At 40.9% G+C, this 72,089-nt stretch overlaps 2 protein-coding genes across 2 annotated transcripts; both read left to right on the top strand.

The window, feature by feature from the left end:
* Positions 1 to 40,641: 40,641 nt before the first annotated feature.
* On the top strand, positions 40,642 to 56,513 carry NMU (neuromedin U; the record flags this gene model as incomplete). Its single annotated transcript, XM_082482554.1, has 9 exons — positions 40,642 to 40,789; positions 44,075 to 44,133; positions 47,820 to 47,867; positions 47,961 to 48,020; positions 48,566 to 48,595; positions 48,702 to 48,752; positions 50,802 to 50,876; positions 55,514 to 55,567; positions 56,478 to 56,513. The coding sequence occupies 9 exons, from the start codon at positions 40,642 to 40,644 to the stop codon at positions 56,511 to 56,513; spliced, it is 561 nt and encodes a 186-aa protein (XP_082338680.1).
* A 4,588-nt stretch (positions 56,514 to 61,101) lies between these two features.
* On the top strand, positions 61,102 to 67,916 carry PDCL2 (phosducin like 2; the record flags this gene model as incomplete). Its single annotated transcript, XM_082483104.1, is given in 7 exon segments — positions 61,102 to 61,167; positions 62,416 to 62,530; positions 63,024 to 63,114; positions 65,432 to 65,575; positions 67,190 to 67,398; positions 67,753 to 67,757; positions 67,761 to 67,916. Coding segments are annotated over 7 exon segments (786 nt in total).
* Between the last annotated feature and the right edge of the window lie 4,173 nt (positions 67,917 to 72,089).

Below are 72,089 nucleotides of genomic sequence, written 5' to 3'. Positions count from 1 at the left end.
CTGATTTTGCTCTGATTCATATGAAACTTGCTGAGCTGATGACTGGAATTATATGATGTGGCTTCCTGATCTTGATTGTGGAAGAACGTCCCCTGTCTTTTGTCTTACAGAATGTATTCCTATGACCTGGCCAAAGTCAGTGGGCTCAAATACAGTGAGAAGAAAGCCTTGGCGTTTTGGATGGCACCAATGTATGTCACTGACTCCCTGCTGCACGATCGAACACAGCTTTGAGCGTCCTGTTGTCTCGCTGGGAGTTAGGAAGCTCTTTCAGGGTAACCTCATGGTGGCTTATCCAGGATGCGTAAACCTCCAAACAGCTGCGGTTATGCACCTAAGTCGAATAAAAGAGGTGTTATTTCATTTCTGTATCACAGAAGAAACTGGGGGTAAGCATGTGTGTGTGGGTATGTGTGAGAAAGAAAATGAATTTCGCAGCAAAGGTATGCCTCGAGCTATTCTTTCACAGCAGGAACTTCAAATTCCCCCGGTCCCCTTACTATCAAACTGGCCGTGAAAATCAAAACACAAAATTACTTCAGTTCAGAAGGCTTGCAGACATAATGGCCCCCTCCAGGGCTGGCTCAGCATCCTGTTTCCGCGACCTGTGAAGGGTGCCTTGGATCACCCTCTCTCTGCGTGCTGTTTGGAAAGCCTTCTCCATTCTTTATGCCAAAGCACAGAAGCTTCCCTGTTGTCCTTTCCCACTCTCCCCTAGATTTTATCTCACTTTGGGGAGAAAACAGGTTGACGAAAAGGGAGGGGAGCTTTCCTCACCCAACATTTCTGAGTTTCTGATGGTGGCACCTTGAAAAACCTTACAGGCTCCCTCCTCTTTCTCTACTTGCCACTTTTACCCCCGGAGTCTCCTTTTTTGTGGGGGAGGGATTGCCACGGCATCAACCTTTGCTGATTCCCTTTTGTTCTAAAGGCGCTTACATATTGCCACAAGGATGAAGTCGTTTGTGAGGAATGACACCAGGAAAGTTATCAGATTGAGTTGTCATCGCTTTGCAATGTAATACGGTTTTGTTTAGTTAAGCAGCAGATGTATCATGAAATTAGACTTCATAAAACATTTAGCAGGTCATTTCTAATGTTATTCCGTATTTGTCTAATCTTTACAGGGAGATTTTCTTCCTTTCCCTGGGTCCAATTTAATTTAGAACAAAAATAGTCTGGATTTTGCAAGACAGAAGCCCTAAAAAATTAAATTTTTTATGGCTTCTGGATATTAAAAAAAATTGAATCAGGCACCTTATGAGTACATTGGTCCTTCCTCTGCAGATCTCCTTAAATTTGCCATATGACTGTATAATTTCCAGATACTGCTTCTTGGTCAGAAAAGAGTAGATCACATGGAAAACCGACATAGATACAATTATTAACATACAGTATTTTACTGTGTCACCATTATAGAGCTTAAATAATAGTAAAATAGATAGGTTTAGCAGATGCAGGCAATGGAATGTATTATATTACACACACAAACTTTCTACTGCCATCTTCCCCTTTCTCAGCCTCATCTTCTCACTCCCCCCCTTTGTCCTGACGTGGCTGGTTTCAGTAGCAGAGAGCCATCAGCACCTGCAGGGTCCTGCACCTGGATTTGGGCAACCGCCGGTATCAATGCAGGCTGGGGGATGAAGGGATGGAGAGCAGCCCTGCCAAGAAGGACCTGGAGGTACAGGTGGATGAAAAGCTGGACATGAGCCGGCAATGTGCGCTCACAGCCCAGAAAGCCAACCCCATCCTGGGCTGCATCAAAAGCAGTGCGGCCAGCAGGGCGAGGGAGGGGATTCTGCCCCTCTGCTCCGCTCTGGGGAGATCCCACCTGCAGTACTGCATCCACCTCTGGAGTCCTCAGCACAGGAAGGACATGGACCTGTTGGAGGTCCATGAGTTCTGAGTTCTGTGCAGAGAGGAGTTCATCAGTGGTGGTTTCTTCCTTCTCGCTTTAGTATCTGCTTGGCATCATTTCTGTACATGCTGTACACCTTGCTCTTTTTTCATTGGTTCAAACGGCTAATTTGCATCTGAATTAGCTATATATGGTCTGTTTTATGAGTTGGGTGCTTGGTCTCCCTCCTCCAGGCTGCATTTTTTTTGCTACAGCCACAGCCAGTTTGCTCTGTGCAGAATCATAGAATCATAGCATAGTTTGGGTTGGAAGGGACCTTTCAAGGTCATTTCATCCAACCTCCCCTGCAATAAGCAGGGACATCTTCAACCAGAGCAGGTTGCTCAGAGTTCTGTCCAACCCGACCTGGGATGTTTCATTGATGGGGCATCCTCTGGGGCATCCAGGTTACCTGGTGGTAACCTCTCTGAGGAACCTGTGCCAGTGTTTCACCACCCTCAGCATACAATATTTTTTTCCTTATAGCTAGTCTAAATCTACCCTCTTTTAAAACCATTACCCCTTGTCCTATCACAACAGCCCCTGCTAAAAAGTTTGTCCCCATCTTTCCTGTAGGCCCCCTTTAGGCACTGAAAGGGCGTGATAAGGTCTCCCCAGAGCCTTGTCTTCTCCAGGCTGAACAACCCCAACTCTCTCAGCCTGTCCTCACAGGAGAGGTGCTTCAGCCCTCTGATCATCTTCATGGCCCTCCTCTGGACCCACTCCAACAGGTCCATGTCCTTCTTGTGCTGAGGGCTCCAGAGCTGGATGCAGTACTCCAGGTGGGGTCTCACCAGAGTAGAGTAGAGGGGCAGAATCCCCTTCCTTGACTCCTTGTTGTCACAACCTGTCAGCTACAGAAATAAGTACGCGTTGTACCAGACACTTGTACAAAGTGGAGCAAAAGCTAACCCGAAGCAGGTGACAGTTACCTGGTCATTAGATAACTGCAGTTACAGCTAGACAAGTTAAAACAGAGCCCCAGGTGGGCCGAGATGAGTCCGGACAAAGCTGGGGGGGGGGGAGGTCGGGAGGTCTGTGCAAACCCCTCTCACATCTCTGAGCGCACGCTAACCCAAGGCCTGGTGCGAGGCATGGCACTGCCTCTGCGTTTCAGGCCCAGTTTTCATTCTTACTTGCTTCATGTATTATGTGAACACCCGAAGATCCCAGTTAAAAAGAGTAATTCCGTTCCATTTCAGTAAAAGTATAATTTCATCCAAATGCTTCAGAGCAGAGTAGGTCGTTTATTAACAAGCATAAAAACCTCATTTTGTTTTTCAACGGGAGATTCACAGTGCCTTTTTCAGAAAAAAAAAGAAGCTTTCTCACTCACTGCTCCCTGTGGAGATATTAGAGAGTCTTGCTAGTAAAATGTAACACAACCGAATATTAAAAAAGTATACTTTTTCTGGAAACAGGAGGGGGAATTTGTTAATAACTAGGTGCAAATGTAGCCAGTTCTAATAGCTTAGGAAATCATTGCTTTACAGCATTATTGCTGTATTTATCTGCCTCGATATGCCACCGCTATATTGCTAGCCTTTTCCTGGATTTACACTGCAGGTTCTAGCTTTCCAAGTGCAGTGAAGCCGCTCCTGATTTACATTGCACCGAGTGATGAAAACATGTAAAACACAGCCTCTAACACTGCTACACAAGTGAACAGTGCTATGTTTCTACACATGAAAGGAAAAATCCTTCCAGTACCTAAAGGGGACCTACAGGAGAGCTGGGGAAGGACTTTTTACAAGGGCACGTAGCGATAGGACGAGGGACAATGGCTTCAAACTGGAAGAAGTTAGATTTAGATTAGATATTAGGAATAAATTCTTCACTCTCAGGGTGGTGAGGCACTGGCCCAGGTTGCCCAGAGAAGCTGTGGCTGCCCCATCCCTGGAGGTGTTCAGGGCCAGGCTGGATGGGGCTTTGAGCAACCCGGGCTGGTGGGAGGTGTCCCTGCCTGTGGCAGGGGGGTTGGAACTACATGATCTTTGAGGTCTCTTCCAACCTAAACCATTCTATGATTCTATGAGGCTTCAACTTTCTCCACAAAATGGAAAATACTTTGAAAAACATAGTTTTCAAGTCAACTTTTTGCAGTTTGCAAAGCACAAATTGCCTCCACTTCTATGCCATGGCGTCACTCTAAGAAATTTCAGAGGTTTGCTTCCAAGAATTTATATTTTCTCCGCCTGCTTTAAGACAGGAGCAAGAGTTACTCCAGAAAGCTCAAATGGCCACTGTAATATCAGCAAGTATATTAAAGATACCTGCTTTCCAGAAGGTACATTTAAGCCATTATAAGGCACAGTACTGAGAGCTGCTGTGAGGACGCTGATGAAAAGTCTGACAGGGATGACACTGCAGAGTGTGAGCGCAGCAAGCAGCAGAATAGTTGCATATTTCAAATGACACCGCAGTCCTCCTTGAAGAGCTTTGCCTCTGCTTGGAAACGGGTAAGAAAATGTTGTATCTTTGTTCTGGAGTTTGGTCTCTGAAGAGGGGCTGTGAGTTGGAGCTTATTGTGTTCTGAATACAAGAGGGGGGCGGGGCGGGAGGGATTTTCAGGGCAAACTTTTGTCTTGGTATCAAAGTGGTTCTAAGCACCCATTTACTTAATGTTTGGGTGCCTTCTGCCAATCGCAGCCCCAGGGCAGGGTCCTCACCCCCTCCAACACACCATCATGCGAATTTAATACCTAAACATGACTATAGGGAATGGGGAGAGGAGAAGTGTGGTGAGTTTGCTGCTCACCTTTCAGGCCTGAGGATGAATTACTCACTATTTTAAGGCACCACAGACTCAGCAAAGCCTATGCTTACCGGTTCTGTTGGGCTTCCTAAGCTGTGGGTTTTGTTTTACAATAGACCTAAAGCTCCGGCAAGTATGAGGAATATTTATGGTCTGCAGTGCATGTATCCATGGTGATGGGATATTCCTCTTCCCTTTGTCTCTCCTTCCTCCCCTGCACAATTAACTGATGCATTGTTGTTATTGTGAGGAATATGTAGATTTGGGTCTATATAATCTACCTGAGCCCGCCGGTCATACTCTATGAACTGTTACTTGGACGCTCTCCTAGACAGTAGGAGATACAGGTCTAAAGTTTCTTAGGCTGAAATGATGTCCCCCATTTCCACGTTGGTGCTTTCACGTGAAGCAGCCTCTGCAGAGCTCTGTGCAGTCAGGATGCAGGTTTGTGCTCGTCTGTCCAAAAGCAAAACCCCAAGTACTTAGGAGAAGTGGGAGCGCGAGGCTACATCTTGTGACTTAGACCTGAAGCACTCACTGAAAATGGGAAGTAGATTTAACATCTCAGTAATCAACCATCAGAGATTTGTTAACTACGAAGAGTCTTTCAAGGCTGGAAAGATGATTGATGTTACCTCAAGAGCCATCTGGGAAGCACTGCAGATTTCTAGAGCCAAGACTTACGGCTAAGATTTCATATTTTGATTAAAGGATGATTAAAGAGCCCAGAGGATGTGAAAGGTAGAGCACCTTACTCCAACATAAATGTTCTGGGTAATCAGAGCAATTTCAGAATATATTGCTGGTGTTTGCATGTTAAAACTGTAACTAATACTGTACCTTTATTTTCTTCTTCATTTAATTTGTTGAAAAAAAAAAATAATCTATATTCCTTAAAGTGAAACTGTACGGACACCTGCAGTCGTCAGGTGAATTCCTACACCTCACAGAGCAGACCGTCCCGTGCAATTTTTTAGAACTCAAACACAAATCAGAAATTTTTGTGCCTTTAAAATTACTAGTAGAGCGCTAACTTGACCTTCCGGCATGTTGCTGCATAAATACTGATAAAATGCATAATTATACTAAATACGTTTTACTAAGCTCTAACCTGGTACTAATGTGAGCGGTTTGATTGATTTGGGCAGAGAGCCGGTCTCGTCAGGTATTGCTGAAATAATGGCTCTTTGTTATGATGATTGCTTTTTATATGTTTCTTAATTCACATAGAGCTGATGTTATGCATATGGCCAGACAGTGACAATGCCTAATAAATAATATTAATCAAGTGGTACTTAGGCATGTTTTAGGTTGGCATGGAAGAACTGTAAGTATGCTAAAGTTGCTAATGAATCTTTAGCCAAAACTGAACAAAGGCAAACACAAATTTTTGGAAAAGGAAAACTTGACTTCAGAAGTCACACAATTCTTTGGAATTCATCACACTAATTATTTGCTTGAATGTACTCATCCTATCCTGGTGTTCAAGCTGCGATATTACACCATTTGAAATAAAGACATCATGCCTAATTGAAAAACTCATGCCAGAATTTATTTTATTAGAAGGGAATTAGAAAAGTCAGAGAAAATGAATCATTTCCTAAATTAATTAATATATCACTTACTAACTGTCATTAAAACCTGGTTAATTTGATCCAGTGACAAAGGTAATTAAGAAGATATACGTGCTTCTGAAAACTAATGAATACTTTAAGCACTTTATTCCTTTAGCATCTTCCTCGATTGGTTTAATAGGGAGCGGCAGCCTCGTGTCCTTCTCTGCTGGCCAGAGGAGCCTTTGGTGACCCGTCACAGAGCGGTAATGAGGCACCGCAGGCAGATGGAACAGCAGCCAGCCCTTCCGCGAAGCGACAGCTCTGTCGGGAAGTCGGAGGGAGAAGGGGGAACTTCCGAGGGAGGGCAGATCTTCCTCATCATCGGCACATGGCTGAAGGCAGAGACTGGTAATAAATCTACGAACTTAAATGCAATTATGAAACTCTGGAAATAGCAAAAGTCTCCTCTCCGTAAAGTGTTCTTGTTAGAGGATTTATTCTGTTGCCAGCAACACTTTGACTAGACATGTTTTCATGCAGGAAAGAGGTTCCTCTCCCGTGCCCAGCCCCATGCTCTCTGATTGCCTTATAAAATATTTCTTTTCCCTCTCAAGTGTACAGTCTCTTTTGGGATGTTTTGACAGCAATGTAGGCGGAGATTTTACTGTGATAAACTCTCTATGTGATCGTTTTCACATATTTAAACTTTTTTAAAAACACAAAAATACGTGTGACTAGCAAGATCTCATATCTAGTTTTCTAGTATAGTCATGTAGAAATAATGCAACTATTAAAACAAACAGAATTCCCTTTCATTACATTTCTACAATCATTTAAAAGCATGTTCCACTATTATTCCCTGTTTCTCCTTCTTTGCTTACTCTTCTTCCCCAAAATAAATAAAAAAAAATAAACTTGGGCAACCCATCTCTCGGGAGTCTTACAGGAATTACTGCTTCCTCAACCATTTTTAAAAATGATTGGATATTACTTTGAGCCTGATGGTCAAACTGTAGACTTTCTTCACAATCTTTTATGTACCGAGAATAGCTGAGAGGTTATTTCCATACCGTATGCTTTCCACCTTGCTGACATCTTCAGGCATTTAGTGCAAATGTCTTCATCGACACTGGCTGTAATGCTTTGTAGGTGGTGATCTCACCAGAATATTTTGCGTGTGTGTGAATGTATAGCGAAGCGGAGGTTTAAGAGAACAGACTAATACAAAACAGAACAGTGCAGGCTCTTCATCATCAAGATAGATAATAATAACAAATTAGGATAGCTGTTACATATTGAAAAAACAGAACATTTGGCCATTACCTTATAAAGAAAGCCTTGGAGGAAGGGGGTGAATGGTACAAGAGGGAGGATATCTTCATGATACAAATAAAATGCAATAGTGAATGAGATCTGAAGCCACTTCGCTGTTTGTGCCACATGACTGGGGCATGGCAATGTCTGGCAAATTAATTTGACCCTTTTTGATGTGTCTCACCACATAAACCTAGAACTTACAGTCAAAGATGTAGCCGGTCTCCTCGTGCTGTAAATGAAGTCAAGAGAAGGGCTTCCACAGCCAAGAGCAGCACCCGGTCAGGTTGGCCCCGGCAGTGATCATACTGGTTCTGCGCTCTGCCCAGAGCCTCCCAGTGCTCTGCGCGCACGTGGGGGCCGAGGCAGCTCGTGAGCAACCTTGCAGAATTAGGGCTTGAACCTCAGGAGCATTTGAGGACTGCTGCTGATGCAGCTGGAACTGCAAAGCAGATCACGGGCTATTTCTGCATTTAGTCATTGGTTGCTGAGGGCGGTAGTTTCTACCCTACTAACTTCCTATATTCCACTGCGCAGCATTTTATAAGCCTCTAGAATGTTACCAGGATTGTTGTAAGCCAGAATTTTGTGGGATTTTTAGGTTGAAAGCAATGTTGTTTTATTGAGGAGTAAAATAATAAAATGCTTGTGTCCTATGAAGCTTATCTACATGCATTTGGGCAAATTAGTTTGGAAACTTCTTTGCTCATTAATGGAATGGAAAAAAAAAATTGTTTTTAAGTGCTCAGCTTTTCATTAATCTGGGGAATGTTTTGTTTTCATGTCATCATGTCTGCTTTCACGAAAACAAATACAAGCTTGATGGACGGGATTTTTAGAGATGTTGTCTATGTACAGTCCCCGGTGGCTTTAAATGGAAATCTGGCTGCTTGGTATAGCGGAGACTCCGGCCACTTCATCCTGCCTCAGAGACTAATACTTCTGTGGGAAAGTAAAGAAAAGAGGCTGAGGTCTTACTATTTACTAGTGAAAACACGTAGGCTCTTCATAGCACTTGTACACACACCAGCGCACACACACATGTATGCTCAATTTACAAAGACTGAAGTAAAGGCTGATAATATACTCCTTCTTTTAATAAGTATAAAACAGTGGAGAACCATCACTGTAACTAGAGACAAAAATTGTAAACAAAATTAATATTCATTAAATGATTAACATTGTATGTATAGGAGTCTAGAAAATAACTTGGTGCCAGGCTTCAGTTATTATGACTGCCACCTAAGTCAGTATACCTTAGCTTCCTCGTTCTCCCCGAGTCTTTTGGGGGTTTGTTTATTTGCGGTTTTTCACTTTCAAACTGGAAGTATTTTACTTGCAACAAATCAGCTGTTTCCAACCAAAATAAATATCCAAGAAAAAAAGAAAAAAAAAAAAAAAACAACGCTGCCTTTCTGATCGTAAACATTTCAATTATGGACCTTGTTTGGTGCTTGTACCGGCTCTTGGACAATTGATCCCTCACCGACAAAAATTACTGCAGGCTTGAAAAAAATAAGAGCTCATTGAGACACTTTCCTCAGTCCTGCTGGGTGGGCAGCGGAGTGACCCCTTCAGCTGTTCACCATGGCTTCTGCCACCAGTTGCATCAGCAGATGGTGCCTCGTCTTGTATTGTTGAAGATGTGAGTTAGCATCCACGGTCTCTGGCCCCTGCCCGGCGAACACTGCAGACAGCCTGCTTGGGGCCACACCAAATTGGGTAACGTTAGCCTTTTTGTCTCACTTAAGGAGGAGCTTCTCCTACATTTCTCCCCTACAAAGCCATGCTCCTGAAATTTGAAATGTGGGGATATGCCACATGGTAGCCGGCGAGCGCTGGCACCTTTTCCAGACGTGCTGCGCTCGCTCCTCCCAAGTGCAGAGCTTCTTAAAGTCTCATGGAGACATTTGAGAAATGCCATGCCACTACGTGCGTTAAATCAGACAGAGGTTTTGCAAAACCAGTAATTCTCCTCTGCAATTAACTGCAGTTGAAGCTGCAGTAGCTTCTCTTTAAACCCTGCGTAAGATTGGCTAGTGAAATTTATGTGGCCTGAAATCTGAAATCTGACAGCTCAGGAGACTATATTTAATTTTGCTATCACTTCAAACCAAAACAATTGCCCTAATCATGTCAGCAAAATGTCTGTGCAGAATATGGATGATAATCTCATTTGATTCTACTTTAACCTGTGTCTAAATGCGCACTTATTCCTTGCAGATTTCATTAAGATCAAAATGAACCCATCATTTTCCACACAGAAGAAGATTTTATTCTGAATGGTGGGGTACTTCACCTTTCCTATACCTTGTCTATAGATATATAATACAAAATTGTTAGTTCTTGCACCTTGTCGATTCTCTGATTGAATTTAGTCCTGATTCTGGATCTGATATTTGTGGTGAACGCAGATCTCGTGGTGGCAAATGCACGTGCAAATTTGAGCAGTGTTTGACGTCACCAATGCATGGGAAAATCTAGGAAAATCTTTCTGTATTGCTTAAAAACCATTCCTGTTTTGTTTTGCTTTGTTTTTTAAATTTTAAGTCTTCCACGCATTAGTGAGGCAACTGAGTGCACTTTTATTTCTAAAAAAAAGGAATCCCTCGAAAAGCACTATCAAATCCAGATGAGTGACACTTGCTGTGGTAAACAGCCACCCAACAGAGGGCATGATCAGTGAAGAGTATGCTAGTCTGAAGGTTGGGAGCACGTTAAAGACCGAACTCATCACTGAACAGCTAGAGAGATGCACGTGGCCTTTTTCACCTCAATTTTCTTTTTGGAAGCCCTGAGTGGTGATTACTTACTTGGTGAATAGCTGTTTTCACTTTCAGTGAGTGAAAGGGTGATGATACTCAGGTGCACGCTCATGGGAAATCATTTACTTGTAGAGGTACAGGGCCACGGAGATGCACAACGTGCACATGAATGCAGATGATTCTGCGGATTATGGTCCCACTCCACCAAATACCCCGGGGAAGTTATGGATGGCTGATCTTCAAACATCAGAGCCCACCTATTCAGGTAAGACCAAATAAATCTGGATTAGTGCTTGCCACTTTTGCTAGATTTAATACTGAAATCCCACAGATGATTTCATTGGATTTTTTTCATCTCAATTTTTTTTTCTAATATTTTTTATTGCTAAAATCAAAGTTGTTTAAACTTCATTTATCGTAGCAGAGCAATAGCAAAATGAAGATGGTATGGTGCTCAGAAATACCTCTTGGGGAAATGTTCCCAACTGTTCATTTATCTTTAAAAGTCATTTATCTACTTTATGTTTTTTCTATACATTTACTGACTCTGTTGGTTAATACTTTTGTGAGTCTGATTCTTATTGACCACATAAACCACTGACATCAAACTTGCATTGCTACGTGTTCAATATATCATTATGACAACTTGGGCTAAATTACCAAACCCAAGTATTGCAAACAATCCAAATGATCTAATCTAACAAAAATAGAATGTATTTTAATTTTTGTTCTAATTAACAAATGTGATCGGTATAACTTCCTGGAAATAGCTGCACTATTTTCAACATTCCCAGAGTTCAAAACAAGGCATTAGCAAATTAGCACGAGGCAATTTTAAAATACAAATTCAGTAGAAGTTTAAGTACAGATTTTGTCCAGAGGGTTAGCTGTTAAATTAACATCAAGTTATTTATAAATGAAACTGTTACTGCATTACTTCATGTTAATGTTATAAAGGCTTTATGGGCAGTAAAGCAAAGGAGAAAGGTGACTGACCATATGTGTGCTTCTTACTGGTGGCAGCTGGTAGCTGTGCATACACGTCAGAAGACAAGAGCAGACCGTCTCAGACATGTATCACATCCCGTGTTTCTCTGAGCTTGCAGAACAGCAGAAGGATAAAGTAGGACTTGAATAGCAGGCTTTTTTCTTGCAAAGTCACTTTAATTCTTTTTTTTCCCATTAAGAATGGGAAACTCAGCTTGGCCACTGCAGTTAAAGACAATAAGAAAAGGTTCTTTGAATATATCAATAGAAAAAGGAAGACTAGGGAAAATGTAGGCCCACTGGTGAATGAGACAGGTGCCCTAGTGGTGGAGGACGCAGAGAAGGCAGAGTTACTGAATGCCTTCTTTTCTTCGGTCTTCACTGCTAAAGCTGTCCCTCATGAATCCCACCCTCTGAAGGCAAAGGGGGAGGTCTGGAGAGTGGAAGATTTTCCCTCAGTTGAGGAGGACCGGGTCAGAGACCACTTGGCCAAGCTGGACATTCACAAGTCCATGGGCCCTGATGGCATGCATCCGCGAGTGCTGAGAGAGCTGGCGGATGTTATTGCTAGACCACTCTCCATCGTCTTTGAACGGTCATGGAGAACAGGAGAGGTGCCTGAGGACTGGAGGAAGGCCGACATCACTCCAATCTTCAAAAAAGGCAAGAAGGAGGACCCAGGGAACTACAGACCGGTTAGTCTCACCTCTGTCCCTGGGAAGGTATTGGAGCGACTCATTCTGGATGTCATCTCCAAACACGCTGAGGAACAGGAAGTTATTGGAAGTGGTCAACATGGATTTACCAAGGGTAAATCGTGCTTGACCAATCTGATAGCTTTCTATGATGTTATAACTGGTTGGCTGGATGAGGGGAAAGTCGTGGATGTCATCTACCTTGACTTTAGCAAGGCTTTTGACACTGTCTCCCATGACATCCTCATTAGGAAGCTGAGGAAGTATGGGCTAGATGAGGTGACAGTGAGGTGGATTGAGAGTTGGCTGCGGGACAGGACTCAGAGGGTTGTGATCAGCGGCACAGAGTCTAGTTGGAGGCCTGTAACCAGTGGTGTCCCCCAGGGGTCAATACTTGGTCCTATTTTGTTTAATATATTCATTAATGACCTGGATGAGGGGACAGAGTGTATCCTCAGCAAGTTTGCTGATGATACCAAACTGGGTGGGGTGGCTGACACCCCAGAGGGCTGTGCTGCCATCCAGCGTGACCTGGACAGGCTGGAGAGCTGGGCAGAGAAGAACCTAATGAGGTTCAACAAAACTAAGTGCAAGGTCCTGCACCTGGGGAGGAAGAATGCTAGGCACCAGTACAGGTTAGGGGCTGACCTGCTGGGAGATAGCTTGGAGGAGAAGGATCTGGGGGTTGTGGTAGACAGTAAATTATCCATGGCCCAGCAATGTGCCCTTGTCGCCAAAAAGGCCAATGGAATCCTGGGCTGCATAGGGAAGAGTGTGGCCAGTAGGTCGAGGGAGGTCATTCTCCCCCTCTACTCGGCACTGGTGAGGCCACAACTGGAATACTGTGTCCAGTTTTGGGCTCCCCAGTTCAAGAGGGACAGGGAACTGCTGGAGCGAGTCCAGCGAAGGGCAACTAAGATGATTAAGGGCTTGGAGCACCTCCCTTATGAGGAAAGGCTGAGAGAGCTGGGCCTCTTTAGCCTGGAGAAGAGAAGGCTGAGGGGAGACCTTATTATGGCATACAAGTATCTGAGGGGTGGGTTGAAGGAGGATGGAGCCAGGCTCTTTTCATTGGTTCCAAGTGACAGGACGAGGGGCAATGGGCACAAGTTAGAACACAGGAAGTTCCGTTCAAATACGCGGAAACAGTTCTTTACGGTTCAGGTGACAGAGCACTGGCACAGGCTGCCCAGGGAGGCTGTGGAGTCCCCTTCTCTGGAGATTTTCAAGACCCGCCTGGATGCAGTCCTGAGTAATGTGCTCTGGGCAATCCTGCTTTAGCTGGAGAGTTGGACTAGATGATCTCTAGAGGTCCCTTCCAACTCTGATAATTCTGTGATTCTGTGATTCTGTGAATGCTTCCGTCTCCTTGTCTCAGCATTCCACCCAGGTTGAAGGTTATCCGGCTCACCTCTGGGCTCCGGCCCTGGTGCTTGTGCCCTCCGTGGAAGTTGTAAGATGCGACGCGGTATGTTGAGCGGTGCTGACATCTGCATGGTTAGTATACGGAACATAAATAATTAATGTAGTGTCAGACACAGACCGAACAGCAGAGGGCAAAGGGGTTAATTATCTGGTGGCTGTCATTCTCCGAAACATCACGGGTCCGCGTGTGCTAGTGGCTCCTAGGGATTCACAACTGGCACAAGTGAAAGAATAAGCAGAAAGCTAATTTCTGAAACCAGCAATTCCTGGCACAATGCTACTATTTTAACCCTCCCACCCTTGCAGCTGGAAGAGGTTGCAGAGTGGGCTAGGAGGTTGCGGGCTGGCTGGCCTGGCTACCTGGTCTCAATCCCAAAGTGTCCACGTGAGTCCGTCTGGAGGCTCGCACGGCCCAGCAACCACAAACCGGGCACAAATCGTGACATCTGGATTCCTGTTTTACCCGTCTACATATCTTTATGTACCTTCGAGGCTCCTTTTTCCTCCTCTGCGCTGTGGATAAATAACTGCTCGTCCAATTAATGTGGGAAGGGAAATTAGGAACTATCCTACTTCAAAACAACACTTCATTTCCACTCCATCTAGCATTAGCTTAGCCTACCTCTGAAGGGAGCCGTAATGCCTTCCTAACCACAACGCTTACTTACAGTTCCTTGCGGTGCTGGTTTAACTTCTCAGATGTTCCACGTGCAGTTTGGGATTTCTGTAATGCCGCGTGCTGGATTTCTGAGTTATTTGCTACTTGGCAGGTAAAAATGGTTTTGCAATTCTATGCTGTAAGCATTTTATATTGTATGTATCCTGTAAACACTTATATATCCTGTAAAACTATTTCATATTGTCAAATGTAAAACATCATTTAAGTGTCTCGTAGCCTCTGTCTTCACTGACTCTGGCATCCTCAGACCGTATCCTTAGGTTCAGACTCTGTATGTTATGACTGATTTCAAAGCAGTACTGTGGGAGTCTGCCCCAGGCAAGCCTGAGCTACCCCGCCACTGCAAATTGTCACTGTAATTAGGGGTGAATCTGACCTGCTGAGGTCAGCACCTTTTGCCGTGGATCAGAATTTGGCTAGAAGTAGTGTGCTGAAGTTACTGTAAATGAATATATAGAAGTGTAGAAGTTGTAAATTGTGATGTGTGTATGAGAAATACGGGTAAAAGAGTGGATTTTGTCCCCGGAATATCTGTACTATGTGAAAATGCTCATAAAATATCAGTAACTGGAAACAGAAGCAATTTCTTCCAATATGAGAAGTGAATATTTCTGGGGGAAAAAAAAAAGACGTGTGGTTTTCTGGGACAACACAAAGAACACTGAAGAGGCTCGGAGTCTGATGTTACTAATACTAACAGTCCCCAAAATAATGGAAATTTAACAAAATGCATGCAAAGGTTGCCGTTTGCAAGGAAACATTTTTAGAGCTGCTGAGCTCTACCAAACCATCCTGCATCTTGCAGGTCAGGCAGGAGACTCAAAGGAGAGTTGACCTTTGAGATGTGTGCTTTAGCCATCTTTTTTCCTTGAGTACAGACACTGACTTTTCTTGTTCTAGGTGGAATAGTGGTTTGATTCATTTTGTTTGTGCACCTTGGCTGTATTAAGCCCTTCACACTGAAAGATATGAGAGCTAACCAAGGAGTTCACGCGTCACTCTGCAGAGATGCCCTTTTCCTTCTCATATTGAGCCTATGGTCAGCCCACTCCAGCTCTCATCTGTATTAATACCATGGATTAGGCTTTAATGATTATCTGAAGTGAAGAAAAATGTATTTCATAAAGCCACAAAGGTTTTCAAAACCTTTAGGGCAAGGACAGGAATCTTCGCTCCCTACAGTTGTGGCAGTCCTGTATTGGAGGGAATATTCACTTGTCTCCTGTGTAAGACAAGAACCAATGAAAGGAAAGTCTGTGAAGCAGGACCTGATCCCTACAGGCGGCTTTGCCTCGGGCTGCTCCATGGGATTGATCACTGCAGAGACAACAGATACATAATTCAAGAAGAGGTCAGAGGTTATTAAAAAACCCCACTCCACAACAAAACACCGACAGTTCCCACATGTCACGTAATTGTCATGTATCCCAAGAGCTGGCCGGTATAATTGGCTTGAATAATAACAGAACAAGACACTGAACAACCATCTTCTGACGGCTACTGCACTGTGCTTCTGCCGTACTGCCCCGAAACCCAACAGAGACCAGAGCTCCTTGTTTGCAATCCTGGAAATGAAATGCAATCAGGTGGTGTTGGCTCATTTCTGAGCAAATCCAAGCCCTGCTTTCCCCTTTGTTTGCTGAAGAGTGGAAAATGTGGGACTTGTTCTGTATGTTCAAGCAAATGCGGCTTATCCATGTTTTGGTGGCTTCTTGCACGTCGGCTGCAGTCTGTAGGTTAAGGCTGTGTTTGCGAGCTTGGCTTTCAGTAAGGACAGTGCATCTTCCAGCTCAGGGTGAGAGAGGTTTCTGGTCCATGCGGGTGAAGGTCAGCCTCGGTCCCACCATGGAGGAGGGCTGAATCCTTCACTGCAGCAGTCCAAACTCTGCCCCAAGCCATGGTCGATAGAAGTACCGATTTGCTAAGGAGTTATATAGCAACCGTAGCTCTCAAAATTGCATTTGTCTTCTAAAAGAGTCTTGGAAAACCTATCTGTCTGTTTAAGTTGCTGCAAAATATTTCTTGTCTCTCTCGGGACACACTACTGCAGATTCAAAAAGTTAAGGTCCTGGATAAATGAAATTGTTTGTCTTCATGTACTGCCAGTCACAGTTTGAACTAAGTTTTGATTTTGGAGGAAATTTCACTCCTTATTTACGCTTTCATTTCTGCTAAAGCCAGAGGTGAATGTTTTTAAAGATGTTATATCTGGGAAGGACGTAATGAAACAGGTTAAATTTGCAGGAGGAGAAAAGAACTAAAGTCAAATACGTGCTCTAGTTGTAAATTGGAAGGACTTGATACAGCACTATTTAGTCTCGGGTATTTCCAGAATGGTATTTTTATTTTAATTATGCTTCAAACTCTTTTTTTAGATTTGAAGGATATGGAGAAGGTGGAAACACAATGAATCAAAGGTATCCCCTCTTTTTCCAAAACAGGAAATCAAGGCTTTGTATTAATATCTGTTGTCATACAAATGAAGTAGCACTGTAATTAGAATTTGTTGTATAATCTAGATACACTAGAAATTTGTGTGTACTCCTATTTTATTGCCTATTTATGCTATTTTCATGGACTCTATACGTTTGGGGGGGGTTGCTTTACTGTCTTTTTTTCAGCAAACCAGCTGCAGCTGGTTCTTCCTATTAGCAGCAGCTTGAACTGGACTGTAAAAATTCCCATACTTGGCAGTTGTATATATATATATACATATTCAATGCAATACGTAGACTGTGTTTATAGTGAGGTGAAAGTATGTCCTCATAAATCATCAGCAAAGAAGCTGTGTGGGGTTCCTCTAATACATTTTGCATAAGTTGTTACTTTATAAAACTTGTGTGTATGCTCTCTATACACTGCCCAAATACCATATGCATGCCTTTTTGAAAATAATCTTAATTTTTCAGATCTAGTGAACTCCTGTGGGTACACATATATGAAATACAATTTATGCCAAACCAAGATATAGTTAATAGACTGTCATATTTAACTTAAAGCATGACACACTTCAACCTGCATAGCCTCTTTTCAGAGCTAAAGACAATGGATTATTTTTTGTTATTAATTTTAAGCCAACCTGTGATTTGGAAGCACGTGCTGACAGAACATTTGCAGCTTTTCTGCACAATTACACCCTTTCTAACATGCACGTTTTAAAAAAAATGGCCTCAAGTGCTATGGCTTGAGTCTCAAAGGCATGTACATAAAGATCCTTCCTGGGCTGGGAAGGTTCACACAACTTCCAGTTTTCTAATATCCTCAGAAAGAGTGAGATAAACTGCTACCCTGGAGACAGGAACGATGTGAAACCAAGGCTTTTTTATGAGAGGCAGGACAGACCCTGGAAGAGAAAAATTCAATTTTCTTCCCTGTGAATCAGTCTCTAAAGGCTATTACCCCTTGAGAAAGGTGAGCGAACGTCTTAACGATGTGTCGCCATTAACAGCCTCTTTATTGTCATCTCTTATGTCACGAGATCAGGACTACAGAGGCTGTAAATTCAGATTCCTTTCCCTTGTGATTCCCACTCAAAGAATACAGAGCTGCAGTTTCAGGTGTTTTAGGCAAATCCACTATCAGAGCCAGGGCAAGAGAAAAGTTACATTCAAGATCCATTAATGTGCCCCCAAAGATAACAGTACCACTGACAGAGAACTAAATAAAGCCAAATACATTTTTTTCCAATGAGGCCTTTAAAGAGGCACTTGAAGAAATAGACTTAAGGAGTCTAATTCTTTTACAATGTGCCTCTAGAAGTAGAAGGTGCCTCTTGAGAGCTGTATAATTTAAAAAAATTATTCTTACTATCAAAATATCCTACAGGATCATGCCTGGAATAACAATCAGGAGAGACTGATTGATTGGTGCTGTAGATACTATACTTGTTGTGTACGTGAAATGTCCACAGGAGTCTATAGAGAAGACGACCCTGGAGAAAACGATATTAACATATCCAGCTTACCTGATGGTTTTGTGGTGTATTTGTGTCTTGTGTGCATGTGTGTTTTGGGAAGACACGAGCTGTCTCTTTTGTTAGCATTGCTATTGAAGTTGTTTCACAGTCTGCTTGTGTTGTACTGCATCCTCCTCTAGCCGTCCTCCTGTTCAGCCACGATGTGTACCAGTGACTTGTCCTGTTCGGCTGGGGACCAGCGCTGCCGTACTTAGGGACATGCAACATCTGTGATCAAGATTGCTGCACCATGGCATACAAGTTGCATGGGTACATCCCCACTCCTGCATCTTTCCATCTTAGAATTAAAGAATCATAGAATCTCTTAGCTTGGAAAGACCCTTAATAACATTGAGTCCAACTGTTAAACCTAGCACTGCCAAAACCACCACTAAACCGTGTCCCTCAGCACCATGTCTACCCGCCTTTTAAATACCTCCAGGGATCGTGACTCAACCACTTCCCTGGGCAGCCTGTGCCAATCCTTGACAACCCTTTCTGGGAAGAAATTTTTCCTAATATCCATCCTAAACCTCACCTGGTGCAACTTGAGGCCATTTCCTCTTGTCCTATCACTTGTTACTTGGATAAAGAGGTCAACCCCCACCTTGCTACAACCTCCTTTGAGGTTGTTGTAGAGAGCGATAAGGTCTCCCCTCGGCCTCCTTTTCTCCAGGCTGAACAACCCCAGTTCCCTCAGCTGCTCCTCAGAAGACCTGTGCTCCAGACCCCTCACCAGCTTCATTGCTCTTCTCTGGGCACGCTCCAGAATATCAACATCCTCCTTGTAGCGAGGAACCCTCCAAAAAAATCTTCTGTATGCTCAGTTCCACTGCAAAGGATGACGACAAGTAAGAGTTTGTGTAACTTGTATGGTTTTCAAGGACATCACATCCAGTCACCTACAACATGTCCTCAGATTGTCCTTTTTGTGCTTTTAAGGCAGACCTTTCAGTTAACTCTCTTCTGTAGGGGAATATTAACAGAAGATGATCTTCAAACAAGGTGCAGCACAAGGTACTGTGAGAGATGCTTGCCTATTACATATGGTACTTGTCGCTGTGCTGTAGTTATTGTACCACCATGGCAGTATGAGAGGAATTACATTTCAAATTCGTTACTTTAGTCCTTCCCAGCTCCCCAAATTAGACGTGTACCTCAGCTGTCTTGAACCCACAAGGAAAACTAAACCTGCACCGATCCTTCATTTCTGCTGCCTGAGAGCTGTGAGCTGAGTGAAGCCTGAGCAGGGAGACCGGAGCAGACTCAGGGTCCCATAGCCAGGACCAGGACTCCAGTGCTCAGTGGGATAAAGACAGCTTTATGCAATTCGGATGTCAAAATCCTAAGACCTACCCGGGAAAATTCTCCCAACAGCTAGCCGCACCTTTTTACGCAGCCAATGCTAAGACAAACCTCTAAAGTTTGACCGTAGGATAGTGACTCAATAGCAGTTAATTTTCAAAAAGTATTAAAAAACCCCGCTGAAGTAAAGCTAGCAGGTCCACGGCCGTGCTTGCGCGTGTTCATTATGCGAAACCAATTTTTACGGAGGGCCAGAGGGACGCTGAGCAGGCAGGCACGGGGGCCGCGCTACAGCGAGCTGCCACGGTGAAGCTCCCTGAGCTCCAGGGCGAAGCCGGCGGAGTGGGGAAGCACCACAGCAACCGCAATTATTTTGCGTGTAACGCTGTAATCAGTATTCATGTGACGAGTAAAAGCTCGTGCCAGCAGAGATATTGAAGCGTGGGGCGTGACGAGGGGTGGGCAGTGACAGAGGTCCCCACGTGAAGGCTTCGCGCTGCTGGGGCAGCTGGTCCCGCTTCTGGGCTCCTGCCACGAAGGGCACCGGGGGTTGTTCTTCTGGAACCCCTCAGTGGTGCTCCCACCCAGTGAAATGTTCCCGGCACGGGCCTAGCGTAAGGGAAAGGATGGAAGCAGCTTTCCCAGGCCGGGCAAATGGAAAGCCAGCAGTAACGCGGGTCTTTGGGACCTCTGAAGACCAGGCAGGCGGCTGGGTGGTGCGGAAACCCAGACTTTGGGAGAGAGCTTTATGAACTTGATCACGTCACTGCTGGTGTCACGGAGTGCAGATCGTTTATGTTTTCCTTGTTTCCTGGAGGTACGTTTATTAGAAGTGACACAGTGTGAACACCGGAGTGCAACAACCACAGTGAAGGAAAAGCTGCAAGGGCAAATAGTTCAGGACAACTTTCATACTCTGGTATGAACCAGACTCTGTCTTCTCCCTTGTCATCTTTCTGAATTTTATTATTCAGCAGGCTGAGGGCCACGTTCTGCTCTTGGCTGGAACAGGAAAAAAAATAAATCTCCGAAACAAGCGTGGGCTGCACTGAAGACAGATGATTTGCTCTGGATTCTCCGTGCTGTGGTTAGACCCGGGGTTTGGGGGTAATTCAGCAGAAACTGGCTCCTCGTATTCTGTTGTTCAAGGGACTTCATTTGACAGGCAAGACGCTCTGAAAAGAGTTATGGCACATTAACTAAATGGGCACATGTGTACGGGGACACTCCCAAGAGGATAACCCTAGGACACTCCAGGATTATCCCCCCAAGCTGCAGCCCTCATCAGGTCCTTATATCGCCGATTTCTAGCCCAAAGGTACTACAGCCATTGCTAAATTCTCCAAATCCAGTCACTTTCCATGGACCCTGGCCTGGAATCTTTGAGCCCTAAGCCAAAATCTTACTAAGAGACATGAGCCCCACCGCCATCTCTAGCAGTGCCCCCTGGACGGCGATCTTCCCCCTTGACGGGGCTCCTGTGCCTCTCGCAGCACATGATCTGTGTGCATATTTCCAGTCGCTCTGCCCCAGGAGACCCCTCCGCTCGCTGCCTCCAGGGTCCCAGCAGCTCCTCTCCCTCCCACAAACATCTTTTTTTTCAGGCTGTCAGGTAAGGTATAGGGGGAGTTTTAGGATTCGCCATCGCAGTTTTAGGATTACTTTTGCAGTCTGACAGTGATCTCACAGCAAAGCCTGAAGTTTTACTGGGAATTAATACCTACCGCAGACTGGCGTTGGTGGAGTATTAAGCGTACAATCGATGAGGCCTTACAAAGCATCTCAAGAGGCTCAATGGACAGTTTGCCTCCTCTCACATAGCGTATTAAATTTTCCCTGGGCCTGTAGGGGAATGACACTTTATTACACTTTCCTCTCTGTGTAAATCTGGAGTTCATTTCATCATCTATAATTTAGAAGGTTCTTATCATCATTAAAAACATGTCTGAATACGACATAATTTATTTACAACTTTCAGTGTGAGATTATATTTGTAGGGTGGAAAAATCCTTCTGTTCCTCTCGTAAATTAAGTAGTGCCCAATTTCTGTTCCTTTTTAACCGCGTGCCATCTCCGGGGCAGAGGGGAAGAGGTGTGAAAGAGAAACCCGTCAGAATCAGTTGGAGCATCACACCTCCAGGTGTGCCACAGCACTTTGTCGCCTTAGGATCAAAGGGTTTGCTGCTGTACACAGCTGTATAACACTGTGCGTGATTTGTGGGTGAGTGCATTTAATTTGCTCTCTTACTTGGAAAGAGGAGTACAAGGTTGAGTGATGTACGCTAGATGATGAGCTACACCAGAGCTGGTCCAAAAAAGACTACTTTATCTAAAAGGATCTGGGGGATACTTAAGGTATTAGGCTAATAATACCTAATTAAGGTATTACACTTGTAGTGTCACCGCCTCATATACATCATGGTTACACTGCTTGAAGTAATTTATTAGTATACACAATTGCTTGCACCAGTCAGTTTAGGGGAGGCAAAATTTACGTGCTGGCTAATCTTAAAAACCGGGGTGTGAGATGCTTGTGGCACAGCGAGTTGCAGGAAGGTGGTTTATAATCGTCTAGTTATCTTTGAAGCCAAATTGTGCCTACCTAGCTGGGGAAAAAAAGTCATCACAAAGAAAGTTTAGAAAATAACAGTTCTTAAGCCAACTTGACATCTGTTGTCCTCCACTGGAGAAAACTATCTGAAAGGGACTTGGCCTTTAGAGCTGTATGAAAACCGGCGATTAGAGTTACCGTGCAGATGAAATTGATAACTGCTGGTCTTGTTAATGATACACAACTGCTACCGCCACATGCACAGGATAACAAAAAAGCCATCTTAGCCAAGTGAAGAGACACTAAATTGACCCATTCTATAATCCTAGTCATTATACTGTTAAATATTTAGCAGTTTGGTTAGGTGTCGTAAAAGGGGAGAACATTAGTCTGGGGAACTATAATGATAGTTTTGAGCTGTTCTTTAGTGTCCTGCAGTTCCAGCTCCAACAACTTGCAGCGTTAAAATTGTAAATAGGTTATTGTTAACATTTAAATGTGTTGTTGATATTATGAGATAAAAAAATTCAAAGCAGGCTGAAAACGGTTATTACTTCTATTTATATCCATTATTAGTACCACTAAATCCTACAAACAGCCACACTGACAGTCACTTCAGTGTTTGTGCTGCCATATCCGCTTTGTAAATCTTCCCCTAACTAAGCACGGTAAAGCACACGTACCTTTCCCGTCCTTGGAAGTTAACCGAAAGCCAGCACGAAGCCTTGTGACGCATCCTTCTTGCTCGCAGCACGTCATTATGTGACATTGGGTTAGAAAAGAGACGGGAAAGCGAGGTTTGCTGGAGAACAAGGAAAGCTGTCCCAGCAACATGGAGTTATTCACCTTTAAAGCGTCTTTTGTCAGCACAATGTAAGCGGTGTAGGTTGATGATCTGCAGCACCCCCCGTTTACGTGCTGATGAACACGAAGTGACTGAGGGAGGACTGAGGGATCTGGGGTTGTTTAGCCTGGAGAAGAGGAGGCTGAGGGGAGACCTTATCACCCTCTACAACTACCTGAAAGGAGGTTTTAGAGAGATGGGAGCTGACCTCTTCTCCCTGGTGACAAGTGATAGGACAAGAGGAAACGGGTTCAAGTTATGTCAGGGCAGGTTTAGATTGGATATTAGGAAGCATTTTTTCCCTGAAAGGGTTATTAAACATTGGAATAAGCTGCCCAGAGAAGTGGTGGAGTCACCATCCCTGGAGGTGTTTAAGAAAAGGGTAGATGAGGTGCTTAGGGACATGGTTTAGAAGTGGTGGTGTTTTTATCAGGGTAGGTTAATGGTTGGACTTGATGATCTTAAAGGTCCCTTCCAACCTCACTAATTCTATGATTCTATGATTCTATGATTCTATGACTACTGCAGTACCAAAGTACCGGAAACCAGTGTGGTAGCCTAGTGCCTGCTGCACAGTCGGAGCTGGTGTGCACTGGTCTTGCACTGGTGACCAGCACAAGCATTTAATTTCTTAGCGGAGAGGGGGAGAGGGGCTCAGTTTGCAGCTTCTCCTGCCTCCGTTTTGTTAGTCTGACAGCAGCTCCTAAATGCATAATTTTGAACTCAAAAGGCTTATTTAACATTTTTAACATTATTATTTAACATTAAATAACATTATTATTTAACAACGAATTTACTCCTCTAACCGCAGAGACGCTGCATCTCTCGCTATGTCTAATATCTACCACCAGTGTGAAAACCAGACTGCGTGTACCTATGCTATTCATTTCCAGTTTGTTTTATTGGACCTTCTGCAGCCCAGAGCGTTGGCCTCTATCGCTGGCATCACACCAGCTGGTGTCCTTGGAAACGATCTGGTGTGCGAGTGCAAGATTACAGGGCAGAATTAATAAAAAAAGATTTTGCTTTGACAATGAACTACATTTGGATCTGGTATAAAGACATAAAAACAAATATTGGGGTATCCACACTTACTCCGTGCACAAATTTAGACCAGTGGCTCAAGTTTTTTCTTATTATAATCTTTTTCTTTCCAATAATATTTTTCTCTTGAATAATAATGCAGCTTCCTTGATGTCAGAGACTTTCACACCCTGCTGTTGTAAACCTTGTTACCTAAAAACTTTTCTCTTAATTTCTTAAACATTTATCAGTTATTTCAACACTACGTATCTCAGTAAAGTTGGGCAAAGTGCTGAGGTTTTCCAACATCTACCTGATTTTGGAGGGAGGAGTAGGGAAGCCGGTAAAATTAATTCAAGTTCACAAACTTTTGCAAAAAACAAGAATATTTTCCCTCATTTTCTTTCTCCCCAAAAGTGATTCATAGTTCTTAAAATTCACTTCCTTTTTAGACAAGAAAAAAAATAAATCTTGGTTTTAACTTATTAGCAATAAAAAAACGCATCAGGCACATTATTTCTTGAAAGCTCGCTGAACTGTTTCCTTAGGACTGTATTGAGAATATGAAAGAAAACAGCTTTTTGTTTGTAATAGGTGTGTGGGGTGAGTCTCTAGACTAAGCTAAAGAGACAGCACTTCTTTATCAAGAAGTATCAGTGTGCATCATCATAACCCCAATTTGCAACTTTTTCTCCCCATAGGTATTACTCACAGAGCTGAAAATACAACTGAAGCTGAAAAGCTCAATTTAGAGCCCTAGTGCACATCACAAGCCTAATGACCTTGCTTTTTAAATGGTTTGAACACAACATTATGCTCTGTTTCATTGGACTTGGACTGTTCATGTCCCACTGTCTCCTTGATGACATGAGCAGTGCTAAGCAGTGTCCTGCATTCAGAAAGGAGAGCCACAGCGCCAGAGGGTACAGCCTTTATAAAAGGCATTTCAAAGACTTAGATCTGCCCAGAGAAGTGACGTCAACTCATGCTTGACTTTTAGGATCAGCAGAGTTCAGGGGCATTATTTTTAAAACCTTTCTTTTTTTTTTTTTTTTTGTAGGGTGGAGATGATGCACAAGTAACCTCATGACCCCACGCATCTGCAGTAACAAAAGAAGAAAGATGTGCTTTTAAATTGGAACTGTGAGATCAAGAAATGTTCATGAGTAATTAGAGATGGTAAGAAAGTAACAGACTTGTTAGAAAACCTAACCTGATTTTTCAGATTCCACTTATTTCTAAGACTATTGTTTTTCTAAACAAACCTTGTCTTCAGATAGTGAAAATCTCTAGGTAATGCCTATTGTAGGATTGTTTTAATGCGTGTTGTAGGACAATATTCTAGGATTTAAAGACAGGCTGAGAGAGTTGGGGTTGTTCAGGCTGGAGAAGAGAAGGTTCCGGGGATACCTTATAGCAGCCTTCCAGTACCTAAAGGGGGCCTACAGGAGAGCTGGGGAGGGACTTTTTACTAGTTAGTGCATGTAGTGATAGGACAAAGGATAACGTTTTTAAACTGAAAGACGGTAGATTTAGATTAGATATGAGGAAGAAAATTGTCACTCTGAGGGTGGTGAGACACTGGAACAAATTGCCCAGAGAAGTTGTGGCTGTCCCATCCCTGGAGGTCTTCAAGGCCAGGCTGGATGTGGCCTTGGGCAACCTGGGCTAGTGGGAGGTGTCCCTGCCCATGGCAGGGGGGCTGGAACTTGATGATCTTTGAGGTCCCTTCCAACCTAAACCATTCTATGATTCTCTGATTCTCTGTATTATAATTTAGAATGAATTGGTAAACTGAAACAGATAAAGAGGCTGCACAAGTTTCTTAAAGGCACTACCTACAATGTATGGGAAATGGTTTGCAGCTACAGAAGACTGTAGCTGGGGACATATCAAGGGTTTGTACATAGCTGGGAACACATCAAGGAATCCCAAAGAGAAGGCTCAAATGCTTGGGACTGCTGAAGAGGATGCTGCCAAAATAGGGGAAAAGATGGGAATTAAAAAAAATCTGAGTAAGCAACCTTTACTCTCAAAGAATGAATGTATCATAAAATAGTATTCTGAGTTGTAGATACTCTACTTGTTGCACAGGTATCACCCAAATATTGCAGTTGCTTTATGGCAGTCATCACTACATAGTATTTGAAAAAGGAAAAAAATAGTAAGAGTTTGAGTCATGCACAGTGTATGGATTTAAGCCCATTTGAGCATTAAGACTTTCTAAGTGTCCTTCAGCTAGGAAAGGTTGTAAGGCTGTCTAAGAAGCACTTACAATTTTTCAGAACTTTAATCTGGAAACGTGCAATGTGAGATTAATCAATTCAAAATGACTGGAGTGTGTCAATTTCTGTGGAAGATAATATCCCAACTGCCACTTCTGAATCAAACTTAAAAAAATATATAAAAAGTGGCACTTCAATCCCAAAACAGACCAAAAGATTAAGACTGACAGTCATGAAATCATGCTCTCCGAAAGAGGAAAATTGCAAATGACAGTGATCGGTCGTTTTGCAGAAGCAACCAGGGCCTATTAATCACTTAACGTTACCAGGAGTTTCTCACAAGTGCTGCCGGCCCTTCAAACCCTCTTGGAAACAGCAAAGAGAAGGGTCCGCTCTGCTTTCCCATGTAGGAGCCTCCTGACTCCGTGCAGAGCCTTGTACCAGTGGAAGGCTTTCACCCCGTGTCTCTTTTTTGCCTGCCTGTGAGCTATGGCTGACTAACGTAGGGTGTGCATCACGGTTTGTGTCTTCTCTTTTTATCGTCTGGGGGAAGGGTATGCGCTTGCATGGTTTGAAACAAGAGGCAAGGGATTCGAACCTGACATGGTTGTCCTTGTTGGCCTTTGACGAATGCTTTCTAGCTTCGGTATCCCTTTTTGAGAAAAGTAGGTAAAAGTACTCTGTTTACCTTTCTTCTTGAGGGAGGATAGCAATATTTAACCTTTAAAAGCACTATTCTGTGCATATGTATTTGTCCATGGGACTGGAAAACGCACACAAAATTTCAGAAAAACATAGTCCAGACAAGGAAGCAGGACATGGCAGTGTGTCCTTCCTTTTTCCTTGAATACGATTGATTTAAGACAGAACTGGTTATAAACCCAACAGATGTGTAACCGTGATTCCTTTATAAAGGCCTTCTCTTAATTCTTCCTTCAAATGCACACCATCGTCTTCACCTGAAGCCTGTTCCCTGTGCTTGGCCATTCTTTGCAGGCTGATCCAGACTTTCTTCTGCTTCAGGTGGAGTTTAACGAACTACGTCTCCATTGGAAAGAGTGAAGGAATTAACCTGCAGCTTCCCACAAGGGCATACTACCACCTTGTAGGGTGGAGGAAAAGCAGGGCCTTGCCACTGCATTACAGGTGAGTGGGTAGAAGTTTGCAAATGTTGCTCCTCGATAAGAGGAAATGGCCTCAAGTTACACCAGGGGAGGTTTAGGATGGATACTAGGAAAAATTTTTTCTCTGAAAGGGTTATCAAGCATTGGCACAGGCTGCCCGGGGAAGTGGTGGAGTCGCCATCCCTGGGGGTATTTAAAAGACGTGTAGATGTGGTACTGAGGGACATGGTTTAGTGGTGGTTTTGGCAGTGTTAGGTTGGACTTGATGATCTTAAAGGTCTTTTCCAACCTAGACAATTCCATGATTCTATGATTCTATGTTTGGGGCATATGGCCCCATACTGCACCGGTGCATGGGAGAAGTGCACAGGAGATGGAAGATCAGTTGACTTTCGGCTGTGCATCATATTTTGGGGACTGAACACCAGCCTATGGGTAGACAGCCCTGTAAATATCACTGGAGCTGCTTCAGCTGGTACATTAATATTATTTGGGTCTTAACTGTATTTGTAATCTTTTAATTAAAAGATTGGATTTACAAATGAACAAGAATTTAATGACGACAGATAGTCGTCTGGGCAATTAGACTAGGGAATATTTCCATGCAGCCTCTGTGGCATTTCACTGATACTTTTGTAGGTGAAAAATAACAATTTAAATTTCAGCTTTGCGAGTTTGGGTTATTACCGTGTCCTATCACTCTGCGCACAGTGATGACTGCGTAACTGAAGGCTGGTTTCGTAACACAGGGCAGTTTACCCTGTAGCTGTCCTTGCCCTCAGCTATCTGCCCAACGCCTTGGTCAGCTTTGAGTCACCTGCTGCAAATTCCAGCCCGAGACGTCTGAGCTGGCGCTGGCTACTAAGGAAAGTCAGCACCGGTGCTCCTTTGCTTTGCTGCACCCGGCCGTACCCGGCTGACAAACCCACCGGTTGATGAGGACCTGAATGATCCCTGTAGTGGAGTGTAAAGCTTTAAAAGACAAGCAGGGCAGGCTGCTGAGCATGGAAACCACTTGCCCTGGTTTCAGCTGGGATAGAGTTAATTTCATTCCTAGTAGCTGCTGTATTTTGGATTTGGTATGAGAATAATGTTGATAACACATATTGTTTTAGTTGTTGCTAGGTAATGTTTATATTAGTCAAGGACTTTAACAGCTTCCCATAGAGGCTGAGAGGAAACATAGACAGGACAAGCTGGCCAACCGTACCATAGGCATCACGCTCGGTAGAAAAATGGGAGGCAGGAATCCATGATCACTGCTTGGGATGGGCTGGCCAACACATCATCAGGTGGTGAAAGTTAATTGTGTTGTATCACTTTATTTTGTATATTCTTTTACCGTTACTATTGTTGTTTTTCTCTTACATTACTGTTCTATTAACCTGTCTTTATCTCAAATCACTAGGGGTTTTTTTCCCCTTTCGCCTCCTTTTCTCCCTCTTCTCCCTACCCTACTGGGGGGAGCAGCGGGGAGGGAGTGAACAAGTGGCTGCATGGTCCCAGCTGCTGGCTGGGGTTAAACCATGACACCACTCAAATAACCCTTTTTGGTAATCAGGGCAAAAGGGAATTCAGCTCAAAGATTTTTGCAGCTATTTGGGAGGAAGACGGAGAAAAACTCTATATGCAGCATAGAATATTCTATATGGAGTATTCTGTGTACAAAATTCTACAAAAACTCTATTGTACAAAAAGAATTGCTCAACACCTCTATATGCAGCATAAAATATTGTATATACATGAAGAGAACACTCTAATACTGTATATGCATATATACTCTATATAGATTATTGCATATAGAGCTGAGCCCTGAGCCACTAGGCATTAAGACTGTCCGGAGCAAAACTTCACCTGGTGTAGATTCAGATAACTCCCCTGATACGTCTCCTTAGCGTAACTGTGCGGTTCTTACCAACAGAGCACCTGAACAATTTTTCTCATTTAAATATTTTCAAAAGTCAGGAGCTGTCTGTAGCTTCACAGCGTTCATCACAAGGGACTAACGTCAGGAGCTGTCAGGTCATATACATCTAGTGAAATGTCTAGCGAAATGTTAGCTCTCCAAGCCCGACATACGCGGAAGTGGTAGCTTTAAAATAAAAATTTACAGAACAGAATATGTTAACAACTGATTTGCCTCATCATCTGTTATATCAGTTTAAAGTTAGCGTAGCTCCATTATTTCATTGCTTCACCTGTGTCCAACCAGAGTAACAGAGCAGCAGATGCTCTTTCACCAGGGACTGACTGACTGACTGATAAACTGGTGCACATATTCTGTGTCTGTCTTCTTAGAAATTCGTCTATTCAGGTGGAAATTGCATTTCCATTAAAAAGCCTGCTACTATATTGTAGTGAAATAAATGTATTTTCATTAATCGCGATCCTCAGTCTCTTTCTCTCACCCCTATTCCCTTTTCTTTGGTGACATTTTTTCTTGTCATGGAAAGGTCATGACATTTCAAGGTGTTCACTTCCTGAAGCATGACTCCTCAAAGTAATGAGATTCAGCTGATCTGTCAGTAAAAATCTGCCAGGAGTGAAAACAAGCCCAGCAAAAGCAAAGCTCCGAAGGGTCGACTCGTGGCCACTCCCGATGGGGCTGATGGCTGCCCATGTTCTCCGTGTTATTAAAGATTGCCCAGAAAGGACAAAAGAAACATGATTATATGTCACTGAGTGCTGTTACTATTTGACCCTCTGTTTTCAAGCATCCTGTTAATTTACATAGTGATTCAAACTCAGACAAACTTTGCTTTGTTTTATCCTTAGACAATGTTGCGTCAAAAATTGGTTTAAAGACATCTTCGGTACCTTAGTGAGTATAAATAGAGTTCAGACGGCATATGTTAGGTTGGACTTTCCTGACTGATTTTTTTAGGCCTTTTTATGAGTGATTGTTACGCAGGAGAACAACATTGAGGTCTTTCATCTCAAAGGCAGGTACTTTTTAATGCTGCTATCTGCAGTATGTAAAACCATAGCACAGTAATTTAACTGTAGATTTGAGCCCGATTCAAAAAGTTGATGGTTTTCTGTCCCAGTTTTCTTACTGAAGCAAAATTAAATAGAGTTTCCATTTTGATTTAGCGGTGCTTTGCATTCACTTTTCACCCGGGAAAGGCTGCATCATGTTATCCGGCAAAACTCTGCTCAGCCCAGGGCGAGTTTGAAACCAACCTTTGTATCTCCCCTTTCTGCCAATGGACGCAGAAGTGGTAAACCTGGAGAGAGAGGTGAGCTCTAGCCCTTTTAATCCCTACATAGCCTGCTATCTAGTAATATTTGTTAAATAATCTTTGCCAAGAATTTCATCGTGTCTTCTCAAGAAGAAATACAATTCGACATAAGATATATCATAGCCTACTATATAGTATATTATATAATATTGTAGCCTGCTTCCCTTTTAGCTTTTTCGGCTGGTAGTCTTTCTTTTGATAAGTTCCTGTCAGTTTGCAGCCCATTTAAAAAGAAGTAAGTTTGTATTTTTCAGTATGTACTGCTAGAATTACACTGTTATTTTGTCTTAGAGTTCCCAGTGTCATTGTTTGATTGGAGTCATTCTGACATCCTTGTTTTCTGCAGTCTTCATTTCCGATATTCACCAACAGAAACAATGGTTTACAAATCTCATGTCACCACTGAAACTGTTTTTTTTTACATAGATTGCATGTTATTGAGGAGTTCTTTTGCCTGAGAAGATAGGAATATAAAATCAAAAGACAAAGAATTTAGGAGTGAAGATCTCATTAATGTAGATTGGATTGATTGTTCCCTGAAGGGCATGACACCTTCATGCTCTTTCTGGCAGCTAAAACTTTTTTGTCCTAAATTTCTAAGTGCACTTAAAGAAAACAGAAAAAAGCATGCCTTCCTCCTGACTGTCATTTTTCTCTATTTTTAACCTATTAAAATATATTTGCATGCTTTATGCTGCTTCATTCCTTAGCTTTGCCAGATAGCCGGTCTTGATTTTTAGGTGATAGCACGGTGCTCTTTATAACCTCAAATCCAGTCCTCTGCTTGGGCAGAGCTGTAGTGGAAGACCGCTGCCTGCAGCCTTGATTAACCTGCCGTGAGTCTCTCCTACTGCTTCTCCCCATCCCGGGCGCAGTTGTCAATAAACTAACCAGCAGCACCTTCTCCCATCTATTTAAATAGAAATGAGGGTGACTTAAGTACAGAATGTGTGCAACAGCCGTCGCTGGAGCACAGACGGATGTGATTTTCATGAAGTGGTTATGCATCTGAGAAGTAAAGCCGGCGGCATCTTGCTAAATTTGACTCAGCCTGACAAACTAACGGAGCTGACTGCAAAACCTGGAACCTGAGTGGTGTTCCTCAGGGGTTGGTACTGGGACCGGTGCTGTTCGACATCTTCATTAGGAAGAAATTCTTCACTGTGAGGGCAGTGAGGCACTGGCACATGTTGCCCAGAGAAGTTGTTTTTGATGCGTGGAAAAGGAAACAATGAAATAATATATTTTTTTTTCTACTGTCTTTATAGAATATATTTAAACTAGGTAGGCTTCGGTTCACCTTCTTAAATTAGAAGAAACTAACGGAAGATATGAGTGTGAAACATCAATTAAAGGATTTCTTTGTGTGTGTGTGTGTATTACATACACATGCATACAGATGTATTATGTTTGCATAAAAGAAACCAGTAAGCCATTTTTCTACTTTTACTCTCAGGTGTTCGCAGAAAATATCTCTAAAAGTCTGAAAATAAAAATTGTCTCCAAACAATTTTGTCTATTTCCATCTGCCTATTATTGATTTGGGGTTTTTTTTGGCAAGGTATGAAGTTAACAATACCCACTTTTCTTTGATTTTCTCAGCACTCATGTCAAAATACATTTGTTTCTGTAACAGAATAATCGATTTTGCCATAGCTTTAAGAACAGGAAGTTTTAACTTTTATTCCAAATCCAGCCAACAGTCTTCAGTGCAAGTGTGTTCCACTAATACAAATACAAATACATCACTTATTTAAAGTAATGCTCTCAATAAAACATTATATTTAAAATAAAACTACGTCATCTAACTACACGTTCCTGCAAAAACATAGTTCTGTACTCCTTACTCAAACCGCTTGTAAAATCTTCTAGGCAAGAAATAATTTTTTTAAATGGAGTATTTTTATGAAAACTGATCTCTTTAAGTTTGTGTCCTTTTTATAGCCCTTATGAGCTTATTTCCATAATAAGAATAACAAAAAATAATCCAGGGCTGTCACTGGAGATGTGAAGTGCAACAGCGGTGCAGACAGTTTGTTGTTTTATTTGCTGTTATGGGGAGAACTGTCACTCGTGGTAGTAGTAAGAGCCTGTGTTATTCGGCATTTGGAAATGTTTCTTCCTGCTAAGTAGCGTTTTTCATAAAGGAAGTCACCTTCTGTTTGTCCAGGAGGAACACGTGTGACCCACCACACACTACGAGCAGGCGGATTTTTAACGAGAGGATTTTTAACATGCAGCTCACGTAGCTTTCATTCGGACATTTGCTCTGCAGAGCCATTCGTACTGCTCATACACTGTGAATAGTTACGCATACACCTGCGTGTATATTCATGCAGATGCCAAAGTATCCACTAATTATACACAGAAAGCGTCACTCGTTTCTTCCAAAACGTGAGAACTTCTATAAAGAGTTAATCTAGCAGCTCTGCCAGTCCAACCGGTCACAGTGGTCAGATCTATTGAGCGCCGAAATATGGCTACAGCTTCTTGGTGTCAACAAGCGTGGGGTGTCTCGAGTTGGTTGGGGTTTTGTTCGCCTGAATGTAAGAATGAATCGATTTAAAGTTTATTACTACATCTTCCCAATCTGTGCCATGTGTGATATATAACCGAAAGGAATACTAAAAATTAGTAGTGTGACACAGCAAAGAAAGCAGTCATTAAGGATGGGGTTGCTACTATGCTCTACTTGACAGACATATATATATATAATGAAAGAATGATACCTGACCCAAGAACTTTCCCATACATTAAAGTAGTTTTGAACTCAAATAAAGTAGTTTTACCTCAAATGACAAGGGCAGGGCACACTGGTAGTGAACAAATCAGCTCGGAGGGCTGTCTCAGACTCTCCCAGGTCAATCTTGCTCTACTCCATGTAACTCCCCTTTCTATTCAAAGACTACTTATAAATTATGGACCCCCTTTAAATTCAGAAGGCGTTCAGCATGGGATTAGGGTCACAAGTCTTGCGTCTTTAAAGACAAGTGTACGTTCCTGGTGAGTAGATGCCAGAAGCATATAGGACTGGAAGGAACCGTGGGGATCAGCTCGTTCAATTTCCAAGCAATCATGAATGCGCAGCATTTTGCAGAATTTAAGTGGATATGAAGTGAAGTTAGTGACAGCCTGAAGGTCAAAATCTGGTAAAGGGTGGGCTGGTTGTCTCTACAGCTCTGCAGACAGCTCTACAGCTGCCTCTACAGAAGGAGATAATTTAAGATTAAAATAATTAAAAATTGGTGTGTAGAAAGATTTTAGTCATTTTTAAGTTTCTGGTTGTCATTATAAAATCATTGAAAAGTTCATGTGGCAGATCATGCTGTCTGGGCTTAGATAAATAAGACACGTTACAAAACTCTGCTTATGATACTTAATTTGCAAGACAGTGCCATGTAGGCTTATGAGTGCAGTGCTGTTGATCTCAAGAGAAGTCAATAGAAGCATTTGCCTTCCCAAGTCCAACTTTGCAGAGAAAAAAATCCCTTACTTACTAAACTTCAGTGTTAGTGTTAGCAATCTCATAGACTCTCCAACTCTAAAACTAAGCAAAGAGACATTTCTTGAGTTTTGAGATTTGGAGGGCAGGTCTAAAGACCCTACTGATGATTTTTGGCATTCTTCTGCATTTGGTGGTGGGTATAATGAAAAAATAACAGCAGGTTGTGTACAGCAATAATATCCTGTCAGGTAAGGTGCGTCCCTGATTAACACACAGTAAGAGCAGCTTTGTGGTGGTTGGAGAAAAATGAAGGGATTGCTAGAACTGATTTTTCTTTACCACTATTTTGACATGAGAAAATCTATTAATAATTTATCTGTTGCCTGCTCTATTAATAAATATGATTTCTAAGTCACATTGACATGTACTGAGTGCTCTGGCCACAGGAGGACAGCGAACAGATGAGCAGGCCAACACTTCAGACACAGAATTTCTCAATGATTCAGGCTGGAAGAGACTCAAGGCGTTTTAGTCCATTTTTCCAAATTATTTCCTTACGGTCTTTCCCTTCAGACTACCAAGCGAACGCTTACATGTTGCATCTATGCAAAGAGATTTCCTGCAGTCAGCATTAGTTGTAACTCACAAGCAAGCTGGGAGGAAACCTACGGCGATTTTGAGAATGTTCTCAGCTAAGTTTAAAAAATAAAGGGAAACATTCAAAAGTGTTTACATCCCTTCATCTTCTTTTTCTTTTTTTTTTTTTTTTTTCCCCAGGGAAATATCAGAATTTAGACAGTCTATCAAATTCAGCCCCGGATTGTAATTTTTACTGAAGCTAATGGTATTTCAAAACTTTTGGCAAAATATGTTGGAGTTTTATAAGCAAAATTTCCAGGATGCCTTCATTCCCGCTGGATTTATGTACATGTTATGAATAAACCAGACTAAACCATTGCTAGGTCATGGCATCAGTTTGTCTCTTTTTAGAAGAGAAATTATCCCATTGTAAAATCAAGGCAGCTCACAGCCATGTGGAAGGCAGGATGACATTTTCTAAGTGTCAGTAGTCATCCACCTTCACTTCTTTTCTTTCTTGCTTAAGGTCTTTTTAGTTATAAAACCTGTAGATCCTGAAAGCAATATTGAGTTTTTATTATTTTATTAATCAAAAGGGTGCTCAAAATCCTGTTCCTCCAGGTACATCTAATCATGCCATTTTTAAAAAAATCAACACAGCCGTTGACGTGCTTTGGTGTGTATCAGAGAAAAGTGAGATGGAAGGACCATGAAAATTAGCCTTTTTTCAAACAATTTACGTGAACATACCTCTTACATAGTAATAATAATAGATAATTAATGCTTTTCTTTGAATTATTATTCAGTTGAATAATATTGAGGTTGGCTGAATAATATTGAATTATTATTATGGATTATTGCTTTTCTTTAGCTTTTTTTTTTTTTTGTACAATCATCAGGACTTCATAAAACAAATAAACCATTTTCTTCCAAGTCCCATGTTTTTATAGAATTAATGAGTAATGTTGGTGGAAAAATAGGAAAATGGCGTAAATGGGGTGGGAAATATTTATTGTCTGTGGCTGGTTCCACCACTGAAACAAATGCAAGTCCATGAAAACCACACACCTCTGCTGAGTGTATTTGTTATGAAATCTGCTTACTCCAGAGATGGACATTAAATACCATGAGCTAGGAAAGGGGTGTCTGATGGAACACAGAGCTTTTTATTTCCATGCGACTGACTCAGAAACATCTCAGGATACAAAAAATGATGTACAGAGACATGGTTTCCAGGTCTTATTCTAAGAATTAGTTAAAAGGAATTCTTTAACTTTTTTTCACATTGTTTTTATCTGCATGCATGTTTATACACCTATATTGTATCCTTCTCTAAGTTTTAGCTTTCCACACTGAAGGGTTCTGCTCTTGTCAGACTTACCTTGCACTGAACTCACTACAACCCTCTGCATTTTCATCTGGAAGGAGCGATGAGATCATAATTGCAGTAATCAACGTGTGGAAGCACAAGGGGCTTGTGCAAAGTCTGGGTAATGTTTTCTATCTCGAGTTTTTTCTCTTTTTCTTTTTTTTTTTTCCATGTCTTTATAACTGTAGTAGTAGTACTTGTTTCCTACTGATTCATAATATACTATTTCACTTTTTTTAACTTCAGTGGGAAGAGAGCTGGTGTCCATGTAGAAACATCCATGGTGATTCTGGTATCTCTTTTCTACATGATGGTAACTAGTACGCTGCCTGTTGCCACGTGGGTACGGTAAGGGTTATTTTTCTCCACGTGCATTGCTTTTCACATAGGAACATTGATCTTTCCGCTGAGACGACAAACAATGCAGAGATGAAGTTCAGAGATCTCCTATTCTACCTCTAAGGACTCCTTGCAAAGTAAAGGAATGAGGAATCACGCAGTTTGCACCCACACTGTGTGTCTGTGAACAGGAGGCTTCAGCCTCACTGTACACAGTGAGCCAAATTCAGCCCTAATTTAAACAGGTACCCACTACTTTGGAAAGATTATTGTGGTTTTGGAAAGATTATGGTTTTGCTGAATTTAGTTACTGTTGCCTGTTGAGCAAATTTTCGTCAGTCATTAAAGAGCTCAGCCATCTCTCTTTTCCGCAAGGACCTTTTAAACAAAACATTCTGGGACTTTTGAAGAGAGCCCTGAACATTTGCTGCCGTCAGTCCCGTCACTGTTCCCTGGTGGAGGCGCAGCCCAGGGGCTGGCGTTTGCTCATTTCCAGTAGTTCAGCTAAGTTCTCCTCACTAATTAAGGTCATTTAAATTTTACTTATTCATGAAGGAAAAGCTGAGGCGTTATCTTGGATAAAACAAGAAAAGAATATTCTGAGAAAATACAAGTCCTATCATGCCTTATATGGCTTGGGTTTTGTTGTTGTTTGTTTCCTATTTATAGGGAGATGTCCCTGAAGACTCCTACTAAGTGAATCTCTTTTTGGGTTAAGTCAACAATCTCTCGGTTTGGAGATGCTGATCCTTGCATTGAGTCTCCAGTGACTTTTCTTTGTGGATCTTTTCCTGTTCTGACCTAAGCTTCCTGTGCATTATTAGTCAGTAACATATAGAGATAATACCTTAATGAACTGCAGTACCTGAACAAACATTAATTGATTGTTGAGACTTGCCTCCCCAAAGTTTAATTCTCTAGAACACAAACGAATAAGAAGAAAATCCATGTATGCAACTTGTTCATTCCACAGAAGGAAGAACAATATTAACGGACCCATCTAAAGCTGTGAGAGACATCTGTACGATTGCCGACGCTGACCCACCTCCAGCACTCTCCAGCAAGTTTGGAATATTTTGGTGAAGAAAGTACAGTACGGATAAAAACTCTCATAGTGCTTAAGTTCAGATGTAGGTGGAACAATTTCTCCTCGTTTTTATCAAAGTCATAGAAAAAACAGTATGCATTGACCCCCTCACAGCTGTGTGTGCGTGTACGCAGCGAGTGAGGGGATTCAGTGACGTCCCTGCCGACCTTGCCTTCTCTGACGACGGAGAAGACGATGCTTTCACATACTCAGCTGTTTGATTTCCTTTCCACTAGCCATGATTAACATTTATTCAAGCTACATTAGGAAGAACATAAATATTTCAAAGCAGCTAATTACAGCACCCAAAACATCCTCCAAGCTATTCGTTTAATGAGGATGTGCTTTGTTCCTGCAATAGTGTAACATTAATTTCATCAAGCAATTAAAAAAAAACAAAACCAGACACAATAGAGAAAGATGTATTTTTTCTCCTGCTTACAAGAATGCTCACTTGCATTTCAGTGAGTTCCTTGCATAGAAGTGACCATCATAAGCTATGTAAACCTCCTACAAACCGAGATTCAAGCTTGGAGAACTTGCCCCGTCAAAATTTGCAGAGATTTCGGTAGAAATATTGTCTTAATGCAAATATACATTTTTGCTAGAAGTTATATTGTTTTTTCTCGTATACAGTTAAGAGCATTACAGTTATGCCCAAATCAGTTTACCTTACCCATTACATCAAGAAATGCAAAACTATATTGCTGCTCTTAGTACAAAGGCACAGTCTAAAATGCAACGTAATTCACGCAGGGTTGGAAGTAGTGGAAGACTGTATCCTGCTAGGATTCGGATAATGTAACTCAGGGGACAAACAGGATTGCATGTGTAATGGTTACCGCTTTTGCAAATGAAAGATTATGGAGCAATACAAATTCAAGCATAAAAAGAAGTATTAGATATTCCTTTTCTGGTAAATGGAAGACCAGATTTTTTCCATCTGGAATTTTTTCACACCACCTTCGACATCTCTTTTGAGATGTTTTTGTGCAAGTGGACTCAGCAAAATTTTTCCGTCTGCAGTATTAAAACAGATATCACAAAAATGCAGCTTCTGGTATAATCAGAGCTCTTTCAACAGAAAACAAAGTTTATTTCAAGTTGTATCTTTTTTTCACTGTTCTGAAAACACCCTGTGCCATTCAATGGGTGTAGAATGTTTACAGGTATTTAAGTCTAATTATAAAATAATATATTTTATTTCACAATCTATTAAATATTTAACAAGAATGTATTAATTAAAATGCATACTAAATTAAAACCTTCCTCAGGCCAAGGGTCAGGACACTGATTCATGTATTTGAATCAGGCTAGATTAGGAAGGTACCTTTCAGTGCTGATGACTTCCCGTTTATGATAATGTCTTCTGAATAAATGTCTTTTGGTTTTATTAACAGAAGCCAGAAACAAATGCAATTCCTCAATTTGGATTGTTTTAAAACAACTCTTTTAATTAAGTAGATATAAATACCATAACACATACAAAACACAGGCTTCTTTAATTTGTGTACGGGCTTTTCATTGACATAAGGATTAATTGTGTCCCCAGTCCTATTAAGGGAAGCTTTTCTGATGCATCTGATAGAGAAGATACTTCTATTACTATGAGAATTTTATAGCGTCTTAGCATGCTGCTTGGCAAAGCTTTCAAAAGTTTGACAGCTTGTCAAAGAGTTCATGGTGGCAGAGCACAATTTATAGAACATATGACCGATTTGGGTAAGGGAAAAGAGCAGAAAGCAATGCTATGATTATAAATGAAAGTTATCTTTTGTTTCGCAGTAACACCCACCACTCTTGTCAAGCATCTGTAGTCCACCACCCACCATTCACCTCCCAGTCAAAACCCGTTGAAATGGTCAAAAAGAACTGAATGTTGGATTGGAAAAGAACAATCTCTAATACAGTACCGCTGTCTCATTGCTGGACCATCGTGTAACATTTCCTTTGAAAGTCAGAAAAAAGCAACCAAGCAAAAAAAGATGAGTGAATGGAAAAAGAAGGGGAAACTAATCCTAAGGGCAGAATGCAAATTGGGAGATGCTGCCCTGAGACACTCTCCGTAGCATCTCGGTGTTGGAGCAGCACCTCATCTGGGCAGGATCTTTCCGGAGCAGATGCTGAGGGAGCAGAGGCAGTCAGGCACGCGCCTTTGGAGAAAGCCAGGCTCTGCTGGGCACCAGGAGCAGCTCAGCACCAGCACCAGCATCCTGCTGGGACTGGGCACGATCTGGTGGTTCGGGCTCCCGCAGACTTGGGGAGCAGGTCTGGTAAACCGGGGCTTGTGGTGTTTCAGGGGTGGCTGGACTAAGCTGCTTAGCTGTCTTTACGTATTTGGGGTCTCTGTGCTTTTGAATATCTTATAACATAGTGGCTTTGGCTATCTACAGGCAGAAACAACACCTGGGAACAAGGTCTGCAGCTGTATTTTAAGCAAAATGCTTTGCTAAGCACAGTATTAGGATTTTAATCCCCAAATATCACCACATTACTGAGCTGTGATCCACATTGTTGCATTTTTAACTCTCTGTCACTCGGGAGGTGATCTTACCCCTGTACTCGACCCTGGTGAGGCCTTATCTTGAGTACTGTGTTCAGTCAAACAAGAAAGACATTGAGGCGTTGGAGCATGTCCAGAGGAGGGCAACAACATTGGTGAGGGGTCTGGAACACAAGTCTTATGAGGAGCGGCTGAGGGAACTGGGGGTGTTTGGCCTGCAGAAAAGGAGGCTGAGGGGAGACCTTATCGCTCTCTACAACTACCTGAAAAGAGGTTGTAGCCAGGTGGGGGTCGGTCTCTTTTCCCAAGTAAAAGGTGATAGGACAAGAAGAAATGGCCTCAGGTTACACCAGGGGAGGTTTAGGGTGGGATATTAGGAAAAATTTCTTCCCAGAACGGGTTGTCAAGCATTGGAACAGGCAGCCCAGGGAGAAGTGGTGGAGTCCCCATCCCTGGAGGTATTTAAGGGTGGTGTAGATATAGTGCTTAGGGACGTGGTTTAGTGATGGGCTTGTTAGTGTGAGGTTAACGATTGGAGTAAATGATCTTGCAGGTCTTTTCCAATCAAGGAGATCCTGTGATTCTGTGATTCTGTGCTTTTGCGTGTATATAAGGCATGGGGAAAGCCAGGTCACTGCCCTGCAGCAGGAAGGGGGGGGGTCCTCCAGAAAACCCAGCGGTTGGCAGGGCAGATGTGTGCCCACCCTCAGATCCCCGCATCCCAGCCACCGAGCATCCCTCTCCCGCATGGCACCCGGCTGGCTTCTGCCTCCCAGGCTGGGCTAGCGGGGAGCGGGGGGGGGGGGGGGGACGGGGGACGGGGACAGGGTGGGCAGGGCGGCCGAGAGCCCTCCCCGAGCCAGCCCGATGCTCGCCCACGTGTCAGGGAGATTTAAAAAGTTTGGGGAGGGAGGGAGGCAGGGCATGGCCAGAAGAGCGGCTGGCAGGGAGGCAGCGCAGGGGACACCGCGGGCATGGGACACCTCTGCCACCAGCAGCCCCCCGCAGCCGCCCCCCAGCGCTGCCGGAGGAAGGCGGGGGACGGCGCGGCGCCGCCGGGGTCCCCCTTCCTCCTCCTCCTTCTCCTCCTCCTCCTCGCCTCCTCGATGTCTGCTTGCAAAGGTGAGGAGCATCCCTCTCCAACCTCTGCAATATTTTAATTCTTTTTTTTTTTTTTTTTTTGGGGGGGGGGGGGGGGCAGCAGCTTGCCAGTCTGGCGGGGGGGGCTGCAAAAGGGAGCCGCCGCCTGGGCGGGCTGGGGTGGGATGCGGGGCCGGGGGAGATGCAGGGATGCGCAGGAGGTGGGATGCTGCTGGGCACGGTTTCAGGGGTTGATTTTGGGTGGGTGAGCGTGTGTGTGTGTCTTCCTCGTGTATCCCGGCAGCATGACTCTGTCCTGGCAAAACTGCGCTCCAGCAACTTGGGGAAGTGGCTTTTGTTAAAAGCTATTTCGTTTTAAATGTAATTTATTCTGATTTAAAAGCTAAGAAAAGAGGAATGGGACGTATGATGGAATTTTAGGAAAAATTAGGACCCCCTGAAAGTCACTTAGCCCAACCTGAAGCAATATTTATTGCATGAGGAATCTCTGGGAGTGGGGTTAAGTGGGAAAGGATAGAGCTGCTTTAAGCACAGATCTTGATTATCTTGATTTAATTTGAAATGCTGTCTTACATCTGAAAGTTGCTCTTTTTTCATAAGAGGGAGTGCTTGTCAAACAAGCACAGCTGATGGGCTTTGTAACAAAACATACTCGCCTTTCTATTCTATTTTCCCACTCCAGATAGATTAACTACTTATACCTTGTGGAGTAACATTTCAAAATAAGTTGCTGTGCAAGGAATAGTTCTGTTTTGTTTGTATTATATGTGTGTGAATTACTTTCACAAGAAAAGTTCTGATTTGATGTGTTTTTTTTAATATCAAGTCTCAAAGGAATCTGAGTACAGTATAGTGAATATTCTGTTAAAAATAAATTCTGGAGACATGGAAGAGGGGAGGGAAGGAAAAGGAAGGGCATTGGCACACAGTATTTAATCATTATTCTTACAGAAACGATTGCCAGGAGTTTATGTAGGGAGAGCAGTGGAGGGAAGAGAAGACGTAAGAAGTGAATCCCAGGTTGAAAAGTGGCTGAAACTCTGCAGCTGGCATTCTGCTGCCTTAGAAGTTGAAAGGACAAGAGAACAAATATATCATGGACAGCATCAATTTTGTAGGATTTTCTCCTGTTTGTTCACTTTGAATAGGATTGCTTTCCTCAATAACACTCTTTTTATTTCCCCCCCCCATCGTTATTTTGTGTATATTACAAAATAACTTATTGTTTCCCTGTATATGCCATTGTGTATGTATGTAAACAAATGAAGTCCTGTAGGGACTGCAGTGCTGTTCTGGGAGGGGTGATGGACACTGGTTGGCACGGGGCGGGCACATAGTCCTAGGTGTGACCACAAAGCAGATGGGACTGCACGTGACATAAGTTTTCTGAATAAGTGTAGAAGGGTTAAAGGAAACTTAGGAGCTGGTGAAATAATTGCATCTCCTCTGGTCAAAATTTTATGTTCCACGCAAAAAAAAAAAACCCCAAAACAAAAACAAAACAAAACACCAATCAATAACAAAAGAAAAACCCACAAAAAAAAACCAGCAAGCTGTAATATTCAGGCTTTCTTGCCTGCTGCCTTAAGCTTTACAGGCTGTTGGATTTCTTCTGCTCTCCCTGGAAAGCTTTGTGAACCAGGCAATGGTAGAAACTGCCTTCAGTGACAGGCAGGCAAAGGTTTAATGGGGAAAGTGTGTTGATATGAGGTATTGCCTAGTTCCATCCTTTGCAACCAGAATACCAGTCCCAGGCAATACTCCCATTGGAACATGCTAATTTAAGAACAGAAAACAAAGTAAGAGAATTGTAGCATCTTTCATTTATTTGGAGATTTTCCTTGAACTGAAACAAACATCAAAAAAAGCAGCAAATTTTCATTGGAAAGCAGTTTTCTTATTACATGACCCTCCTAGAGATTTCAGAAATATCCCACTTCTACATAGGGCGAAATTAAGACCTCTTCTATTTTATTTTTTTTTTTCTCCTGGAAAACAAGCATCGAGAATAATTAGCCACCTTAAATCTGTACCAGTACCAAAGTATGGGTTTGAAATCTACCCCTTAATGCCTGGAACTAACCACTGTTGTAGTGGTTCTTGTAAAACAAATGGAGGTGATGTGCATTCATACCCTGCTCACCTGGCCATTCTAGCTAAGTTTACCATCGCCTCTTTTTTGTTTAATTTGGTTCAATTATTTGAAAAAAAAAAAAAAGGGGAGGGGGACCCCAGTTAATTATAGACTGTTGGGAGGCTGTAAAATCTCTATTAATCTGAAGCCTTTAAGAACAATGTATAAACTGCTCAGGCATGGCTCATGGGCAGCAGCTTTGGGCAGGGGGATAAATTAAATGTGTTTGTAGGATTTCCTGCAGTCCTAGGACTATACAGATAAAGCACCACCCTCTCCAGCACTAATCTCCCTTCCAGGTGGGATACAACACATCCCCACATCAATACACTTGCATGGTCTTTAGTGTGCTCACAATTCAGTGATGTTCATTTCTATTATTTACAGAGACGCTGATAATACATTCTTGTCAGAAATATACTGCCAGATAAAATAACAGTGTGGATATTTTGGGTGCTGGGTCAAGAGGGACCCAGAGACAGTGAATTCCAGGTTTGTAGCCTGGATGGGCAGAGATGCAGAAAGGAGATGCCCCAAGCCAAGCACAGCACCGCTGCGGTGTTATGCAATTAATAACACATTCAATCTTCTAAGGGACTGAGCTTTTCCACATCACAAACACGCCAGACAGAGGAAACAAAGCTTTTTACACATGTACTGTATCCCCTCAAAAATGCCAAGTTCATGCCATGGGCTTTATTCATATGCTTTCATACATTACATAGCACATGTTTAATTGTTTAACGTACAATAAAGCAAGAGATAGGATCCAGATTCTCAACTTGGCGATGCGTGCGCTGGAGGTGAGCTGAGTTCTCAGAGCTCAAAGTTGTAGGCACTGGAATGTGTTTTGCTGAGCAGGTCTTAGCATTCGAGAGCTGCCACGAAAATTGTCTTGCCTGCTCCCCTGCTACTCATGGCTGAGAACCCACTAATGCTAGCCTGACCCCTGGAGAAAGCAGAGTAACTTCCACACTGTTTATTGCGAAGAGATGTGAGTGTCCGTGTCTGCTGAGAACTTGAGAAGAAGCCTCCTGCCATGTTGCTAATATAGAGCAGGCAGAAACTACTGGGCAATAAGTGTGCTAGGTACTGTATTGCATTCAGAGTTTTTATTTAAATCACTGACATGGGATACTTATGCAATTGCTAAGCATGGTTTGTGCTTCCAGGTGCACCGGTGCCCTCCCAAGCACTGGAGGTGGATGAGGATTTGCAGCTGTGGAAAGAGGTAAGCATCACCTGTGCACTACCATGTGGTGTACTCCACTTGTTCCGCGCCCATCCTTGCTACAGTCACACCTCACTCTCCAGTATTTCTCTTGCACGGAGTTCAGGTGCTTCTTCCCTCCCTGCTTCTCCTGTGCACCTCCTACCCTGACATCAGCGAAGAGGTGAAACATCTTATTTTCCAGATTTCCTGAACAGTTGCTCCAGGAGAACGTTGAGGCTGGGTGTTGAGGCTGGGCAAAAGATTGTCTTGGCTCAACGGAGAGCTACACTTGGTAACAGTTGTTATTTAACAGTCAATGACCAGGCAGTCACTGTCCCTGGAAGAAACTGTCCCCTCTGGTATTTCTATAGTCTGTACACAGTAATTGTTTCAACGCATCCAATCTTGCCTCTTACTTCTGTTCCACGCACAGGGCTGGGACACTATTTAATCCTACCCTAGCCTCACAGTTCACTAGGTAAAGGATAATGTACTGTGTCAATTAGCCCTTCTTAACATTTTGCTACTGATCACTATGATAACTTCCACTCTCATCTTTGAAATGAGTATGTGTTTTGGCTCTAGGATGCGACACGTGTTAGCACAGGCTCTTCCCTGCCCTTTCGGAACAGATGGAGTGGCAGGGCATAACACGCAGAGAGGGTTTTGCCTGCAACTCGCCTGCCCTGGCGGTGCTGTAACCTTCAAGTATTCCGCTGACATTTAATTTTGTAGCTTCTGATAACATTAGAAAGCAAATGACTCACCAGGAGTACAGATGCAGGGAGTAAATTTCTTCCTACTGTGGGCATCACAGGAGACGCTTCCCTCACTGCCAGCTCCCCTTAGATCATTTCGGAAGCGTTGACTCAAACACCAACACACTCCTGGACTGGTACTTAACAAGCCCTGGTGATCTTTATCTCCGGGGAAAAAGCGGTCTCTTGGGAAGTAAGGTCCTGATAACTATAAGGAGTTTATGAAAACGTGATATTCCGGATTAAAACTGCTGCTTTATACATTTCTGTATTTATTGCTAAGATTTGCTGTTTGTAACACAGTATTTGTCCCTACACGGACGGGAAGCAAAGGCAAAGTTTCCAGTGATTTCAGCAGACAAAATGTATGCATAAGATACTAAATTCTGGGGAAAATTATTTAATGTAACTGATACAAAACTTACTATTACAGCAAGAATAATGTAGGACTGGAGAGGGTCTGAGGAAAGAGAATTAGGTGCATAGGTATAGACCCTAGATCAACATGATTACAGAATCATACTAGTTCACCAGAGTTCCTTGGAGTGAAAAGAATCAATTCTTCCCTGTTTGTTGCTTTATTAGTGGATCAATCAGTAGGAGCCCTGCCTCTAAATTAACTTAGCATTTTCCAGAAATTACTCCAAGTTTATGAATATGGGAACTTTGTAACTAAGTATTGTGTTCCTTTACTCTTCTCTCAAATCCTTTCGGTTCTTTATGTCATTTACCCAACTCCAATGCACCAATGATGATAGGAACTATTAATTTTTTTTTTTTTTTTAAGGAATTAACAGAAACTGTGGCATTTCCTCGGCCTTTGCTTTGTCCATGCAGGTTTTGTCTGTTTGACACAGTGCAAGGCGAGGTATCTTGTCCTGCTACAGAACTATGGTAGTTCTCTAATAGTCCCCTACAACTACAAAACAAGTGAATAAACCAATACAAAGCAACAGCAAAATCCCTCACCAAGAAGAAACAGCGAATTTTTAACGTAGGCTTCCAAAATGACTTCAGTTTAGTTTGTCTCATTCACTGCTGATTTCTCCCTCTACATATTCTGACTCTGAAAGTAGTGAAGCTGAACTAATACACCCAGAGACAAACAAATGCAAGACGAAGGGAAAAGAGAATGGGGAGGATGTGTTACCAACAAGAACTATTTGAAAGGGGAATTCTGTGAGCTATTAGCTTTCCCACTACCTCTGCTAATGCTTTCTTGTAGATTGTCTCTAGAGAAATGAATCATCTCTTGTCTTGAAGTACTCAGATATGCATTATTTGTTTATTGCTTTTTTCATTTAATGTTTTCCTTGCTAAAGAGTGTTGTTTAGGGCTTTTTACCTATAATAAAATCATAAGACCCATTGCATTACCTAGTCTTTGTTTAAAAAAAAAAATAAATTAATGCAGTCTATGAACTAGATGACGGGCAAAGCTTTTTGGCATCTAGACAAAGAGTATCAAATATTCAATGCAAGAAATGGTGCATACCAATGCATCTTGCTATTTATACAATTTTAAAGTTATATACTGAAAATTTAAGCCTCTTTTTTCGTTGTTATTAAACTATGCAGCTTCAGTTGGAGTACTGGAGAATTTTTCTTTTCCTTTCAGAAGACTTTGAGCTTTCAGCACTGGTACTATTATTTCCACAAATTCCAATGTCCTTTATTCCATTTCTTCTCCCTCACCAATTGGTAACTCCACTAAAATTAATTCAGTGGCATAGTATCATTTTGTCTTGTAAAAGAGACAACAGAAAGACAATGTGATTAATTGTCTATACAAGGCCATGAACAGTAGGGAGACGATGGGTAAGGATCACTTATTCATTCCTTCTCCCAAGACAAGATCATGGCCACTGAATGAACCTAGCTTTGAGAAGACTGATCAAGACAAATGGAAGTGCAGTGTTTAGGAAACCCTTACTACAGGACATTGGGGATGCTGAAAGTTTACAGTGGTTCAGAGAGAGGTTGGTCAAATTCACAGCACAGAAATTGGCGGTGGTTGGAGAGCATGGGGTTTACTAGACCACTGGTCTCTTCTTCGGCTCTTTGCTGGGTGGCAATATATGGCCATTTTTGGAGGTATGATGCAGAGCTAAATAGACACCTATTTTGACCCAGACGAAATGGCTGGTGGGGGTTAGGGGTTCTTGGTTTGGTTCGTGGATTTATTTTGGGGGTTTTTTTGTGTGTCTATGTGTGTAACATTCCATTCTGTGCTGATGTGTCTAAGTTCAATAGCAATGACTTCTTCCACAGCAGTCTTTGAGTTTAGATCCCTTGAAATATATTGAATATATCTCTTACTAGCACTGTGGTTTGAGAACCGCCTCCTTTATACAAACTCTTGTAAGACTCCTCATTTACCGAAGAAATCAGTGCAAACCTTGGATATTGGCTGCTTGGCGACACACAAATTGACAGGCGTGCATAGGATGTGCTGGCACACATCATAATCACTCTAGACATGTGTGTGTCGTATACCTCTAGGGATGCTGGAATCCAATTGGAAGACTGATGTTTGAGGAATGCTCTTTGAATCACTTGCTTTGTCATTTTCTTTGCAGTTTTGTCTAATCCAAAGATATCACAGAAGAGATGTAAGTTCATAGTCCCTTACCCAGATGCTTAAAATCATAGTTTAAAATATGATCTAGTCTGAGAAGGCTACAAATAGGAGGGATGTGAGTGGAGTCAGAGAATAAAGGACCCAGATATGTTTGTGTTTGTTGTGATCAAACAAGTATAAATTTGTTTATTCGGTCAAGGGTTTTTTTTTCCCTCAAATACAGAACATTTCATGAATGTTCCTATAAGAATTCCTTATGGTGGACAAGCTTGCCATACCTTTAGCTGCACTGAACTGTTTTTGAAAATATAAGTATTTCACTATTAATCTGACTTGTTAAAAAAAGGACTGTGTGAACTTTTACAGATAGACGATGCATGTTCTGCCTACCTGTCCAGAGATTCTCAGCCTCAGGTGAGTCAGATAGAGGTTACTTTATTATTACTGTTTGTTATATGCAGTAGGATTGGAAGTCTGATACCTGAGTCCATGTTTTCTTTACATTAGGCATCCAGTGCACTGGAGGAACTTTGTTTTCTGGTCGTGGGTTTTCTCCAGAAACCACAGGTAACACACATGAAAAACTACTTAGCATTTCGGAAGCCTGATCTCTCAGTGTACCAGTGTCTACAACGAATTCTGAGGACCCAGTGAAGTATCACTCAGTGCTGGAAGTAATACTGTAATCAGTTCTTACTCCAAAATGCTCTGTGTCCTAACTCAACACCTATTAAAAACAACAAGGAGACTCTAATGTTTGGAAAATAATCTCCAGGTTGAATACATGGTTTCAGATGTTTTTATTCCTCTAGATTAGAAAAACAATGAGCTCTCAATGGAGAAAGAAACTTACTTGTGAGAGTCGAGGACAATACAAAGGAATATCTGCTAAACCCATCTACTCTTCTACTGGAGAGTAATCAACACTCACTACAGAGTTTGAAAAGAGTAGTTACATTGATAAGCAAAGACATGTAATACATCTGTCAAGGAAGGATGATATTCCGATCCAGTACTGAAAAGTTTATAATGTAATCAAAATTACCCATTGTGCTTTTTTTTTTTTTTTTTTTAACAAATAAAAGCTTCTCTACCAATTATTATTCCTACAGGGTTTAGATGAAAAAGACAACACCAAAAGGGTAAGATTTCTATGTATGTTTTATGATCACACTAAAATTGTCAAGAAAATCATAACACCCTTGCCCTGTTTTGTAGTAAAACCCCACTTTTAATTTTTTTGAACAGTTCTTATTTCATTATTCTAAGACTCATGACTCAGGCAACTCAGACATCACGGTAAGTGGCATAGCACCTCCTTGTCAGTACGTGCGTGCTTGTACGTAAAACAAGGTAATGTTCCTTTTTGCAGCAGTCTCTCCCACTGTATAGTGAGCTCAGAACAGGGAGCTTTGTATTTAAGATATAGAATGTGTTTTAATAACATGGAAGAGGATCATCGATACTGGCCAAATGTGCAAAAAACCAATCAAACCCTCAGAGAATCTCAAATGCATCTTAATCTTGTAGTTACAACATTTAAGTATAAAGCCAAATGCTTGTTTCTGGTACTGGAACATAACACATGCAGTGAAACTGTGGATTTATAGAAGCTGAGAACATAACCATAAATATCAAGAACCCTTAATGAATTTTTACAAATTATTAATTAAATTTCATGTATTTATTTGTGCATGTCATAAATATGTAGCAGGCAAAATAGTATTTAAATCACACTCAGACTTTGGATCAGATTTTAAATGAACAATGTGATTTTAAAAATAGCCTAGTATTGGTGATCTAAAAATATTCTCATAAACCAAAAATATAAGCCAAACTACGTGTGATCCATTCTTGCTTTTAAAGTACAAATATAATCTGTTATTTCTGTGCATCTGTATGTTTTTTCTGTGCATGATAGGATTTTGAGAAAGTTAAACATTCATTTTTTCTTGCTTCTAAACAATCATCTTACATGTTAATGTCCATTTTTGCCTTGTTCTTTACATTTCTTCAGAAATACGTGGTGTTTTCCCTAGAAAGTGATAAGGCTACCATTGGGGCCAGTGTTTTCATGACAGAACTGCTCTGGAGGTTTTAACAGTAATCAGGGTAGAGTGAAACAAGCTATTTCTGCTGCTCCTGCTTAAGAGGTTACTGCATCCCCCTTTGTCCCCGTGCTGAATACCTTCGCCCCTGCCTGCCCCCAGGGATTACTGCTTTCTCACTTTCTTCTGCTTTAGCTGTTCAGGTGACTCTTTTCTAGCTCAGTTCTCAGAGATACTAACTTAGGTGAGATCCATCATTCTTTGGCTTTATTAATCTCTCTCCGCTGACTGCATGTGGCCAGCTGGGATGCCCTTTAACTCCTCCGCTACACATCAGACCTCTACTATTTTAGCCATTATGATGTCACACTGCCTACCTTAGGCAGACAGTGCAAAATTGGCTCCAAGTAGGCAAGTTCATTTTACCTATTAAACACACTATCACTTTGGTAACACTAGTTATTCCACACGTTATATTTCTCTTTGTTGTATCATTTTTTCTAAGAAGTATTGTATAAAAAATGCATTATTTTTTAAATTGTGTTTACATGAGTTGAAGGTTGAAACTGGTTGACTGAACATGGGGTTTCTACTTTAGTTCTTATGGTGGACCTCTCTCCGCAAGCCCACATGGTTGTGTTTTGCCAGGGCGGCACTTACACCGCACACAACGCCACTGTGCCTAACCAGGCTGTCTGCAAGCATAAAGTCTTGTTGAACACAAGGACTTTCACGATTGGAGCTTGTCTCTTAGGTACAGTGACCAGTGCCATGGTTACAAATTTTGCTTGAGAATGGATCCCTTCTGCACACTGTTTTCTAGCAAAAAATAATTTTTCTTGCTGCAATTTAAGTTGCTTTGAAGAAAAATGAACTTTTCAGTACAATGAAGATCGAAGCTGCTAATTCCCATAGTAGATAATCGTAGAAGTGTTATTAGGAGTAGTGTATGGAAATGTTCTCTGTAGCACTCGTAGATGCTGATCAAAGTCTGAATAATTGTAATTGCCTAGGCAAAAAGTCTGTAAATAAAAGTTCTGAACTTCCAATGAGTAAAGGTGAGGACGCATAGCTTCCCCCTCCATCGCCGTGTGAGTCACATTCCTAGTGTAAATATAGATGTTGGTACCTGTGTGTTGTCAAGTCAGAATGTTCAAAAAATACATTTCTTAAATAACATCTTCAGTCCTTTTCTGGTGCATGTTTAGTCCATAAGCCAGTACTGTGGGAAGAGATTTTTTTTGCATCATAAATTCTGAATTTCATTGTTGCTCATGTGTCTGTGTTCGTGTCCTCTCAGTCGTCTGTCCTGCATCCTTTGCTGCAACTCGTTCCCCAGCTTAATGAGAGAAGACTGAAGAGATACAAAGTGGACGTATGTAATCTTAAACTGTGCATGTTTGCATTTTCACCCTTTGTGATTCATTAGCTCTTCTAAAAATGTCCTTGTGGACCTTTCTGCCTGTAACATATTTTTTTTCATGATTTAATATCGCACTATTGTATTTACATCAGAAATGCGAGGTTTTTCTATTCTTTAATTGGTGAAAAATAATCCTGCTGATATTTAACATTTAAATCAAAAAACACTTAAGTAATATACGCTTAACAGAACAGGGGTAGAACACAGAGCCTATGTATCAAAATGGATTGATAATTCTTTCATAAAAAGAAAAATACTTTCGAATTTATCTGTACCATTATACTGCAGTTGAGTTATATTTCTAGGGGGGGTCTTTTTTTTCCCTGTTTGGAATTCAAACCATATCTACTCCTTAAACATATATTATTTATGACTTATAGCATGAAGAATTTCCAGGTAATTTATAGGCAATTTTACTGTTTAACTTAAGGTGCAGATAAGAATGTTCCCTATGGAACTAATTTTCTGTAGAAAAGTAGTGTGCTTTGGAACAAAAGTTCCACATAGAGAGAAATAGCCCCATTGTTTCCAAAATATCATAAAGTTTGCGTATATTTGCTGTAAATGCAATTTCAAAAATCAAAAGGCAGATGGCTATTAATGTTCATTTCTTTAATGTGGCTAGGGACAGAAGAGAAAAATGTAGGCTGATATATAAGAATCTTCCTGTAAAAGAATACCGAAGATACCCGTATAATAAAGTATACCAAAATCTAAGACCCAGATTCTTCCTGGGTTACACTGATTTCAGTTTGATTATTCCTTAGATTCACTGATATGATTCCTTATATTCACTGATACACAAGTTAAATTAGGTGTACAAATGTGATATTTAAAACTCAGATAGTGGCATCTCCATAAACAGGACTTTTCCTTTATTAATCCAGATAAAGGCTGTGTTGATAATTCCCAAATTTTCAATGAACTCTTAATCCTAAAATTATGTATATCAGCTTTCGCCTAGTCAAGGCTGTGGTTTGCAATATTATCTACCCCTCTCTTCAGATCACTGCATAGTCCCAACTACGTGCCCTGAATCACGTTTCTTATGCAGAGACAGAACCTGGCCACATATAAGAACTTAAAGACTTGGTACATCACCTCATGGACTAAAATTGTTATGAAAATTTTAACCTATCACACATGTGAAAGGAAAATACAAGGTAAAATTTACCTTCTGTGAGCGATGACGTTGACACAAACTGTATTTATGCTATTGGATGTATATACTGACAAAGAATATTCTTGGAATTGCTCTTTGTGCTTTTAAATGAACATACATGTCAAATAAGACGGAGAATGGGAAAGAAAGCATAAATGCAAGAACACAAAATTGCTGTAAGTGAAAAGAAGCTGCCTTTTAAATCCAATAAAGTCCCTTTGCTAGAATACTTTAATATCCTGAATTTACTTTCACTGAAGTCGATGGTATAATTAATGGAAATAGAATACATTAACTAACAGATACTAATCTAAAATTTGTAGCATATGTGGCATATTTCAAGATATTTCAGCTTCTTCATGGCAGTTTTATTTTTAGTGGGCTCAAAAAAGAAACTACAAGGATGTTTTTCCAAGGAATAATAATACCAAACTCTACAGAGTATATCAGTGAGATCACGTGTCTTTATATACATTCAGAGTCACTATATTTATAAAAACTCACAAATGGAATTTAATAAATTGCTTCTGTTTAAGAGCTGTCAAGCCATCACGTGACAATTTGAAGACTTACTGTTCACATCAAAGAATCGAAGTCCATACTCTACAAATCATAGAATCATAGAATCCTTAGGAAAAATTTAAAATCATACTAGCTATCTGATATAAAGTTTCAACATATAATGATATAAAAATTCCTCTTTTTAGGATAGTGTTTGATAATATTTCTTCCAAAGGAAATAAAAAAAAAACCCAAACAAAAAAAAAACAAACCAAAAAAAAGCTACAGTGTTTGAGGATGCGCCCAGAGCAGGCAGATATAACTTTGTGGCAAAAGGCAAATATTTTATCAAGCTTCTTTTTGCAAAATACATTATTTTTATCAAATTTTTAAAGTAGGACTGAATGAACAATTACGACTATTATGTTTCCTTAGTCATGTCCTCAAGTGGCTAATTTTTAAAAGACCTGTCTCCTAGTATTTGTATTATTGTACTCATAAGTACATGGAAATAGCAACAGTTAGAATTCCAACCATTCTGCACTGTGATAACTAGCAGTCTTTAATTTGCAATCGTGATGTTATGCTTATGTTTACATGTTAACCCAGCTAAATACATACATAGATACATAACTATGGTCATTATTGCAGTGGGATGGTACCCATGCTCAGCACTACGTTCTTCGCTACATAAAAATTGTAGTTCCAGCTAAAAGTTTGAATGCAGAATTTGTGGCACTTTCAAATCCCACGTTGAGTAACAGTAACCCATATTTTCTGAACTACAGGTACAGGAATCTTCTAGGTTAGGCGGTGCTATCATGGATAATTGGATTAGATTAATGGACTTAACCACCTTAGATTTTTCCCTATCTGTTTTAAATGATTATTTATTTTGGAATATTTTATCATTTTGCATTTAGGCCTACAAAGTGAAGAGCTCATTAAATCCCAAGGCAAATGTGTACTATTAAATATGCACCTGCATACATTTTCTTCTGTAAGGCTGAGGCCAAGAGAAGGAATGTCATGGCCAACACTTACAGAATACAGCCATTTAAAAGTATTCATAAACCCAATAGAAAATCCAAGGAAGCAGTGAAAACAGCTCTAAATCGAATTGTATTTTATAGAAAGCAACTTTTTTGATCTCCTCTTGTCAATGCCTGCTGTGAATACCAGTCCCCTTGTTAAAGGTGTTATTTACTGGTGTACAGTGCTCAAACACCAGACGTTTACAAAATGTCATCTTCTGGAATCAATTTCGTCTGCAGACTCTTTTGGTTTTGGTATTTTTGCATGCATCTTATCTATTTTAATATCATAATAAATATTTGCAATTCATCCTTATTATGCTTATCACAGTTGCTTTTATGGCAGATTTTGGTGTATTTCAGTAAAAGAGTTTAAAATCCTCTCTAAACACTATTGCTGAGGGTCAGAGCAGTTTATAAGAAAATTAATCTGCCATCAATAATAAAAGTAGTGCAAGTATTCCCTGACAATGAGAAATCTATAACTCTGTCTTTCCCAGAGACTCTACCAAATGGGCCGATGGGGAAATGGCATTGGTAAACTTTAAAGCCAGTAGAGGATCAGAGAAACTCTGCTGAAGATGTGCAGAGGAACTCCGATCCCCCGTGGAGTGCAAAGTCCCCATGTTTGCCTGGGCTGCCCGCCTTTGGTTGGACTATGGGATTCTGGTGTCACAGGCTGTGCTTCGGGAAGGGTTACCTTGCTGCTGTGCTAATTCTAGCTAACGCTAGAATGAGATGGACAATAGGCGTGAAAATCATACACGTTTTATCTCCAGTAAAGAAACTGGGTATCATGGTATACCTGATGAACTGAGGTCCAAATTAAGAGAAAGACTCAAAAAGGAATATATAGCTTAAACCCAGCTTCATTTGAAAGCTTCCTTGGATGGAAGCTACTCCTGTGTTAGGAAATGATGGGAGCCATCCTGTTTCACACCATTCTCACCACATTAGAACAGAGCATGGAATGATTGCTTTCTCTGACAACTCTGGTAATGATCAAAGTCCAAAAGATCACATGACCTCAGTTTTTAATTGAGAAATACCATCATTGCTCAATAAATTCCATCTAAATTTTGTGTTCTGCTAAGCACAAGATTTGAACTATTTCGGTTCTGAATTGGCCTGTCTCTCCATCAGCAGGACAGACACCTCACTCATATATCTCGTATTAACACACGCAATGAAAATACTGTCATTAAGGTTATGTGTTCTCTAATTGTGAAAGTCTCGTTAAAATAACTGGGCACTTCATGCTTTGTACTTGTTACATCTAAATGGAACTTAGATTTTCTTCATTGTTTGTTTCCTCTCCCTTCTCGTATGGATTAGTAGACAGCTGTTTCTCAATGTGCGCAGCAGGGACAAGGTAGAATATTGTAAGCACTGGTCTTTTCTTTGGGAGTCAGTCTGAGAGAGGTGATCATGAGGCACCTCTGTAAACAGTCTGGGATCTCATTGCTGGGCTGGAGCCCAAGTATTTGTGGGTTTTAAGTTTTGCATTGTTGTCCTTCTGCGAGGTGCAAAGACCAACTCTGTTTTGTCCATAGAGACTCCGCTACCATGAAGACACTGGTTGTGTCTGGGTAATGAAACATGGAAAGGCAAAGGCAAATGATGCTCATCATTACTAATACCATTCTAAAGCAAACCCAACTGAGCCAAAACTTGAGGTGGAATTTGGCCCTTGTTCGTGTGTTTTCTGCTGTTTCTACATGACAACATGAACTTCGTGTTACTGACATGGAGAAATATATATATAAAGCATGCCTTAAGGGGCAAGACTGTATAGTAGTACCGAATAAATACTTTTAATATGTACATAAACAACTGCTCTATATGGATTCACTTACAAGAGTAGATATGATTTAAATTTTTTTTTTTTTCAGGAAGAACTTCAAAGACCTGGAGGGATTCAAAGTAGAGGCTATTTTTTCTACAGGGTATGGTTTGTTTGCCTTTTTTCTTTTCATTCTGTGATGTATCAAAACAGATACTGGGCCTGACCTTCCCATTTTCCTTGTGTTTTGACCAGTAAGATTAGAAACTAGATATGGAAATTCTCATGAAAATGAAACTATTCTGTTTCTGAGACTTTTACTCCATTTTTGCAAAATTGAGCAAGTTAAACATGGCAAGTCAAACTTAATAATTCTCTTGACTTTGATTAACCTTTTTTTCTATTTAAATAAGAAAGCGGCTAATGAAAAGAAGGCAAGTTTGTATAGTTGTATTTCTCATTTATCAGGATTGGGTCTTTAGAGTTATGGGTAATATTAACATCAATGTATTCATGATGACAGAGTGAAAAGCAAATTCTTATTAAGCTCAGCAAGAGATTTTTTATCATCTTTAGTAGACATTGCATCAAGTTCCTTTGTAGTGCAAAATATTTCTGAAATGACCATGGTGAAAAGGGAGAAACTCTTTGCCTATGTTAAAGAACAGAATCTAAAAATAAAATCACTGGGTGACATATATTCCCTCGTTAATTGCAACAAACACTTCTAATGCAATAATAACAACAATCTGGAAGCACATCTTAAGAAAATGCAAAAAGAATGAGGGATCATGGTCACTTAGAGTAAATTCTTGTGGCATTCTCCCCCTTATAAAATCATACAAGATGGGTATAATTCATTCTTCTCTCTGTGTAAATTAATTTTTACTGTATAATTCTCCTCCAGAAGTGGATACACATTAAACAATAACTGGTCTCAGGTTCATCTTTAATTTTGGTCACGTTGACAGAACTGAAAAATTTCCCAATTTCTATACATAGCAAATTGGATGGGGCTTTGTTCCTGAAACCAGTCAGTTTTATAAAGCATTTATTGGATATTTGTCTTTCAGCCACGCAACGGAAGGAGATCAGTGGATTTTCGTTAAGGAGGTATTTATTTAATGCTTTTAATCACAGTCTATATTTAGATTAGTTTATTTTTATACAAATAGGGCACAATAATTACGTGGAGTAGTCTCAGAAAGCCTTTAACTGTTTTGTCAACTTAGATTTCTGCAGACAAGCTTCTCCCAGATGTGCTAAATTCACATATTTTTAGGTGAAGTGAATAGAAGCTGTAGGTACTGAGTTCCTAGAACTGAGAATGCAGACCTGTTTCAGATAGCAAGAAATGGAAAATATCCCAGATCTGTAAAGAGTTTGGAAAGTTAACAATGATGATAAGTGTATTTCAGGAAGAAATTATTCAACTACCTATCAAACACATACTGACATCCTGGGGGTAACCCCCCTGTTCCTACACAGCAAAAAACCTCACACTAAAACTAAGTACAGACTTCAGGATTTAATTTCAAATCTTTCAGCTCTTTGGAACAATAGAAAAAAGTTTCCCTATTCTAATATTATAAAGCTCTGTTTTCTAATATATCATACATCTCTATCGTAAGTATTTAGTGTTATATCATACCAACAGCTAAAGCTTTTTCTTATTTTTCAGGATTTTAGATTCCTGACCTAGAACTAATGCTGCAGGAGTGCTGAGTACATGGACATACTGTTTTCCTTACAAAAATTCTTCATTACTAATGTGTAATTAAAAATCACTAGAATGTAAATGTTCTTAAATTAGATTCCGTTAGGATTCAGATGTTTCTTTACTCTGTTGATTATATTAAAAGCATATTCAAATTATTTGTTTCCTAGTGTTATGATGTTTACGACTGTGTAATGCAACTGTAAAAAGGTCACAGTGTATGCATGCAACAGACATTGTCTCTAACAACATTGTTATGTACATTTATTTTCCCTTATAAATAAAAGCACTCAGTTAGAGAGTTGTTTTAATGAGAATGTTTGTGATGTAGACTATTGCATTTTTTCAGAAGATATTGTAAGTGATTAGCGCATTCTTTGAAATCACAGCTTGAAACCACAGGCCAAAAAAAAGTGTGGTTTTTTTTTCAAGATGATGTTCTCTACCCCTGTACTTGCTTTGCCGTAGGCTATGGGCTTCTGGCAGCCCACAGGGTCAAGTGCTCTGCAAGTGGTCTACAGAACTATATTGATGGTAAAGGAGTTGGCAGTCCTCAATAAACCTTAAGGTTAATAGTGTTTCATTGGCTGAAAAAAATTAGAATCCCTGCTCCCTTAACTAAAGGAATTTGAATAAGTTGCATGTTTTGAAGAAATATCTTTACTTAATTCAACTAAAATACGACGACATCATTTTTTATCTGTCTTTTTTTTAGCTATTAAGAACACAGAAGGAGTATGGTTCTCATTTAGAAGACTTAACTGCGTTAGTTACATTCTTCCAGAATTAGGATCCATCTTAAAACTCAAGTGGTTTTGACGTAGAATTAAAGAAATTCTACTCAAAAGAACAAGTTAGCCTCACAGTCTTCCTAGCTTCTCTCTCTGAGTTTATTTTCACTACAGGATTGTGTTAAAATGTGATGTTGAGGCTGTAATTACGTTGAAAGTGACTAATCGTTGAGTGTAGAAGCAGATTATTGCTCTTAACATTGTATTGGCTGGTCATGGTTTGAACTGGCCGCAGTGTTGCTACTGCTTCTGCAAGCTTGGATGTGCCACTGAACTTCAGAAGGTAGCTGGGAAAACACATGGCCTTGGAAGTGGAAAATGGCTTAAGAAGGTCCTTTTTCTCTTCTTACCCACTTGTTTTCAGTCTGCAGTTTACTATGTCTCCAGTCGAACTGGTGCCATTATTTGCAAACTGAGGATTCGGTTTTATACTACCCCTAGTCGGAACTAATGTGTGGCCTCCTGCCACAAAACACTTATTATATTGTATCGTATGAAATTGGGTTATTTGTTTGATTTTTTCCCCCACTGCCTCACACCACATGATTGGCAGCTTCCACCCGAGCGGGCCGTGGGACGAGCAGGCCTCGGCCGAAGGGCAGGCAGGGAGGCAGGGCTGCCTCCTCCAGTCACATCCACGGCCTAAAGCAGCCCAGACTGAAAGTGCCCCCCGTTTGATGCTTTGTTTGTTTGTATTCCATTTATTTTTGCTTGTTTTCTGCTCTTTTTTTTTTTTTTTTTCTGCTGAAACTGTCAGATGGGTTAAAATGATGGGTTTTGTCAGCAGTAACCAGAGGCCAATGGGCCAAATGGCCAGAGCCTGCCACTGCTTCGCTGCCCACCTGCCTCAAGCCGCCACCATTAGAACCGGTGAGGGCAGGGCTGCCTGCCCCAACGGCCACCACCATCCTGCCACCACAACCTCAGCGGCCTCCCTGAGGAGAGGCAGTGCCCCGGGGGGAGCCATGCAGGTGGGTGGGCGCAGAGGGTGACCCCAGCCCTGAGCTGTGCTGGTGGGGCAGCAGCTGAAATGGATGGCCATGGAGGGAGTTGGGGCCGGGACTCCCAAGGACATGGGGGAGGCTGCAGGTGGGCAGCGGCTGGGGCTGAGAGGATTGAAGTTACCCAGCCTTTGGGTTCCCAAACTTGATATATGCATCACCCCTGGCAAAGCTGCTGCTAATCAACATTATCATCGGCAGCAGCGAGAAGTGTTATGAGAAGATTTTCACTTGGGATTGTGGCCTGCTAGTAGAGTAATACTGCTTCAGTAGTCTACCTTCATACTCCAAAACCAATTTATGTTGGATCACTTTTGCCATTGCTTGGCTCCTTTGCACTCTTACCATCAAATATCTTCTCAAGTTTTTGACACACACTTTCATGTGTTTAATCTGTGCATATTACTGCAACCTTGAACTGATCATTAACTTTTAAAACATTGATTTAACTCAAATTGTTAAAAAAATGTTAAAGGTCTGCTAGCTTCTGATCTTCTCTTCCTTGAGACTAGAGTTCAGATTGACAAGAGACACCTCTTTCTGTTATGTTTACTGTGATCTAGGATTCTTGATGCAATTTGTTTTTCTTTTACGTTTTGTAGATGTAACAGTATCTAGAAAATGTCCAATGTGCAACTGGTTACACAAACATATTGAATGTTACAAACATTAAACAGAAATAGTATAAAATACATCATTTAAGTAAAATACTATGGAAAGATTTTATGTAGAACTTAAATTTACAGAAAAACACAAAATGGCAAAAACTTTCCTGGCAAAAACTGGCCAGTGCTTATCTTCTAAGTTAGCTACATTCCAATTCTGTTGCAATAGTCCCTTTTGTTGTGTGCTTTTGAAATTATTTGTCCAGTTATGATGATGATTTTTATTATTGTTTTTAATGCCTCATGATTCTTTACAATTCTTCTGCTTTGGAGAAGGATTTGTGTTCTGTGAAGAGGGGAAATCCAATCCTGACTTAAGTGAGGAAATCATACACTAAAGCACTTGTGTGGAGGCCCAAGTGCATGTGCATCACTGTTTCTTCAATGGCTCCCTTGGAGGAGTAGTCCTCTTAGTTCTGTGGATTTTTTGATACCTTAACTGTACCTAAGTCAAAATTCTGCTTTGGTAAGGGCACAACAAGGGCACAACAAGGGCACAAAATTCTGCTTTTTTGCCCTTGTTGCCAAAAAGGCCAATGGAATCCTGGGCTGCATAGGGAAGAGTGTGGCCAGTAGGTCGAGGGAGGTCATTCCCCCCCTCTACTCTGCACTGGTGAGGCCACAACTGGAATACTGTGTCCAGTTTTGGGCTCCCCAGTTCAAGAGGGACAGGGAACTGCTGGAGCAAGTCCAGCGAAGGGCAACTAAGATGATTAAGGGCTTGGAGCATCTCCCTTATGAGGAAAGGCTGAGAGAGCTGGGACTCTTTAGCCTGGAGAGGAGAAGGCTGAGGGGAGACCTTATTATGGCATACAAGTATCTAAAGGGTGGGTTGAAGGAGGATGGAGCCAGACTTCTTTCAGTGGTTCCCAGTGACAGGACGAGGGGCAATGGGCACAAGTTGGAAGATAGGAAGTTCCGTTCAAATACACGGAAAAACTTCTTTACGGTTCAGGTGCCAGAGCACTGGCACAGGCTGCCCAGGGAGGCTGTGGAGTCCCCTTCTATGGAGGTTTTCAAGACCCGCCTGGATGCAGTCCTGAGTAATGTGCTCTGGGCAATCCTGCTCTGGCAGGGGAGTTGAGCTAGATGATCTCTAGAGGTCCCTTCCAACTCTGAAGATTCTGTGATTCTGTGATTCTGTAAAGGGTTAAAAACTTGCAGCAAGACTGACTGTAAGACTTTTTTTTAATGTAAGTAAACCCTGGGGAATTACTCTGCAGCAAAATCTTCATTTGGGTTTTTCCTATTCCAGACCCACTAGCAACTGTCTAATTCATTAGATTGTATATGGAGTTTCTCTTTTATTTTTTTCCAATAGATTATATCAATTACTTTTCAATCAAAAAAAAAAAAGGGGGAGAAAACATCACTTATCCTTAATTCTTTATTTATGTTTTCATATGTGGATAAAGTTAAAGTAATTTTGCTAGTATATTTGAAAGACGTGGTGATTAAACAACCATGTTCTTAGAGGTAGAATGTTACAGAAAATAATTTTCCAAATATTATAACTAACTACAATGCAGTTGCCATTTCTGGTCCAAAATCTGGATCTAGGAGCTTTGCAGAAGGAATCAAGTATTCAGGTATGGAATCTCCTCTTTATCTTAGCAAAAAGGCACTGGGTGCTTGCAAAGCCAGAATGCTCCAGTAGTAGCAAATATTGGTAGCGGTAACCCTTGCCTGCAGTCTGCTGAGCCCATGTAATAGGAGTGTTGGAGGAACTGTCATGATCTACTGCCACTTCCTTTCCACTCCAAACCCTCCAAGGTCTTGCTTCCTCACTCGTGCCAGAGGAAACTGGCAGAGGTAAGAGTCTTCTTGCAAACCCACTGTACTTACCTCCCTTGTGAGCAATAGCATGATTCTGCTTACTTTCTTTGTGGATTTCTCAAGTATGTTTTCATCTAAAATGCAAAGCAATTATTTTACCTTTAGGAAATCCCTTGAGGCTTGTGTAGCATTTGATCTTCATTAGAATTTATTTTGTTATACTCATGCTAAATTCTGTATGAGAGATTTGTTGAATAGCAATGAGGCAGCTGTCAGGTGGAAAGGCCAGTGTAAGGCATGGTAGCAATTCAGTGGAAATCCAGGATGTTTCCTCAGGTAAAATTTTTGTAATGTACTTTTTGGTCATTTGATGCTGCATTATTAATGAATTATGACTATCACGAAATATTTCTGATATACACATGTTTATACAGAGATTTCTTTACGGAGTTTTTCAAACAAGTTATTATTTCAGGGCCAAAGATACCACACTTTTTGATTAACAACCTGTTTCAAAATCTGCTTTACTACTTCTCATGCACATTTGAGGTCTCCTAATATGTTGCTATTCTACCATTCCAACAGCAGTCCAGTTACAATAAACAGATTATTTTAATGTGATAATTTCAGTAAAAATGTAGTCTTATAAATAGTGTACAGTTCTTTTATCTTAACCATTTAATTAAACTTATCGCAAGCCCTGTGTTATTAACATGGCCTATGAAGTAGCTCATGTTGACACATTAATATTAATCATTCACTTAAAAAGGTCTTTTTCTTCTGATTCTAGGCATGCTTTTATGTGTTCATTCACAGTGTCAGTACCTTATTCTTAGTAGTAACATAAAAATACTGATACAAAAATCTTGCTTGTATAAAGCTCTGTTTCTTTAAGCTTTTTTAAGTAAGCTGTGTATAGTTTTGTGTATGTGTATGTACATGGTTTCATTTTGTTACATCCTTAATATATGTCAAAGTGAAAAAGGGCTGGTTTTGATTTAAAAAAAAAGGCACACAAGGCTGATCTGTTGATTTAGTTTTGTTTCACAATATTAAAACAGGATCCAAATGAAAATACTGAATGGAATGACATACTGAGAGATTTTGGAATTCTTCCTCCAAAAGAAAAACCAAAAGATGAAGAAATGGTTTTAGACTTGCAGAAAGAGGCAGAAGGTAAGTAAAATTAAAAATACATGCCATTAGTATAACAAAATTTGAAAAGTGGAGGTATATTCAATAATGCTTTTTGTTACTTAAAAATGATACAATAATTATATTTTTGTTTTAATTACTTTCACTTGGTTATTTTTAAAAGGATTCTGATTTAAACACAACACAGTTAGTGACAAACATTATGGCCTGTAACATGTATGGAAAACTAATTTTCATAATTTCATAAAGGAATCAGTCAGTATAAGCAAGATTCACATTCTGAGAAATTGGTAGTAATCCACTCCTGTGTTTCTGTATTTTCCTCTACAGTTACAGTTAAATACAATTTTTTTCTTTCTCTACCCAGAGTTATGCCAAAGTTGACTAATTTCTGAAATAGTACACCTTTTTCTTTCATTAGTTCCATGTCTGTGTAATACTTTTCATACATTTAAAATGTTTGCAGACACTTTGGAGAACAAAAGGTGACTAATTTTTTGTTTGCTGTTTCCAGTGAAACCATACGAAAGAATGAATCTTGAAGAATTGAAGGAAGCTGAAGATGACTTTGATGAGGCTGACAGGAAAGCTATAGAGATGTATAGGTAAAGTAAGGTATATCTATCCAGATTAATAGTGTACGTGTCACTATTGTACCTGTACATGCCCCTGAAAAATAAACTCAGAATCTTTTGAACAGTAATGTCTGCTGACTGACACAACTGCCCTTTTTCACCTTCTGCTCCTTTGCCAGCAGATAGAAGGCACTCACATTACTGTCCTACTTCTTCCTAATTGCCAGTGGCAAAAAAAAGCAGTTTACACCATATTTTACTTCCATGTTTTGGTAGAACAAAATTATTCCCTTTTAAAAATACTTAATTTAGTCGCAAAGCTGCATATTTAAAAGAAAAATAGAAGGTGCCACAGTGGAAACCACTGTTATACATCTCTAGTTCAGCTGAATAAATATTGTGCTGCTATGTGTAGAGAGGCATTGTATATTTTATATACAAGTATATATTATTTATATATTTATTTATATAAAGTATACATAATTTATATATGCGTGTTGTATACTCAATGTTTATCTAAGTTACACAAGTAGGGCTCATTCTCTGTTTGCCTGATTAAACTGTACCACTCACTCAGCCACTCTGAAGATACTTTCTGCCAGTTTTTAGGAGTTAGAGCAATGGTGATAAATATTCAAAGAAAAGAGAAGTTCTGTATCCTGTTTTCTCTCTTCTCTTTTGGATAGCAATTTGTGTGGATTTCAAGCCAGAAGGAAATGGACAGAGAGTAGGTCGTGGGTATCCCTTTTCTAGTGCGTTGCACAAGGACATTAGGAAAAACAATGTCCCAGCATACATGGCTCCAACTTTGTGAAAGATACCGAGTTTGTGCATACAGACCACATGCCACCTATAGCAGGATGGTGTGCCATTAAAGAAGAAATCTGTATTTCAGTGCTGAAATCAAACTGATTAGTATTTTTAAATGGTAATTAAATAATTAATCTGAGTGTTGTGAACAAAATACATCTCTGCCTTTTGGATAGCACTCATTTCTGGTACAGCATGCTTTCTAAATATATTCTAGAAAAAAAATGCAATGTAAAATGTATTATAAACTATGTAAACGTAAAATTTATTATAAACTACAGTTTCACGCTGTCATACCCTGTAGTTTCTATGCTGGAATGGTGGTAGCTGATAAACTTGTGTGTTTTTGAAAGATGTTTGTCAAGTCAGCTGTGGACCCCTAGTACACAACTATTGGGGTTATTTTGCTTCTTATCCAAGATTAATTTTAACGGCTTTTCTATTTCTTATTTCATGAAAAAAATCATTTTAAGTAAAGAGGCAGCGGGCAAAACTGAAACACAGGAGATTCCGTCTGAACATCAGGAACATCAGGAAACCCTTTTTTACTGTGAGGGTGACTGAGCACTGGCACAGGTTGCTCAGGGAGGCTGGTGAGGACTTTATTCAACTATTTCATAGGAGAACACCAATCATTTTACTCACAATATCATGCACAGTCAATATGTTTTATGAATTCAGGTTCAGACAACTTAGGCACCTTGTATGGAGTCTTAGTAATCTTAGCTATACTGGACATTCACATGTATGTTTTTGTAGGTATTTCACAAAGTACTCTGCTGAGTTCTTCAGGGCTTTGTACACAGAGCTTTTACACAGAATAAAAATGCTAATATGATCAAAACATTTCCTCTGCCTACATTCTACCTGTACTTACTGCTTTTGCATTGTTAAAATGACTAAAATAATTCTAATGCTAACACTAGAAGTTGTGAACCTAAATTTTCATGCATTGTTGCTACAGTATAATAACATTGCACATATATTATTTAATCTTTTTTGAAAAAGCCACTTCTATAGTGGCCTTCAGTTAGTAAAATTAATTGCTGCTTTTACTTCAACAAATCTCAGTGAGGCATTTTCCTTTTCCAACTTGTAAGTATTTTTATAGATGAAGACTGCCATCTACTGTTTTTACACTCCAATTTTCATGAATTATTTTAAAACTGTATTGTAAATATTAGTATAAGTACCCGTAGTTCTTCCCCAAACTAATTTCATTTTCAGAATCATAAAAGCAATTAGTACCTGCTTTAATATTTTCTTGCTTTGTCTCAAATGATAAACCCTTGTGCAACGTTTGTTACTCAAGTTTCCCAAATCCAATACTGATGAACTAAGAAAATGTAATGTTATCTTTTTTAATAAAGAGCAGCATAGAAGCCTTTCTATCTCTGAAATTATGTTAGAAGACCTTGTGCTAAAGGGTTACTCAAAGCATTTTTAAAAGTATTTGAGAGAAATGCAATAGATATTATTTTTAAATGCATTTAAAATGTTCCAAAGATGCTTATTGTTATTATTACTTTTTAATCAGGCAGCAATGCCTGCAGGAATGGAAATGTCTTCAGAGGAGGCAAAAGCACGGGGAGCTAAGAGAAATTTGTGGAGAGCAGTATGTAAAGGAAGTTACAAATGCTCCAGAAGATGTTTGGCTTATAATTCATCTTTATCGGTCAAGGTAATTACATTCTTGTTTAAGATGTTGAATACTTCAATACAAAAAAATAAACTGGTAGTTAAAAAGCAATACCAAGAAAAATGAAATGCAATAGACTAATGAAATAGCAATTGTTTGGAGGCAATGGAATCGTAGAGCATGGAACTTCCTTGATTTGTCACTTCACTTTTGTTTAATTATATGAAAGATTTCTTTTGTTATCTATGCTTACTGCCATCTACTGAGCCTCACTGGGATTTCTGAATTTCACTGAGAAAGTGGCGTCCACTGTCTGTGTTAAGGGAAGTTCATTTGCAGGAGTGCTCTAACAGGATTATTCTACCTTTATTTCCTCTTTAACTCGAACAAAACAAAAGCCCAATAGGAAAAGTCTCAGTTATGAAAATTGAGGAATGCTAGGGAACTTGTTAGTTTATTGGTTCCCCAATAAATTCTCTCATGGTAGCAGAAGTCATGACGGGATCCAGCAGAAATGCCAAAGGGCTGCCATGATTAGTTCAGCATATGTTAGCAACTTTACTAGGTGTTTTTCAAAAGCACTGAGAATTAGGATAGAATCTTTAATGCATTTTTTATATTCAGACAAGTTTTCTCTTTTCCTTCTTTTTAAGACTGCTGGGAGGAAGCTTCTTTGATTGTTCTCAGTTTTCAGGAATTGAGTATTATTTCCAGGAGCAATAGGAATATGTCAACCAAATGAAATTGTTCAAATTATAATAACTTAAATTTACAGATCTGAAGAAAGAAAAAAGCAGCTTTTCTTGCTTTTCATTGTTTTTGTTTACTGGAGAACCAATTCCATACTTCACCATTGCATAAACACGAGTCTGTGAGGAAACTCAGAACTTCTTAGGAACGAACACAAGACCTCCAAAGTCTCCCATGGCTGGTAACAAAAGCGCCTCACCGGTCTTTGGCCACGAGAGGGTGCTGCTAGAACTCGTCGAAGGTCCATAGGCTAAATCAGCTTCTGGAACTTCAGCCAGTTATAACAAAGATCCTAACTGCTAAAATGTTAACGGGCTGGAGGGGAACAAAAAAAAAAACATTGTTTTTTGTTTTATTTTCTTATTTTTTTTTTTTTCTTTACTGAGGTTGATATGGTGATTGTATTACAAACAGTAGTTATGAAAGTAGTGAACCAGCCTACGGTGGTAATATGACTATACAAAGGTTTCTCCGACCTCACCTAGATTTTCCTAAAATAATGAAGAAGTAATTAAATGTCAAACTGAAAGCCAGTTCAAAATTAATTAAAGTACACCGTATATTAGAGATTAAAAAATCTCAGTTAAGCTCTACAATAACGGAAAAATGAGCTTTAAAATCTCAGTGGAGAACAAAATTGAAGCACAACGCTTGAAGCATCTGCTGGCTTTACTGACATATTGTATAGATTGTACCTCTTAGGTATTTTTACTCGGTCAGCTCTTTAAATCCCAGTGATCTTAGAAGAAGCTAAATAAAATCTGTGGTGCAATTCTTACAACAAAGCAGAAGCAACCTATAGGAAAAGCTACATTTATTCTTCAAAGGCTTTATTTTTAATAAATTCAGTTATTTTACAAATCATTTATACCAGAAGTGTCATCATACTTTCTTATTCTTTTCTAGCATCCCAGTGTGCTCACTGGTTAACGAACATCTCAGCCTGCTAGCCAGAAAGTTTCCACAAGTCAAGTTTCTCAAAGCCATTGTAAATAGCTGCATTCAGAATTACCGTGACAGATGTTTACCCACAATACTTGTATATAAAGCCGGTGAAATAAAAGGCAGGTTCATCGGTGTTGCTGAATGTGGGGGAATATATCTTAAAGTGGAAGGTATAAGAAATGTTTTTAAATAATTGATGTTATACAAAATTTTGTGTTGTTTGTAATCATCAGATCTAAAGATCACTGCTTAAAGGCGGAAAAGGGTTTGGATAATTTTTGTAGGAAAAAAGTACAAAAAGTAAAGAATTAATTTACGCAATTCTGTGGTAAGAATATTGGATAAACATGGATATTTTGCAATTTCATGGTTAGATATTTCACTGAGATAAAGTTGGGTTGTTGCAGGGATGGTTCTATTTTTTGTTGTTGTTGAGATGGGGCTTGGTCTTTAGTAAAAGTCCTTTTCCTCTTAAGTGAGAATTTATTGCAATTATCAGAATAAATTGTAACTTGTTTTTACAGAGCTTTAATGGAAACTAGCAGAAGTTGGAGCAACAGAAACCGACTTAGAAGAAAACCCCCAAAAGGACATTACGACTATGATGACACTGTCAGTGGGAAATATTTCTGCTTCTGAAGACACCAATATAAAAAGCAGTGATGTGATGAAACCAGATATTACTTGAGAAAATTTTAATACAGATCACCTGTTCTGACATAAGTTAGCTCAAATGCAGGTTTTCAGTCCTTTGATAAGCCTGAAACAATTTATAAAAAAAAAGAAGTTTTTTTGGTTTTGATTTGTGCAAGAAAATTGATGAAGTAAATGAAAGCCATACTTACCTCTGGATACATATAGAGGGCTGTCATTGACACAGACAGCCTGGATTCTCCATTTCATACAAACTCTGCTTAAATGGAACAGGAAGGAGAGGGTATTAGCTGGTGAGCTCTAATGGATACTTTCTTCCTCCTTTCATCCAGCACGGCTGCCACTCCTTTCTCAGTGGAACTCTGCTCTGCCAAGTACCTTCTCAGTGCCATGTCCTGTCCTGCCTCTCCCCCCCAAACAATTATGTGTGTAGCAGCATAAAATCAGGATTTGGCCCTGAATCCATTGACTAACAGTTCCATTTGTTTGACAGGTGTTAAAGAATTTTCTCCAGTATCATAATCTTCTCACTATTTTAGAAAATGGACAGTGGGATCAGTTGTTCCTTCCTAATAAAAATAAGTATATCCTAAACAAAATATTTTACAGTATGACTGTAGATAAGCAAAACTACATAAGTGAATGGACCACGTTCCTGATTCAGCATTTATATTTATTATGAGTCGTGAATCAAATTGTACAGTGTTAATGTTACTTTTCCAGTTACTCATCATAAAAATAACGATTTCAATGTGCTAATGAAGATTGTTATATACAGTTGTCATGGTTTATAGCATCAGGATGCAGACAGAAAAGTGAAATAGAAAGTTCATTTAACAGTTGGCACATAGATACCTAAGAAGAACCAGAAAATTAACGTTAGAAAATTAACTTTTTTTTTTTTTTAACCTGGTAGGATACAGCTGCGCTATTAGTAGACACCTACTAGCAGATACCACTTCCAGAAACCTTTTATTTTGCAGATTTAAAGAGATAAGTAGTAGCTCATTTCAGAGATAATGGCTTATCTGCCACTTCAAACTAAAGCTAACTAGTAGTTTTAAATGTAAATAGGTCATCAGTGACTTTCAGATATGATTCCACAGTTACATCAGGTGAATATCAGCATTGACTGCTATAAAAGGAGTACTACCAGCCGCTTCCTCTTAGCAGTGAGCCTCCCTCCTGCTACTGTGGCTGCCATGAGGTACACAAGCACAATACACAGTGGTGCAAGTGCTCCTGTTGTCACATTGGAAGTAACAGGAATGTGTCGCTAGATATGACGGGAAAGGGCCAAACCTCCCCTTTGGTGACCCTTACTTCATCCAAGTGAAGTGTCCCTGTGATCAGAGCTGACAAAGCAGCAGCAAAATCCAAGAGAATCTGCAGGTTACAAGGAGATGTTTCTGGTCCTTACCCAGTTTCACCATTTGTAGGAAAAGGATCTAAGAATGAATGCTATAGTAAACCTTGCTTTACAAGGATTATCTAGCTTGTGACAGGCTTTAAAGTCTGCACCATTGTCAAATCCCCTGATTTTAGTATTCTGGAGTGATGTGAAATTTAGTTTCAAAAATCGGCTTCCTCAAACAGATCCTTTTCTGAATATGCCAGTGAGGATCAAAAAGGAACATTCTGAGCAGATGACTGTTCTATGGCTCTGAAGTATATTATGCACAATATGGCGATGACAGTTCTGTAGGAAACAAGGCTATAGTTAATGGAAGTGCACTGGAAATCTCTGCATTTCTGGCCCAATCTAGTCCCATCATTCAATAATTCACAAAAGATTCACTGCTCATAATTTGGCAATGTCTGAGAATTATGCTGGCTCTCATGTAACTTTTGTGAGTGAAACAAAACTATCATTGCGCACCAAAGCAAACTCACTTTGATAGCAAGAGTCAGAAAAAAACAGTATTTCTAGGTGGAGAATAGTTTCTTAAAACCATCACCCCATTTCTAAGCTTTCTGTCCTGTTCCTTCAGGAGCCTTTAAAACACTTTCAAAAGAGAAGCAGCATTAAAAAAATTACCTTGGTTAGACCATAACCTTGGTAGAACATGCAAATGTGTGTGATTTCTACAGCTATGTAGCCTGGTTTGATCTTGTCAAATCCCAAAGAATAATTTGCTACTGCAACATTGCAGTAGGTACGTGTTATGGTCTCATACATGCAAGGTGTGAAGAGAGACAGTACAGTATCTCTACTTTGTTTTTCTGAAGAATTACTACCAAAGATCTTGTGGCAAATTTGATACATACAGCTTGATGCTATTTTTAACCTCCTGCTTTCCTGGCCATAATCTAGTTCTGGTAATTATGCATTTTTGTTGAAAACATTCCCACATTTTCTCCTGGATCTTCCATTCCTGCTGTATCCTATTATCTTTACTACGTTTCATCATAGAAGCATTAGCTTTTAGAGGCTTCTGTCCCTACAATATCTTTGCATAAGACTTTGGTCACAAGGTGAATCAAATGGGCAAACTGATCTACCTGAAAAGTAATCCAGAAAGAAAAATCCACGAGATTTTGCAGCCAAGTCAAGTTCCTTACTTCATTCCAGACACAAACACTAATTAAGCTTCCATAGATACACATTTTTGATTACGCTTTTAGATATTGCTGTTTAGGAGAGCGACTGAAAAATAAACAACCTTGTAACCAAGAAAGAAAACTGGGAATATTTACAAACTATTACCACTGAGCAATGTTTTATTTTACAGGAAACAGGTCGCTGCTCTGTTCTGCTGCATGCAGAACAGGTTTATGCTAACATAATCACTGCACATTTAAGCATATTCCAGTCCTGCAGTAGGCAGAATGGCTGGAATCCGTTACAGTTGTACATAAAGACTGTGCAGTATCAGTCAGTCATCTCTCTGATTAACTCTGACACCTGATGCTGTTTGTATTTATTAGCTGGGCTGTTTCACAACTTTCTCTGCAAAGTCAATAGCACAGGCACATCTTACAGCTTTACCAACACACCAAACCCAAGAACGCTAACTTTTATTATCAGAGATAGTCCTGCAAACGCCTACAGCAGCTGTGTCTTCCTGTGCTGAAACGATACATTTTCTGAACAAACCTACACCTCGTCATTGTGCAGTCTGCCTAACAAAAATACTTCAGCTCCACGTAGGGCACTTCAGTTTATCGAGTTCACATTTACTCTTTTACCAAAAAAAAACAACCCAAAAACCAAAAAAAACAAACTGTAAGGACTGTCATATGAGAAGAAGGGACTTAAATTGCTGCTCTTCGAGTCAGAAAGCAGGAGACTTACTTGCTGTGAGCCTTCCAAGGGTTTGGCGGTCCAGAGGACTCTCACACCTCAACAGCCACTGCCAGTACTGTGCGGCACTAAGGGTACAAACCGTGCAGTATCAGTAAAATATTTTAAAAGCTATATGATTTTATCAGGTGTTGAAATTTTAAACTCAGCTGGGGTCATTTCTTATTTTTAACGTTAGGTAAGACTATTTTATAAAACTGCTATTAAAAGCACTGTAGGCACACCAAAGGACTGAGGCTGTCAATCCGCTCCATCGTTTTACCCCTTTATGCACACCGATACAAGAAACCGCCGGGACTGGTCGCTTGTACTACCCCAAATAACTTGTGGTAGCACCGTCCCAGCTCCCCGACCCCCAACCTCGCAGCCCGGTTACCGCCAGCCCCGCCAGCGGGGCCGCCATTTCCTCCTCGGCGGAGCGGAGCGGAGTGGAGCGGGGTGAGGTGAGGCGAGGTGATCCCAGGTCAGAGAGGCGCGGCGCGCACTGCGCATGCGCATTCCTCTCCCCCACCCTTCCAGCCGCCGGCAGGCGGCCTGGCGCGCAGGCGTAGACCGGCGGACGGCCATCTGCGCATGCGCGGCGGCGGCCCCCAGCGCGAAGCGCTGCGGCTTGCAGTGCGCCCGGGCGCACGCGCGGTGGCGCGAGGCGCCGCGGCTGCCGGCGGTGGGCTCGGCGGCGCAGGCGCGGTGGGCTCGGCGGCGGGGCTGGGGGGGGGGGGACGGGACTCCCGGGCCCGGCTGCTGGAGCTGCCGCTGGAGGAGGCTCTGTGCCGGCGGCGGGCTCGGGGCTGCGCGCAGGGAGCGGCTTTCGCCGGGAGAGGTTGGGCGGGCAGCGGCGTGTTGGGCCCGGTAAGGAGCGCGTCTGCGGGGCGGGCGGCTCCGGCGGGCCCGGCTGCGGCGGCG

Source organism: Vanellus vanellus (genome assembly GCF_965231255.1).
Source record: "Vanellus vanellus genome assembly, chromosome: 4".
NCBI lineage: Eukaryota > Metazoa > Chordata > Aves > Charadriiformes > Charadriidae > Vanellus > Vanellus vanellus.
Note: the sequence above shows the minus strand (reverse complement) of the source record. Positions and strands in the feature narration are given on the sequence as shown.